The sequence below is a fragment of the Colossoma macropomum genome, unplaced genomic scaffold, assembly GCF_904425465.1.
Source record: "Colossoma macropomum unplaced genomic scaffold, Colossoma_macropomum, whole genome shotgun sequence".
Taxonomy (NCBI): domain Eukaryota; kingdom Metazoa; phylum Chordata; class Actinopteri; order Characiformes; family Serrasalmidae; genus Colossoma; species Colossoma macropomum.
This window is the reverse complement of record NW_023494786.1, coordinates 35,535,490-35,607,578: the sequence shown is the minus strand read 5'-3', so window position 1 is coordinate 35,607,578 and position 72,089 is coordinate 35,535,490. Positions and strand designations below refer to the sequence as shown.

Genomic DNA, 72,089 nt, shown 5'->3' with positions numbered 1-72,089 from the left:
TCCAGTTTATTTTATGTTTAAGTTATATCTATGTTTAAGTTTCATAAACTGTTTTGTTTTTCAGTATTTTAAAGGATTATGTTTTTCTTTTTTCTTCTATACATTTCTATATCTTCACATTTGAGTAACCTTTGAGAGATATAACTCAAATTTAATTTAGGTTGTAAGTTATTCTACATTAATTTATCATTTGTATTAAACATAATAAATATTCTATTGTAATGTTTTGATATGTTGCCATACATGTTGTGAAATCCTTTAAACAGCTTGGGAATAAATAAAGGGCCTGAGCTTCATGAACTGATCTGAAACTGCATGTTTTTAATAGTTATAACTAATATGATTTTTCATGGCTTGTTAACTGTGCAGCCTCTGCTCTTTACAAGGCTGCCGTCATAATAGAGAAGGGAATTATTTATTCATTAGTTTTATTTGTTATTTTAAAACATCAATTACAAATTGCCTGAGGTCCTTAAACTAAATCTATTGATCTAAATCTATAATCTGTTTAACTACACAAACATGTAAGCAGGGCAGTAGCCCAGCATGTATTACATTTATTTCAAGCACTATAAATACTCTCATAAATAACTGGAACGTGTCCACAAAACGCCAAAGGAAACAGTGTGAGCAGAACCACAGCCACGTCAACCTCAACAATTAATAATCTACAAACCCCATTTCCAGAAAAGTAGGGAGATTTTATAAAATGCAATAAATACAACAATATGATTTGTTAATTCTCTTGAACCTTTATTTAACTAACAAAAGTACAAAGATATGACCTTTAATGTTTTGGCTGAGCCAAAATTAGATTGTGATACAATTAGATTGTATTTTGTAAATACATAAACACAGTTTGAATTTGATGCCTACAACAAACACAGAAAGGTTTGGACGGTGCAAAATAACAGTGAAAAGTTTATAGAGAATTCAAGCTACACCTTTTCTGAAACATTCTACAACAAGCAGGTGAATAGGTAACAGGTGAGGATGTCAAGATTGGGTGTAAAAGGAGTATCCATCATGGCTCATCACTTTGTGCCAAACCTCATGAGAAATTGTCAAACAGTTCAAAAAGAACATTTCTCAGCCCAAGATCACAAAGAATTTAGGTCTTTCACCATCTAACATACACAATATTGTGAAAAGATTCATTTTTTCTATTTCGTCTTCCTTGCAGGTATGAACTGAACCATTTTAGGAGAGTTCCTGAGAGTCCAACACAGATCTCAAGTCCACCTACGAGAATTTCATGGTCAGTGGTATCAAAGGCAGCACTGAGATGAAACAGTAGAACAGATATTTTTCCAGAGTCTTTATTTAAACTAGTGTCATTGATTACCTTAATTAGAGCCGTCTCAGTACTATGATTAGACCAAAATCCTGACTAAAATTTAGATTTTCTTCTAGATTTTTCTTTAACAGAGGCTCCACAACTGCAGTTTTAAATTTATTAGGAAAAACGCCCGACGTGAATGAAGTGTTTAATATCTGAACTATGTTTGTCTAATATTGAGTGAAACACATTCTTTAAAAAGTTGGTTGGTAACGTGTCAAGACTTCAAGTGGATGATTTAAAGTGACTCATTGTGTCGATTAACTTTTTCATCATTAATAGCACCAAAAGGGGTCAGTTTAACCATCATATCTTTACATGGTGATGGAGAGGACACAGGCTCATTAGTCGATATAGATGTGCTAATGGCTTGTTTGATATTATTGATGTTTAACTTCAGTATAAAGACAAAACACATCTGTATGTATATTCACAACTCACTTATGCATGGTACTAAGGAAACACACAACATGGCGGATACAGCCCAAGAAAGAAATCTAACAAAGGCATTAAAATGGCATCTCTTTAACTCTCCAGTGTGGCTTTACAACACAAACCAAAACTGCTACGTAACAAAGCATGACCATGTAGCTTTAGCATTTACAGATTTGCTATTTCACATAAAGGAAATATCCAGAAAATGCAACTGCAACAAGTACTAAGACTCCTTCCCAATGAGTTGATCAGAAAGGCAGCAGTAGCTGATTAGCCACAGCAGACTAAAATGTTTCATAAGCACAACAAAACATTACAAGGGCTTCACAAGATACTTCTTTGATCATTCCTACTAAAGTTATATGAACTAAAGTGTTTTTCAGTACCTGTGAATCAGTGAAGAAAAAATATGTCTTAGTCGATACCAGTGCAAGTTTACTTCTGAACTGCACATGCTCAGGGCGTAAAATTGTGTTTCACCAAGCAATCCAGAGAGACGTAGAGCACCGTCTCATGTCTGAACGGTGGAAAACCATAATAGACAAAATAGAAACTGTTGGAACACTTTTAAAGTCCTGACAATCAAAAAATTAGGGAGGTTAACTGTTTTACATTAAACTTTAAACTGGGGCAATTTCTTAACCCTCTACATTAGCTAGCTTGTCTGCTAACATAGCTAATCAAGCAAATGAAGTTTTTGAAGATATGTTTGCTTTAATAACAGATCACATTCCCTGATAAAGCAGGAGTTTTCTTTTTTCCAAAGTCATTCCAACAGCTAATAATGAAATGAGACTTTAGTAAAGTTTACTACTGTAACGTTAAGGGACAGACTTGAGAGTGGATCCAAGCGCGAGCTGACTTTATTACAGCCAAAGAGTGAGAAACAGTCCGAGGCAACCAAAACAAAGACGAAATCCAACAATCAGGAAAAAACAGCAGACAGGCAGTAGGTCAATGAACATGAAAAATGTGAAGAACAATAGGAAATTAGGCTAAGAATTGCAAGGTAAGATCTGGCAAGACTTTGCCAGGACCTTAGCCAAAATACAAGCTAAATATAGAGAGACAGTAATGAGAAAACAAGCTTCAGCTGAGCAGTCAGCCATTAAAACTCAGGAGAGAGTGACCTCTGCAGGCAGGGAGGGGAATCTCCAGCCAAGAATCTGACAATTACTGAACACCTGATACTTGACTTGCATAACATGAGTTGTGAAAATCTCTTCTGTATGCACTGCAAACATGATCTCTTAGCAAGTGAAATCACTTTAAATCATTCAATCTTAAATCATTTCATCTTAAATAACCTCAATATATCTTTGTATTCTTGTTTTAGGAATTTAGGAACACCAGTTTTCCTTGGAGAATGCTTCTAGTTCAGCCATATTATTTGGGTTGTCTTGCATGCATAACATGTTTAAGATCTACCCACAGATTTTCAGTGATGTTCAAGTCAGGGGACTATGAGGGCCATTCCAACAGCTATAGCAAGGGTTTACTGAAGTAGTTCGTGGTGGATCTTAGATTTGTAGGGTTTGGATCATTGTCCTGTTGTAGATGCCAGCATCTTTTGAGCTTCAGGTTTTTGACTGTGTCACATTTGCTTCCAGAATGTGCTGATATTTAGTGAAATCCATTGTTCCATCTACTTGTGCAGTGTTTCTATTATGAGCCCAACAGATCCACCCTCATACTTAAGAACTGCAAAGAGCTCTTGTCAGCAAATGGTTGGTGTACTGGACTGCAGTTCAAAGACTTATATTTTTATATTCACAGTGTTCATTACCATACACATTTTTCACAACTATACACAGGGTTCATGACTGTACACAGTGTTCACAACCATACACAGTGTTCATGACTGTACACAGTGTTCACAACCATACAGTGTTCATGACTGTACACAGTGTTCACAACCATACAGTGTTCATGACTGTACACAGTGTTCATGACTGTACACAGTGTTCATGACTGTACACAGTGTTCACAACCATACAGTGTTCATGACTGTACACAGTGTTCACAACCATACACAGTGTTCATGACTGTACACAGTGTTCATGACTGTACACAGTGTTCATGACCATACAGTGTTCACAACCATACACAGTGTTCATGACCATACACAGTGTTCATGACTGTACACAGTGTTTACAACCATACAGTGTTCATGACTATACAGTGTTCACCACCATACACAGTGTTCATGACCATACAGTATTCACAACCTTACACAGTGTTCATGACTATACAGTGTTCACCACCATACACAGTGTGCGCTAGCGTCAAGGTTTGGTTTCTTGATCAGAGGCTTAATAACTGCTAGTTTAAAAGCTCTGGGTACATGGCCCAGGCTAAGGGACGAGTTTACTATAGTTAAAACAGGATTAATGATAACTGGTAGCACTTCTTTGAGTAATTTTGAGGGGATTGCATCAAGTGTGCAGGTTGTACAATTTGCAGAGGAGATAATCTTCTCTAGTTCTAGCTGTGGTAGTGGGTAGAAAGTTTCCAGCCTTTCCTCTGCAACTACGTTATGTTTTATATCAGCCAAGTTGGATTTAATACTGTGGGTTGAGTTTGTTGTCTAATATTTTCAATTTTATTATTAAAAAAGTCCATAAAAACATCACTGGTGAGAGTCGCCGGAATTTGTGGTTCAGTACCTGCCTGATTTTTTGTAATTCTGGAAATCACACTAAACAGTACTCTAGGATTATATTTATCATTCTCGATCAGCGAGGCCAGATATGCTGAGTGAGCTTTAGTGAGAGCATTTCTATACTCTATAAGGCTTTCCTTCCAGGCCAAGTGGAACACTTCCAGCTTGGTTGATCACCATTTCCGCTCTAGTTTCCGTACTGTTTGTTTTAAGGTACGGGTTTTATCATCGTACCACAGGGCGAGCTTTTTCTGTCTTATCCTTTTGATTTTAAGTGGCGCCACATTTTCTAGAGTAGATCGAAAGGTATTTTCTAAATAGTCGGTTAGTACATCTAGCTCCATTGGGTCTGATGAAGTGGAGACTAGGGTTGTTAGTTCTGGGAGGTTTTCTATGAATTGCAGGGCGGTAAATGGTTTTATTGAGCGCTTTGTAGAATAGCGAGGGGACGTACATGTATTATGGCGAAGACGTAGCTCATAAGAGATTAGGTAATGGTCAGAGATTACTGAGGTTTGCGGTAGGATACTAAGCCTGTCTATGTCAAGTCCAAGTGTCAGAACTAGATCTAAAGTGTGACTACAGTAGTGAGTAGACCCTGTTACATTTTGGGTAATACCAACAGAGTCTAGGATTGAAGTAAATGCCTTTATTAGTGGGTCATCTGCCTTCTCAAAATGGATATTAAAATCTCCTACAATTATTACTTTATCATTGCACACAGCTAGGTTTGCAGCGAAATCACTAAATTCTTTTAAAAATTCTGAGTAGGGTCTTGGTGGTCTGTAAATGTTAAATAATGAAAATGTGTTCTTTTTTGTGGCCGGATTTGTAATGTTGATGGAGAGAACCTCAAAAGAAGTGAAAGTGTCACATTGTTTCTGACTGATATCTGGGGTATTCTGGTAGATTACACATAGTCCACCTCCTTTGCCTGATAATCGTGGGCTGTGTACATAATTATAGTCTATAGGGGTGGCTTCATTTAGTGCTGAATATTCATCCTGTCTAACCCATGTTTCAGTGAGACAGAAAACGTCAAATTTATGATCACTTATTATTTCATTTACGATGACTGCTTTTGAGTTTAGTGAACTTATAATGAATAACCCAAATTTTAGAACTGAGGTGTTGCTGCTATCATCTAAATATGATTTAATATTGATTAGGTTATTGAAGCGGGCTGATTGAGTTTTTCTACATTTAGATTTTGATTTAATTCGGGGCAAAGACACAGTCTCAATATAGTGGATCCTAGGTGACGCCTCAAGGCGGTTCGCAGACGGTCGGTTTAGCCTGTCTGTCTGCGGCCTGGTCCCGGCTCTGGATTGTCAGCAGCTGTTTACACTACTCTGCCGACTAACTAAAAGGCTATGTGCTATGCTGCAAGAAAGTAAGGCAGCACCCTCCCGCGTGGGGTGGACACCATCCCTACCTATAAGACCAGGCTTGCCCTCGAAATGTAACCAATTATCTATAAAGCTCACTTTATTTTCCGAACACCACTTGGACATCCAGCAGTTTAATGCTGAGAGTCTGCTGTAGGCTTCAGCGCCGCGCCGCATTGGGATGGGACCAGAGCAGATTACGGCATCGGACATCGTCTGGGCCAGTTTAATCACCTCTCTACAGTGTTCATGACCATACAGTGTTCACAACCATACACAGTGTTCATGACCATACACAGTGTTCATGACCATACAGTGTTCACAACCATACAGTGTTCATGACTATACAGTGTTCACCACCATACACAGTGTTCATGACCATACAGTGTTCACAACCATAGTGTTCATGACTATACAGTGTTCACCACCATACACAGTGTTCACAACCATACACAGTGTTCATGACTATACAGTGTTCACCACCATACACAGTGTTCATGACTATACAGTGTTCACCACCATACACAGTGTTCACAACCATACACAGTGTTCATGATTATACAGTGTTCACCACCTTACACAGTGTTCATGACCATACAGTGTTCATGACTATACAGTGTTCACCACCATACACAGTGTTCATGACCATACAGTGTTCACCACCATACAGTGTTCATGACCATACAGTGTTCACAACCATACACAGTGTTCATGACTATACAGTGTTCACCACCATAGTGTTCATGACTATACAGTGTTCACCACCATACAGTGTTCATGACCATACAGTGTTCACCACCATAAAGTGTTCATGACCATACAGTGTTCACAACCATACACAGTGTTCATGACTATACAGTGTTCACAACCATAGTGTTCATGACTATACAGTGTTCACCACCTTACACAGTGTTCATGACCATACAGTGTTCACCACCATACACAGTGTTCACAACCATACACAGTGTTCATGACTATACAGTGTTCACCACCATACACAGTGTTCACAACCATACACAGTGTTCATGACTATACAGTGTTCACCACCATACACAGTGTTCACCACCATACACAGTGTTCATGACTATACAGTGTTCACCACCATACACAGTGTTCACAACCATACACAGTGTTCATGATTATACTGTGTTCACCACCTTACACAGTGTTCATGACCATACAGTGTTCATGACTATACAGTGTTCACCACCATACACAGTGTTCATGACCATACAGTGTTCACCACCATACAGTGTTCATGACCATACAGTGTTCACAACCATACACAGTGTTCATGACTATACAGTGTTCACCACCATAGTGTTCATGACTATACAGTGTTCACCACCATACACAGTGTTCATGACCATACAGTGTTCACCACCATACAGTGTTCATGACCATACAGTGTTCACAACCATACACAGTGTTCATGACTATACAGTGTTCACAACCATACAGTGTTCATGACTATACAGTGTTCACCACCTTACACAGTGTTCATGACCATACAGTGTTCACCACCATACACAGTGTTCACAACCATACACAGTGTTCATGATTATATAGTGTTCACCACCTTACACAGTGTTCATGACTATACAGTGTTCATGACTATACAGTGTTCACCACCATACAGTGTTCATGACCATACAGTGTTCACAACCATACAGTGTTCATGACTATACAGTGTTCACCACCATACACAGTGTTCACAACCATACACAGTGTTCATGACTATACAGTGTTTACCACCATACACAGTGTTCACCACCATACACAGTGTTCATGACTATACAGTGTTCACCACCATACACAGTGTTCACAACCATACACAGTGTTCATGACTATACAGTGTTCACCACCATACACAGTGTTCACAACCATACACAGTGTTCATGAATATACAGTGTTCACCACCATACACAGTGTTCATGACTATACAGTGTTCACCACCATACACAGTGTTCACCACCATACACAGTGTTCATGACTATACAGTGTTCACCACCATACACAGTGTTCATGACCATACAGTGTTCACCACCATACACAGTGTTCACCACCATACACAGTGTTCATGACTATACAGTGTTCACGACCATACACAGTGTTCATGGCCATACACAGTATTCATGACTATACACAGTGTTCACGACCATACACAGTGTTCATGGACATACACAGTGTTCATGGACATACAGTGTTCACCACCATACACAGTGTTCATGGACATACACAGTGTTCATGGACATACAGTGTTCACCACCATACACAGTGTTCATGGACATACACAGTGTTCATGGACATACACGCACTGTAAAAAGTGGCTCGTCAGATAAAAAATTACTTCATGTGGTAACAAGCAACTGAACTAGTTTTATTCAACTTAAAAAATTAAATTATGAAAGAATCGTTCATTCAAAGTATTTATTTAGGTTGAATAAAACTAGTTAATTTTTTAATTCTGTGTATAGTTATGAACACTAATTTTATGAACAGTATTATTACTGTGTACAGTTATGGACACTGTATGGTCATAAACATTGTGCATAGTTATTAATACTGTGTATGGTTATGAACACTGTATGTTTATGAACACGGCGTGTTTATGAACACTGTGTATGGATAAGAAAACTGTATGTTTATGAACACTTTATGGTTGTGCTCTGCCTACCACAAATACAAGAAAACAAACTGTTACTGTGTACATAGTCTGTACAAAGTTACATATTTTACATTTCTATATCATTTTACAGAGAACTTATTATTATACCAGTCTTTAAAAAAGGTACTTTGAGTACTCTGTGGTAGATACCCTGCAATTTTAACACCTTTACTTACCTGGACCTGTACGCTACTATACCTTGTGCATATTAATTACTCCGTACTCATATATTAAAGTTGCAAAATATTTATTACTTGTAAAGACTACAAATTTACTATTACCTTCTGCCTGAGTACTACTGGACATACCAGGCAAGGCGTATGTATGTGCAAAGTATGCACCAGAAAATTACTTGAAGGTACTCCATGTTCACCTATTAGGTACTTAAACACTTACTTACAGTGCCAAAAAATAAAGGTCAGAAAAAATTCACTCTATGCAGATGGTGTCTTACTATATCTAACAGAAATAGGTTTAACAAGCCCATATTTACTGAAATGCCTGCAAGAGTTCAGTCAGGTTTTAAAGTAAATTGGTCTAAAACAGAGGCAATGCCCTTATGGGCCCTAACAAACTCTGCACCCCTTTGAGGTTACATTTCATTGGTCCCTGAATAATGTACTGTGGAATAAAAATCAGCCCCTCTCTTAGGAAGCCAGTAAAACAGAAACTCACCATACTAGAATTAATCACAGTTAAGCCTAGTAAACTTCCCACACTTACCAGAAGTGAGCTCAGAGGAGCAGTTGAGTGTGATGTGTTGTGGATGTGTGTTGAATATGTTCTAATGCAGTCCTGCTCTAACGTCCTTCCTTTTACTCTGCTGAAGATACAGTGACAAATAATTAATTACACCCACCATTTATTCATACTGACAACTTAAATAAAATTCTAAATAATTTTAAGAGACATTTCTAAAAACATAACTTATGACTTTTCTCTTTATATAAGTGTTGCAACCGTTTTAAACTGAGGTCACTTCCTTGGTTTCTCATGAGATCATCACCCAACATCACACTTCCTTTTTCACCTCATGTTTCTATTTACGTTAGATTATAAATAAAAGCAGCACCACCAGCAGTAACAAATTGCCCAACAGAGATATACAGTACCGTGCAAAGGTCAGAGACTCCCTTCATTTATTTAACTTCATGTCAAAACAGACATAAAGTTATACATTTTTCAGATTATCCTGAAAAACAGAAAGAGTTATTTTTGTGTGCGTTTAAAACAGTGTGATTGTTGTTTTTGGTTTATTTATTTAGTGTTTTTACATTGTTTTCACATTTTTATAATGATCATTATAGGATAGATTCCTTAGGTTTTGTAAAAATAAATGTTCTGGCCTAATATTTGTTTTTCAGCATTGGGTAACACAAATGAGCCATGCAAAAACAACCTATAGTTTATTCACATTTTCTTCTGTAGGCTAAACAATGCATAAACAAATGCACATGTAACTGTTTTCAGAAGTATCTGCAATTGAGAAATAATTGATTCATTTACTTTTTTATTCTAAACTTCACCATAATGCCTGTGTGCCAATATGCAGCCTGTGTTCTCAATCCACACACTACAGTACTGAATAGTATGTTCAAAACAGTAATGGCAGCATTGGTGATTTACTAAGTGCTAATAATATGCCATTTAGTACAGTATAACCCCACCCTGCAATTAAAAGCCCCTTCTTACATCCAACGATGTGATCACATGAGATCGGTGGAAAGCAGGAGCTCAGAACTGGGTTAGGGTTATCTGTTTAGTCCAAAACATAACAACAGGCAATCCTAGCTTGATGAACAGCAAAGATTACATAAAACCAGAAGAAGAACATTTCATAAAACCTTATTGAAGCTCATCCCATAGAACTCTACTAAAGTTCAGCCAATAGAACACTATTGAAGTTCTGGCCAAGGGACACTACTGAAGCTCCTCCCACAGAACTCCCTTGAAGTTCAGCCCATAGAACCCTATTGAAGCTCATCCCATAGAACTCTACTGAAGTTTAGCCAATAGAACACTACTGAAGCTCCGCCCATAGAACCCTATTGAAGCTCATCCCATAGAACCCTACTGAAGTTCTGGCCAAGGAACACTACTGAAGCTCATCCCACAGAACTCTACTGAAGTTCAGCCAATAGAACTCTATTGAAGTTCAGCCCATAGAACCCTACTGAAGCTTATCCCATATACCTCTATTGAAGCTCATCCCATAGAACCCTACTGTAGTTCTGCGCAAGTAACACTACTGAAGCTCATCCTATAGAACTCCCCCGAAGTTCAGCCCATAGAACCCTACTGAAGCTCATCCCATAGTATTTTACTGAAGTTCAGCCCATAGAACTCTATTGAAGCTCATCCCATAGAACCCTACTGAAGTTCTGCGCAAGGAACCCTACTGATGTTCATCCCATAGAACTCCACTGAAGTTCAGCCCATAGAACTCTATTGAAGCTTACCCATAGAACCCTACTGAAGTTCTGCCCAAGGAACACTACTGAAGCTCATCCCATAGAACTCCACTGAAGTTCAGCCACATGTCCAGTCCATGGTGACCACTAAACCTACCTAAACAGCCCTACAGCCCAGCGCAGCAAGGCAATATAACCATATATATAGCTTTACAATACCAGCAATAACTATTTACATTATAAGTTTCTTTTACTGCACCTCTGGCAGTTCCCAAGAGCATGTGGGCATGGCCATGCCTCCTGCACATCCACGGCTTCATGCTAGCCAATAGCAGGATGCTACAATATGTATAGGTATTCATGTCTGCATGTAAACAGGTATTCACACATCTCTTTAGCTCCTTTCACATTGGCTCTTTATTGCTCTTTATTGTATTTATTGTATTTTTATTTTATTTGTCCTTTTGTATTTGTAAATACTTGTTAACAGTCTGTGTGTTTGTCTGATCTGTTCAGTATGTTACACGACGTACATGTTTGCACTCACCAAGACAGATTCCTTGTATGTGTAACCTACTTGGCAAAATGAAGTGTTTCTGATTCTGATGATTAGACACAGAAGCCTTACATCTTTCGGGAAATGTTTGTACATGAACATCTAGAACAAAATCCAACATGACTTGTTTGAGTTAATAATGTTTGACTAATTTTAAAACAGCAGTGAAGGAAAGAAAGACATTCACTTTAAATCTGATCACACAGAAAAGGAAGGAAGTTAGAGCTGGACTGCAGCAGCTCATATTATACACAAGACACATACCACACCCACACACTCCTCACAGCTCAGTTCACAACAATTAGAAAAGAGTGAAAAGTCTTCGTTAGAGAATGTAAGTAACATTTTCTTCACTAGAGCTGTTTTTTATACTAAATATTTAAAACCATGAGGAATATAATTGTCCAAATACACTTAAGTGTAAAAGTTTAGGCGCTGTGGTTAGTGTGTGTGTGTCAGGTCACTTTCTAAATCTGATCTGAGCTCGACAAAATAAAATATATATATATATAGTGACCTACTTTTGTAATTAATAATATATGATTACAGCAACCAATGGCAACAGCAAGGTCTCTGAAGAAAGAACACTTTGAGAAATGATTCCAACACAGAACTGTCCATTTCTCTCTCTGTATTGGTCTTAGTGTCTGTATCTCAGGCTTGTCTGGGTCGATCACTCTGATCTGTATCTCTTACAGCTGTATGGTGCATATTGTACTGCTTTAGCTACACTATTCTACAGTACAGCAGTTTGTTGGTTTTGTCCAGAATATCAGATTTGACCTCATTTCCTACAGAGATTTTGATCTTCTGGACTTGGAATTTACTTTAAATGATTTAACTTCCACTTCTTAAGAGTGTTCACAGTTAACTGGAAGTGTTTAGACAGTTGTTTTGTGATTTTCTTTACTGGAAAAACTGAGAGACTTTTGGATGAGAAAAAACTTCTGAACACTATAACATTACAATAAAGTGATCAATGATACAAAACTTTTCCCAAATATTTGCTTGGCATTTTTAATGAGTAATACATAGTGACGTTGTACCACTAACTGTGCTCCCATTGGAGCTCACAAGCAAGCATTAATTAATTAACAGTTTTTGTTGTTTGTTTTGTTTGCTGGGTTTAAGATGTGTTTTGTTTTTTTATGTGCTTATTGTGTTGGGGTGTGGCTTCACTTAGTGTATGTTAGTCTTTACCTATTTCAGTTGTTTCTTTGAGTGGCTTTTATACCATGTTTGAAATAAAAAAAGCATGTTTCAAGCATAAAATATGACCTTTCCTGACTCTTCTTCTGAGCATCGTGTCACTTTTATATACATATGAAAAAGTTTCATTTCATCTATTTTTGTATATTTGTCACACTTAAATGTTTCAGATCATCAAAGTATTTTTAATATTACACAATGATAACCCAGGTAAACACATAATGCTGTTTTTAAATGATGATTTCATTTATCAAAAGAAAAATGCTGTTCAGCCCTGCTAGGCCTTATGTGAAAAAGTAATTGCCCCAGTTTCACTAGCCACACCCAGCTAATCACTGCCAGACCTGTTGAATCTAAATATCATTTAAATAGAACCTGTCTGGAATCAGGCTAGAAGGTCTAAAAAAGCAACATATGATGCCTCGTCCTAAAGAGTTTCAAATACAGATGCAAAAACAAAGTGATTGAAATCTACCAGTCTGGAAAGGGTTACAATGCCATTGCTGAGGCTCTGGGACTCCAGTGAACCACAGTGAGAGCCATTATCTACAAATGGAGAAAACTTAGAACAGTGGTTAACCTTCCCAGGAGTGGCTGGCCTACCAAAATTTCACCAAGAGCGCACTGATGACTCATCCAGGAGGTCACAAAAGAACCTAGATGAACATCAAAAGAACTGCAGGTCTCACTTGCCTCAGTTAAGTTCAATGTACATGATTCCACAGTAAGAAAGACACTGGGCAAAAAAGCCATCCTTGGGAGAGCTGCAAGGCACAAACCTCTGCTGACTAAAAAGAACACAAAGGCATGTCTCACACTGCCAAAAAAATATCTAGATGACCCCTAAGACTTTGGGATAATATACTGTGGACCGATGAATCAAAGGTGAACTTTTTGGAAGACATTGGTCCCGTTACATCTGGCATAAAGCGAACCCCGCATTCCACCATAAGAATATCATACCAACAGTAAAACCTGGACGACTCGTCATAATTGATGGAACCATGAATCCTGCTCTGTATCAGAAAATCCTGAAGGAGAATGTCTGCCTGCCAGTTCATGACCTAAAGCTCAAGTGCAGTCAAGTTATGCAGCAGCAAAATGATCTGGAGCACACAAGCAAGTCCACCTCTGAATGGCTCAAGAGAAGCAAAATGAAAGTTTTGGAATAGCCGAGTCAAAGTTCTGGCTTGAATCCCATTTGAGATGCTGTGGTGAGACCTTAAGCGAGCAGTTCATGCTTGAAAACCCTCCAATGGAGCCAAATTAAAACAATTCTGCAAAGACAAGTGGGCAAGTTATCGCAAACATTTGATTGCAGTTGTCACTGCCAAGGGCAGCACAACCAATTATTAGGTTTGGGGGCAATTACTTTTTCACATAGTTGATATGGTGTTAAATACATGTTTATCTTTAATGAATGGAATGATCATTTAAAATAATTTTTCATTAAATCTGCTGCAGAAAGGGCTCAATCAAAGTTATTTCATTTCCTGTTTCTGCTGATATCAGGTCAGTTGGAACCATGAGCTTCAAATGTGGAATCCTATCACTGATCATCCTGCTGAATATTACAGGTAGGGTTATCCTGATTTTACTGAACTGCTGTGTTCAGTGTTCACTTTAAAGTTCTTGGCAGACTCCATAGACTCCAAGAGCCTGCAGGAGAGAGTAAAAAACTCAGAAGGCGTCCTTGATGGGAGGCGTGAAATGTTCATATTACTTTGTAATAGATATTTGAGCTATTACTTTACTTTAAAGTAATGAACTTCTATATCATTAAAAAGTCATGTACTAACTAAGAATGTAATCATTATTAGTTTATAAAATAAGACGTTACATGTTAACATACATCTACTTTTCTTCTATTTGTTTGTAATGAATTAATCAACAAATCCGAAATTAAGATGTTTTCAATGTACTTTGTGAAAATTTACAAAAGATATCAATAATAATAATAATAATAATAATAATAATTAAAAATAATAATAATAATAATGATAATAAATGTAATCTACATGGCCCAAGCTGTCTTTCGAAAATGGGCCAACACTGCTATTGTGGCCATGACCTCAATAGTCTCGAGTGCCTGTTTTGTACATGCCTGTAAAATTTCATATGAACCTGGATCAGGATAGCACAAAGTAGTGCTTTTTATTTTAAAATGATGCTGTAAAAATATTTCATCTTTAGTTTGTAGGTAGTGTGACAGATTTTAAATGAAAATCTATAGCTTTTTTGTTTACTCTTTGGAACTGGTAATATTATAATGTTTTGAAATTGAGTCAATTAGATTGCAAATAGGGTGCAAATTACTAAGCAAAACAGAAAACAGACAGAAAACAGGTGGATATGATAATGAGGAGGAGGCGACAAGGTGAAGCCAATTTATTATTACAATTTTTATGCTTAGAGTGGCTAACAAATTTTCTTTCCAATGGTAATTATTGCAAAACCCAACCAGTTCTTCAGATAGTGGTTTAAAAAAAAAGAGTTTAATCAAAGTTAAGGGTTGCAGTTGTGAAGGCGTTTTGCTTCCAAATGTAGAAATAACTTGTTAAATCAGTTAAATTCTGTAGAACTGTTGATTCCTGTGATTCCTGCAGACTCAGTGCTGCACACTCTTTCAGTTTCAGGTTCTTTGGGTGAGACTCTGAGAGTGACCTGCAGTCCTCAGACTATCTGTGCTCTACGGGAATCAACAGTGACCCTGCAGTGCTCTCACTCAAACACCAACATCAAACCTCAGTACAGCTTCTGGTTCAGCCCCAAACAAAAAGCTAAATGGAGGAACGAGGAAGATCCAGAGGATTTAGCTTTAGACTCAGACTACGCAGGACGAGTGAGATACAAGACCAATAGATACAGATACAGCTCAACTCTTACAATAACAGAGCTGAGAGACAGAGACTCAGGAGAATATCACCTCATGATCATTACAGAAACAGGACAGAAATATTCCAGCTCAACAGCAGTTACTCTAATGGTTTCAGGTAATATAACTCAATGAAAATATATGTTCTGTCATTTTATGTAGTAATATTTTCATAAGAAACTTTATATTTATAAGAATATTTTACATTTTTTCTACTCAGACTTGCAGATGCGGATAGCCTCTGAAACTGAAAAGCAGATGGATGTGGCCTGTATCACTTCCTGTGAATTGACCTTTAAACCTATTTTTTTCCACTGGCACAAAGATGGACAACTGGTGTACTGGACAAATCAGTATCAGAGGGTTTTGAGCATATTTAGCAGTGCTGGTTCTGGCAGCTACTCCTGCTCTATTAGCAACTATACTGAAATCCATTCCAATACAGTGTGTAAGTATGAAAGCTGTGGTAACTTTATTTGGATGGTCCATTGTAGATGCTTTAACTAACATTCAAATAAAAATCAACTAAATGCAACTGAACTTGAAGTTGCATGTGAAAGATTCCATTAAATCTGTCCCTAACCCTAACCCTAACCTCAAGGCAAAACCTACATCTACAACCACAATGTTCCACCAGAACGTTTGTTAATAATTTAAATATCTGTAGATCATCTATAGGGGACCATCCAAATAAAGTGTGACCCTAATTACTTATAAATCATTGAAATCAAAAGGCGATAATAGTTTGCTGTTACAGGTGTTTTTGATGAGAACTGCTGGAGTGTAACCTACTCAGACAGAAGAGTCTGTGCTTTGGAGGGTTCATCAGTGGACTTTCCCTGCACTTACTCATATCCCACTGATCAGACAGTTACTGAAACATTCTGGTATTACTTTCGGCGTAAAGTGGAGCCGACAGATCTGAGTGTTGAAGAGCAGTTTGCTGGTCGAGTGGAGTTTCTTGGATATAAAGAGAGAAACTGCACTCTGAGAATGAACAATCTGACAAAAGAGTGACTCTGGAGAATATCGCTACCGATTCATCACTGATACAGCACAGAGTTTCTCTGGTAAACCTGGAGTTATTCTGAGTGTTACAGGTATATGTCACACCGCATTGTCTAAGTTTGTTTCTGCTCACTCTACATTTTAAAATATGAATATGCTGTGATGATGCAATGCAGTCAAAAACTGTGTGATCCTTAAAAGACTAAAGATTATCTGTCAAAATGCCTACAAAATATCATCCAAAATGTTAATCACAGAACCAAAAAACAAAATATACTTAACAGTATTACTTTAAGGAATATTACAACAAAGAATGTAATTTAAAAAGTCAGAATTTAATTTGGTGATATAGACATGTAGTACCAGTACTGAAGCAAACTTTGGACACCAAACATCTACTCATTTACTGCTTTTGGGGTCAGGGGCAAAATGTGTAAGTGATATATTTTGCCAAACTATTCTGTAAGATAGGCTGGGTGCAACGACACTATTACTACAGTGCACAATAATTACAAAAATTATATTAAAGGCACAATCTAAAATACATACATGCACACACAAAACTGAATCATTCCTTCACTCTATAATCAAGTTTTACACTTTCTGTTGCTTTAAATGTTCAGATCTTCAGGTGAAAATGAGTCCCACCATCACCCCATCAGAAAGACAGACAGTAACACTGACCTGTATCTCTACCTGCACTCTGCCCAACAACCCCACTTACATCTGGTACAAGAACAGACCCACCAGATACAACAAGCTCTACCTGGAGTCAACAAGGACTGAGGATGTTCTCCAGTATTCTTGTGCTTTAGGAGGTAAGAGTTCTATGCAGGTTTAACATGTTCTGTTAGAAATAAATTACCTACACCATCATAAAACAAATGAAAATTGCTAGCTATTATAGTCTTAATTACATCTTTGTGATATTTATTATGAGCATGTTTGTCATTATTTGTCACATTTTCAGTGTTATCATGACAAAATTGATCATGTGGTTCATTATTTATTTCTGAAACTTGATGGTCCAGAGGTGACACCATTAAAGTTCGCCACAGCGGGAGTGTCAGTCTTTTTGGTTCTAATCCTCATCACAGGATTGATGTGGAGGTGGAATATGATCAGGAGGAAGAGAAAAGCAGAACGAGATGTAGATGTTCAGGTACTGATAGATGTTTTTTACTTTCTCTGTTCATTAACATGTTCCTATAAAACTGGCACTGAATAAGAGTTTTCCTGATCTCTCTCTAATAGACGCCAAAGCCTGGAAATGACACCTACACAGCTATAAATCCCACCACCATGTCCTCAGATTACGACACTCTGACAGTAAGTCTACAGTCTCTATGACTGAGTGAATGTTACCCTGCAGAGTGAGTTTAGTTGAGTAAGATTCTCCTGGGTTTTTATCTTTTTATCTAGCATGTTAGAAGCTCTTCCAGTGAGATGTACTCATCCCTGAACCCTGAAACCATGATGCCTGATTATGACATTCCGACAGTAAGTCTGTGCTCCCTATTTCTAAGGGTTCTCCTCGTGATTTGTTTCTGTAATTTTTCTAATGTTCTTTTATTTTCCAGAATGTAACTGGCTCTCCTAAGAACACAATGCCTTGAATCCTGTATTGCGATTATGATGAGACTCTCTCACCACAGATCCTTCATCACCCTGTATCCAATTTCCATCATCATGCCATCCATTCCTTTTAAATTTTTTCCTCTTTACTGTAAGTACATGCTAACCATCCATGTAACGTGCTAAGATTATTAACCTGATAGTCAAGGAGACAAGTACAGAAAACTAAAATTGTGCTTAGCAATTTTCAGAATTAGTTTTCAGAATGACATCTGTAATACAAATAAAGATGTTTTCCATATTTCTGTTGTCTTTCTGTGCATCCTGTGAATTTGTATTAGGTAAGTGTAACCCATTCAGTGGTGACATGTTTTATGCTTTACATTACATTTGTGGTTAAAAGTGTAACTCATTAAGACACACCAAACAGGAAATCCTCAAATCTGTGATTCTGCAATTACAAAACAGAAAACCACATGCTGGTCTAGGAGCAGATAAATAACACAAATAACAAAAGATACCAAGGATGGTTTAGGCAGGCCACATATATCTAAGCTTAGCAAACTTTAGTTAACTCACTTTCTGAGAGCTGCTGTTACTTTTATAAAACTCAAAATAAAAGATAAAAGCAAAGTTTAACAAGATTTATATGGCTCCATTAAGACTGTGAGTCATTTGCCAAAAAATATGTATGTTCAGCACTGAACAGCATTTATTAATGTGACTTAAATACTCTACTTTATTAGCCATATTATATTTTTCCAATATATATATACACACATCACTTCTGGAATGTTACACAGGTTTGTTGTAACTTATTAAACGTACCATGCACATCATTTTGTAAATGTGAATACACACATCAGCACCTACATGAACTGTCATTTATAAACATTGGTGTATTTTCAAATTTTGTTTACCTAATGATTTGTTCATAGCTTGTTCATTAATGATCAGTTAATGTTTGTTAAAGGCAATTTTTTTAAAAAATTAACTGTTTTCCCTTTTTGTGAATTTGTATTAGGTGTAACTTTTCACTAAGGCTGCATTTTGACAGTTAAGTGTTAGTAACTAATTAAGCATTGCTTATAAGACCATTTGAAATGCCAAGATACATCAAACCAAACAGGAAAAAACTTGAATCTGAGATCAGCAATTACAAAATTACTAAAAAAATTTACACTAGATTTTTAGTAAACTAGGCCAAGACAGGTTAGTAAACTCTAATTGTGTGCTTTGTTTTAAGGTTCAGCCCCAGCCTATGCGGGCCAGTATATTGGGCCGATATTTATATTTTTGGAGGATACTGGAATCAGCCAATGGAAACACTCATATTGCACTTTTCACATACACAAGGTGTTTACAATACAGAGATTATTTGTATGATGGTTATAGATTATGTGAGGATGGACTCAATGATCACCATGTAAAAATGGATCATCAGACTCAGCTGCAGGTTGAATTTCTTCAGATGTCTCAGGAAGAAGATTCTCTGCTGTGCTCTCTTGGTGATAAAGGTTGTGTTCCTCTCCCACTTCAGGTCCCTGGACATGGTGTTGCAAAGTAATTTGAGTGACTCCACTGATGAAAACACAAAGCAATTGATGGGGGGGGGGCAGCTGAAGTTCACATCATTTTTACAGTCTTTAAAGCATTCATTAGCAGGTGGTTGCTGGTGCTTAACTTCCTTTCTGTAGGCAAACTCCTTACTGGTTACATGGCTACCATGATTATATCATCTGCAAACTTAAGGATCTCTACAGTGGGTTTCATGGGGATGCAGTCATTGGTGTAGAAGAGAAGGGGTGAGAGCACACAACCTTGTGGTACTTTAGTACTGAGGTTCCAGGGTCTGTAGGTTTTCAGTGTCTTCACTAGTCCAACAATGAGTTGAATGAGACTGTGCAATGCATGTGATGGCACAATAAACATTTTTAATAGTGATGTAGCAGTGATCAAAAATGTTACCCCCGCTTGCGGCACAGGCAATACATTTTCTGAACTTGGGCATTTCCTTCATTAGATTTGCTCTGCTAAAGTGAGTAATGAGTATAGATGCTTTCTTTCTACTTTCAATATCTGATCGGCCAGCAGTTTCGTCTCCTTTCCTCATGCATGCTTGTGGAGGAACGTACACATGGACCAAAGAACAGTAGAACAGTACATGAAGAAAAGGAACTCTAGATGAGGAGTGCATGATCTTGACGTCTGTATTCTAGCATTCATTGACAAAGAAGCAGATTCCCTGTCTCCTGGATTAACAGTGAGCTCTGTCTCTGTCCACTCTGTCTGGGTAGGTGCAGCACTCTTCAGGGTCAAATCTTAAACCAAGTCTCCACAAAGCAGATAAAGTTAAAAGTCTTTGTTGGTTTGGTTAAGCAGTAGTTTTTACTGATGCAGGTCTGAGGCCACGCAAATGCTGTTTTAAATTTGAAGGAATAACATACATTGGAATAAAAATGGGCCCCTCTCTTGGGAACCTAGTAAAACAGAAACTCACCATACTAGAATTAATTATTTCCAGTAAACATCTTACACTTTGCTCACTTACTGGAAGTGAGCTGAGAAGAGCATGTGAGTGTGATGTGTTGTGTGTTGAATATGTTCTAATGCAGTCCTGCATTCCTTTTACTCTGCTGAAAATACAGTAACCAAAGTTTAATTACACTCACCATTTATAAACACTGATGTTATGTGTCATCAGTGTTTATAAATGGTGAGTGTAATTAATCTTTGGTTACTGTATTTCTGTATTGTATTTTTATTTGTATTTAACTTCAGATTTAAGAGACATTTCTTAAAATATAATTCTGTATCATGGCTTTGGTCTCTGTTAGTCTTGAAACTGTTTTAAACTGAGTCCAGTTTAAAAAAATGTATCACCCAACTTCACACTTCCTTTGTGTCTGTTAATGTTTGATTATAAATAGATGAGGCAGCAGCAGCAGCAGTCACATGCTGTCTATCAGAGATATATATATTACTGTGCAAAAGTCAGAGACCATTCTTTACTTACCTAATTTACAGATTTGTGCTGTATTGAAAAACTAAATGCATCTGTCTTACAATTGAGAACTCTTACCCATGAGAGGAGACATGATCCTTTAAGGTTGGAAGACCAGAATGCAGGAGCTCAATCCCATACTACCCCACTGAAGCTCATCCCATAGAACCCTACTGAAGCTCATCCCATAAAACCCTACTGAAGCAAATCCCTTACAACTCTACTGGAGCTCATCCCATAGAACCCTTTTAAAGCACATCTCACAGAACTCCTATAGGATGAGCTTCAGTAGGGTGTCGTACTTAACCGCAGCACAAAACCCTACTGAAATGTATTCACTAAAAAGCCTCACCTGTCACAAGAAACCTAGATAATGGGAGTCATGTGACGCCGTACATGGGCTCAGTTGTGGTCAACTGGAACTCTTGACATGACACCCCTTTTTTTCTTGTTTTTTTTCAGTTTGGTCTCACTTTGTTGTTACTAACTGTCTGATAAGATTGCTATTCATGTCTTCAAGTAGGAAACAGCTTAATCTTACCCCAAATGTGTCTCCTACAAAGAAGAAGGCAAAAACCGATTCACCTCTTCCTCAGATTAACATGGCAGATCCTCTTGCGCGGCTAGAGCAGACGATAATGGCTGAGCTTTCTGCAATGAGAGGTGAATTTGCAACCCACATGTCTACGATTCAAAACATGTGTTCAAAGCTTGACTACCTTATGGACGAGCAAAGAGAGCAGAAGAAACTTCTCTCAGAGCATTCACATCGCTTGGAAACTCTCGAACAGAAGGTAGTTGAACTACAGGACCGAAGCAGGCGTAGTAACCTGCATGTTCTCGGTCTGCCCGAGGGTGCGGAGAAAGACAACGCTATCGGTTTCATCAAGAAACAGCTCCTGATATGGCTTCCAGCGCTGTCTAACCGGGAACTGGAAATAAAGCATGCTCATCGCGTTTATTCCAGAATCTCCGCCGATTACGGCAGGCCCCGCGCCTTCATCTTCAAGTTGCTACGCTACAATGACCGGGATCTCATCCTCAAGGAGTGCAGGCGCGCCGACCAATTGAAGTGGAACGACGCGAACCTGAGTTTCTTCCCAGATTTTTCTCCGACGACTGCCAAGAAGTGCAGTGCTTTCAATGCAGTGAGTAAAGCAATGAGAGAATCAGGTGTTCAGTCCTTCCTTCTGTATTCCGCAGTTCTCAAAGTGATCCGGAATGGGGAAACACATCTACTCCATACTCCGGAGGACGCTTGGCGGTTTCTAGACCCTAATAATGTTTCGTTATGAAGGATGGTTCGTAAATAGACAGCAACTGTATGCTTTGAACTGATGCTGATTCTTAATGTTTTTTTTTTTTCTCTCTCTTTCAATGTCATTGTCATGGACCGTGAAAGGGGAAGGTTGTGGACTTGGACCTGTTAGTCATCCAGTCTGTGATAGTTCGTGTTCGGGGGGGGGCATGGGTTATTAGTTTAATTTCTGGGGTGGGATATAAGGGTGTGTAGGTGGGCAGTACACTGGTGACTTTATGACTTCAAGCTTCGTTGGGCCGTTTGTGATTTTGAAGGCTATGATATTGTTTATTTCTGAATCTATTTCTAGTTTACATGGCTTTTAATGTTTTGAGCTGGAACATCAATGGTCTCAATGACCCTCTTAAGCGTGCTAGTTTTTCAGATTTACTTTACAAAAAAGGAATTGATATTGCACTGATTCAGGAGTCTCATTTAAGGAAAGAATTTATTAACAAATGTAACAATAAGTTTTACAGGGTCACGGCTTATGCAACAGTGACTACTGCAACTAAAGCAGTACTTGTGTTGGTAAAGAGGAACTTACAGATTGAGATTTTGGACGAAGGAGGTGATGAAGAGGGAAGAATAGCACACATTACAACACTGATAGGAAAGAAGAAAGTAGCTTTTATCTCAGTCTACGCCTCTACTACAAGAGAGCCTGTTTTTTTTCCCCTTCTTTATCAAAATATTTGATTAATTTTTCAAATTGTGAATTGGTAGTGTGAGCAGATATGAACACTGTCTTAGATCATGAGTTAGATCGATCTGGGAGTGATGGTTCTTCCTGTCAGTTAGCGGCTAGTCTAGAGCTCAAGCAATGTATGACCGCATTACCTTTGGTAGACTGTTGGCGACATTTTAATCCAGACACAAGACAGTACACTTTTTTTTCAACAAGGCATAAATCTTATTACCAAATAGATTTTTTGTTTATGTTCAGTGCTCTTTTTTCTGCGATAGATACAATAAATATTTGGTCACTCTCAGACCATCATAGTGTTTTTGCCAAATTACGATTTTCTATGGGTCATACTATTTGTGGTCCACTTTTGAACATTTTGGTTTTGCGCTGGATTTATTGCCGTGATAAGAATGTCATACGCAAACCCATCCGCAATGGTTCTCTCAGGTAATAAATGTTCAGCACCCTTTCCGTTGAGTCGTGGCACATGCCAAGGGTCTCCTCTGTCAGCTTCCTTGCTTGCTATATCGTTAGAGCCCCTTGCCCAAGCTGATCGCAAATTGATGCTTATTTTGCCTATTAAAATAAAGGAGACCCAACATCATATTTCCTTATATGCAGACGATATTCTGCTGTTTTTAGATAATCCAACAAATTCTGTTCCATACCTGCTTAGGTTATTTGATGATTTTGGTAAATTTTTCAGTTATAAGATAAACTGGGATAAATCAGCGTTACTGCCTTTAAATTTTGAATCAGACCCAAGCTTGCTCTCAGTACCTTTCCCGGTGGTTGATGGTTTTAAATATTTGGGGTGGAGATATACCCTTCTTTGAATAATATAATCAATAAAAATTTCAATAGTATACTATAGGAAATTAAAGTTGACACCAGTAATTGGTCACAATTACCTACCTCTTGACAGGCAAGGATTACAGTGGTGAAAATGAATATTTTACCTCGAATTAACTTTAGTTGTATGATTCCTTTACCTCCTCCTGTAAAATATTGGGAGACACTTTCTCAAGTTCTGTCCTCATATATTTGGAATGGCAAATGACCCCGGATAAAACTATCTACCTTGCAGAGATGTAAGTCTGACGGTGGTCTTGCATTTCCAAATTTTCAAATATATGCCCAAGCTTTCACTCTGCGACCCTTGTCAGTTTGGTTAAATCCAAGTATTTCAACTTCTTGCCGTTCAGTGGAAGAATCTATTATAGCTCCCTATAGGTTAAAGATCTTATATTTTGTAATGTTTCTATTAGGCACTGTAGACAGTACTTTGGACCTATAATATCTCACCTCGTATTTTCATGGCGTACAGCCACTAAGCAATCTGACTTGAATGTAAAATGGCATTATCACTCTCCACTTTTTCACAATCATAATCTACTGGTAGAGAATTCTCCATTTTACTTCACCCAATGGGAGAACCGAGGAGTTCACATTTCAGGCGATATTTTTGATGAAAACGGATTAAGATCCTTTTAGGATATTAGAGAGCAATTTAATTTACCGAGCACTTCTTTCTTTAGGTACTTGCAGCTCAAATCTGCCTTGCGGTCTTATGGAGCATCCCCAGAGCTCTAAGTTACAGCTACATCCAATGCTTAGAGGGGTCAATCCTAGTAAAAAGGCCGATTCAGCCTCCAGTATTTATATCTTCCTAATTAGGGCTTCTTACACACCCCTTGAGGTGTGCCTAGTCTGGCCTAAAGATCTTAAATTGGAGGATCAAGAGTTTTTTACAGACCATGCTTGGGAAACCATCTATTTATCTTCAAAATACCCAAATCATCAAACAACACACTGGAAATCCTTGCATTGATTTTAGTACACCAGTAAGACGATTTCATATGCATCTTACTCAGTCTCCAAGCTGTAGTTTGTGTTCCTCAGGGGAGCCTGGTACTTTTTTGCATTACTTTTGGTTTTGTTCTAAGGTCCTTAATTTCTGGCATCAGGTTGCCACTGATCTTACAGTCCTACTAGACCATGATGTTCCACGCTAAGCATTGATTTTTCTTTTAAATGATTTTTCTTCTCTTAATATTTCAGTTCAGCAGAAACGACTATTGCTCTGTACTTTGACAGCTGCAAAGAAACTTGGTCAATCGATGTAGTCCTCCTCATTCCATCTCAAGACGGCAGTGGATTTTGTCTGCGCTTGATATTATTTCTTTGGAGCTTTCAGTTGCTCGTGTACACGGTGCTCAGTCAAGAACTATTAATGCTTAGAAGAAGGCGCTCCAATCAGTGGAATGTTTACCAGGCCCTTGCTAGAGTTACCTATTAGTTTTTGTATTTTAGGAGGAGTCCCGTTATTTAACCCACACATATGTTTATGTATGTTTGTTTATTTATTTATTTACTTACTTATTTATTTTCTCACTTTTGTTTTCATGAAGTTATGTTCTGATACATGCATGCGTATGTAGGTGTACCTATGTTTTATATATACTGTCCGAAACACATCCGGGAGGGAGACGTGGGGAGGGAAAGGGAAGGTTGTTTGTTCTTATGTTGTATGTATGCCAACATATAAGTTAAAAGACAATAAAACAATTGTTCACACCTAGATAACAAAGCTGAAGCTCTTATTCTGGACACATTATGATGTAAAGCAATTCATTAGCAAAGATAATTATCCTCAGTACAGTATCAGCAACAAGACAGATGGAGACAATCAGAGGAATCATGAATCAGAAAAACTCCAGCATTATAAAGCTGAAGATCCAAACAGAAGACAGGACAAAGTCCAGAATTATTTATCCATGTTAATAACATTGTGATTAAGTATATGGTCAATGAAGGACTTTTTGTTTTCACAACACTGATCACACAGAAAAGGGAAGGAAGTTAGAGCTGGACTGCACAGCTCATATTCACACAAGACATAAATCACACTCACACACCCCTCACAGCTCAGTTCAAGTCAACTAGAAAAGAGTGAAAAGACTTCGTTAGAGAATGTAAGTAACATTTTCTTTACTAGAGCTGTTCTGTATGAAACTGTTTAAAACTGTGAGTGATATAGTCGTCCAAATTCAGTAAAGGTAAATGATTGGCCACTGTGGTTAGTGTGTGTTTCAGTTCACTTTCTGAATCTGATCTGAGCTCAGACAGATTAAAAAAAACTTACTATGAGCTATTTTTGTACTTTTTAAAGTGTAATTACAACAACCAGTGGTCACATAAGTTATCTGAAGGAACAGCACTTTGAGAAATGATTCCTGCTCAGAACTGTCCATTTCTCTGTGTGTGTTAGTTTCTGTCTTAGTGTCTGTATCTCTGACTTCTCTGTGAAGATCAGTCTGACCTGTATCTCATACACCTGTATGGTGAATATTGCAGATTTGTGATTTTTTTGTGAATTAATCTACTGTATAGTGGTTTGTTGGTTTTGTCCTGAATATCAGTTTTTCTTACTGTCCTACAGAGATTTTGGTCTTCTGGACCTGGAATTGACTTTAAATATTTTAACTTTCATTTTCTTTTAAGTGTTGACAGATAACCCCTCACAATCTCAGGCTTAGTACATACTGAGGCTTATTATTCAGTAACTAAAGGGACTTCAGTGCAAACTGGCTGAGCTATTCTTAGGTTATAGAAGTGTATAATAAAGCCTTGAGCCCACTGACAGGCCCTGGCCATTTAAGGGGTTAACAGGAAGTGTTTTGGTATCTGTTCTGTAATTTTCTTTACTGGAAAAACTGAAAGACTTTGTGGTGAGAAAAAAAAAAATTCTGGACTTCATTAATAACATTACAATAAACTGACAAAGGTTTATAACAAAGTTTGTCAAGATATTCTTTTTATGCGTAAAATATGTGATATATAATTATACTGTATGTTGAAAAATAATAAGTATTCATTAAACCTGCAGAAAGGGCTCCTTCAGTGCTAGATCTATTTCTGTTTCTGCTGATATCAGGTCAGGTGGAACCATAAACTTCACATATGGAATCATATCACTGATCATCCTGCTGAACATTACAGGTAGGATTATTCTGATTTTACTGAACTGAGTTTAGTGTTGATTAGAGAGAGAGAGAGAGATGTTATGGACTCCTCTTCCCAGAATCCCTCAGTTTCTCACATGACTCCAGATCTCAGTCAGCTGAATAGTGATTACATCACCTGTTTTTCCATGTATATAAGCCTGTCTGTTTGCACTTTGTCTTTGCATAGTATTGCCCTGACCTGTCAGTGCAGACTGAGCCATTCTTTGTTTAATTGTATGACCTCGCTTGTTTATTCGACTCTGTTAGTGTCTTCGCGCATGTATTGTGTTTGGTTAATATGGTTGCTGACCTGGTCTGGTTGGTCAGGTTCATTCTCCTTTTAATAAACCTTACGATTTATCGTTTACCTGTGAGTGTCTAATTAATTGATCTAGCATTAAAGAGAGTAAATCTATAAAGCAAAAGTGTTATTTTCTAAATCACCCCAAATTAAGATTAGCTGATGGGCAGCTGCTTTCACAGTATGAACTGAATTACGGTGTTTTAATGGATAACTAGTAAAATTTAACTAATTATGAACTAATTGGGTATTTAGAGTTATTTATCATTGTTTAACATATTCATATGACTTTATAACACATATATAAGCTTTATTTCACAATGAAGTAATATGCTTATACTTCATAATTTAAAAAGTCAGGAATATAATAATCTCCAATACACTAATAACGTGTGTGCTTTTTGTCTATGACTTAATAATAAATAAATAATGAACAACTCTGAAAATCAGAGTTTACTGATCATTAGTGAATATTGTGGTGAGAATATAGAATAAAATACAGGAAACATTGTGCTGGAAACAAGGTGAGTGCTCTGTTATTGAACAGACAGCACAGGAGAACTACCTCTCAGAAAGCTGTGCAGGCCATCAAAAGCCACACAACTCCAGTCCACAGACCCACTCCCACCAACACACACCCAGACAATAACACACAGATAACACACAAACACAGTGAGGGCAACGCTTCCCAAGATCCTCTTCACATGACCCATGCCTCCCCACTCATACAGCCACATGAGCCAGTAGCAGAACACTACAATATAGAAGGAGTGTTTTTACCAATAATATTAATAATAATAATAATAATAATAATGACATTGACTGCTAATAACAATATTGACTGTCATGTGTTTTACAATATATATATATATATATATATATATATATATATGTATATATATATATATAAATAAATGCTATAGAAGTAATGTATGTAATGTATGCCATTTTTTGCACCCTGTAATTTAAAGTAAAAACAGTTCAGTTTATATAATAATCTATAAATGCACAAACAACATTTACAAAATTCTTTAAACTGAACTATACGTAGAATAGAGCAGTTACACATATTAAGCTAAGAACAGAAATACTTTAAGTCATTTCTAAACCACACTCAAGTAGTTTTGTATGGTATTTCAAACTCATTTTAATATATTGATTAATAATGAACATCACATTAGTTCATAAATAATCTATAATGAATAAAGTGTTACCAACATTTGTTTAGCATGTAAGTCATGGAAACAGCATACAAGTACACAGTTTGATTACTGATCATCATTATTAACAGTATTGTTAACAGTAAAGTTACAGAGTAACTCAGAATAAACACCAAGAAGGAACAAGAAACACAAGAAACTGAAGATTGGGAATGAAACAATGAACTAGACAAGTTTATGTATAAATATATTTCAGTGTTGCTGCAGTAACTGACCAGCTCTTCAGACAGAGATTAGAGATGAGATTGGTGAACAAGAAGGGCTGCAGTTCTGAAGGAATTTGGCTTCCAATTGTAGAAATAACCTGCTTAATCAGAACTAACATCAGTCAGATTCTGTAAAAGTGTTGATTTGAGTGACTCCTGCAGACTCAGTGCTGCCAACTGTTTCAGTTTCAGGTTCTTTGGGTGAGACTCTGAGAGTGACCTGCAGTCCTCGGACTATCTGTGCTCTACGGGAATCAACAGTGACCCTGCAGTGCTCTCACTCAAACACCAACATCAGACCTCAGCACAGCTTCTGGTTCAGCAACAAACAAAAAGCTAAATGGAGGAACGAGGAAGATCCAGAGGATTTAGCTTTAGACTCAGACTACGCAGGACGAGTGAGATACACAACCGGCCCATACAGATACAGCTCAACTCTTACAATAACAGAGCTGAGAAACAGAGACTCAGGAGAATATCACCTCATGATCATTACAGAAACAGGACAGAAATATTCCAGCTCAACAGCAGTTACTCTAACAGTTTCAGGTAATACAGCTCAACTACAGTTTTTGATGTCAAAATATATAATTACAATATTTGCTGGAATACTTTGAAATTCATTTCCACTCAGATCTGAAGATGAGGATGACCTCTGACACTAAAAATCAGACGGAGCTGACCTGTAGCTCTTCATGCAGTCTGACCTCTAAACCTTCTTATTACTACTGGTACAAAAATGGACGATATCAGCACACAACAAATGAACATCAGAAGGTTTTGAGTTCATATAGCAGTGATGATCCTGGCAGCTACTCCTGCTCTGTTAGCAGCCATCCTGAAATCCGATCCAATACAGTGTGTGAGTATGAAAGCTGTTCATATCTAATTGTTCAGTACTGATAAAAACAAAAACAGTGACAATCTTTTACTTTCACAGGTGTTTTTGACGAGAACTGCTGGAGTGTGACCTACTCAGACAGAAGAGTCTGTGCTTTGGAGGGGTCATCAGTGGACTTTCTCTGCACTTACTCATATCCCAGAGATCAGACAGTTAATAAAACATTCTGGCATAACTTTGGGCTGACAGATCTGAGTGTGGAAGAGCAGTTTACTGGTCGAGTGGAGTTTCTTGGAGATAAAGAGAGAAGCTGCACTCTGAGAATGAACAATCTGACAAAGAGTGACTCTGGAGAATATCGCTTTAGATTGATCACTGATACTGCAGGAGGGAGTTTCTCTGGTTATCCTGGAGTCATTCTGAGTGTTACAGGTATCTGTCCACACAAGTCTCTTCCTACTCACAATGCTTCATATGTCAAAATATTAGAAACACTGCACTTTCTATTTCTTTGCATGTTCAGATCTTCAGGTGAAAATGAGTCCCACCACTCCATCAGAAGGACAGACAGTAACACTGACCTGTATCTCCACCTGCACTCTGCCTAACAACACTCCTTACATCTGGTACAAGAACGGACAGCCTGTAACTAACAAACCCACCAGATACAACAAGCTGTACCTGGAGTCAGCAAACACTGAGGATGTTCTCCAGTATTCTTGTGCTTTAGGAGGTAACAGTTCTATGTACTAGCATATATCTAGCATGTTTTCAGAAATAACACTTTACCCTCACCATCATGATATGACAAACATCATTATTGTAGTATGTTTGGCATTGTTTGTTACATTATAAATAAAAGATTTTCAGTGTCATCCTCTGTACATAATCATGTTGTTCATTGTTTATTTCTGAATCTCCTGAAGGTTCAGAGGAGAGCACAGTGTTAATGTTCATCACAGTGGGAGTGTCAGTCTTTCTGGCTCTAATCCTCATCACAGTATCGATGTGGAGGTGCAGTTTGATCAGGAGGAAGAGAAAAGCAGTGAGAGATGCAGATGTTCAGGTACTGAGAGATGTTATTGCTTTCTTATGAACATGTTCCTATAAAGCTGCTGCTGAATAAATACTGAAGTTATATTGTTCTTATCTTTCTCTAATAGACCACAAAACCTAGAGACGACACCTACTCAGCTCTAAACCCCACCACCATGTCCTCAGATTACGACACTCTGACAGTGAGTCCATTGTATGACTGTAAAAGTGTTTTCCTGGTTTGTGTATTTGGTTTCATATTTTTTATTATTCTTGTATCTTCCAGCATCTTAGAGACTCTCCCAGTGACACCTACACAGCTCTGTATCCCACCACCATGTCCTCAGATTACGACACTCTGACAGTACAAACTGAAAATACACCAATATTAAATAAATGAATTGTGATGTTTTAAGTGACTGGTTTATGTAAAATGGACAAAGTTAAATACATTTCAATTAACTAAAACTGTTTATTTTGAACCATCAAGAATCACATTCCAATGAATCTCAAATAAATTGCACTGAAATGTTTCACTTTTGTTCGATCAATGATTAAATTTGATGTTTAAGTTACAAAGTCTGTGTATAGTGACTCTATTTAACGAAGTGGAAATGTGTGGCATAATTAAACTGATTTCATATAAAAATGTAATTTTTGATTTGTAAGTATGCAGTGCTTCATCAGCATCATTTTAATCAACTTTTCATCCATTATTTTTATAACTTTTACCTATTTAGCCTTTTCTCTTGTAAATACTTGCAAAATATCAATGTAAAGTGCTAATATTAATAACCTGATAGCCAATGAGTCACATAGAGAAAGCTACATTTGTCCTCAGCAACATTGTTTACTTTGACACTTATTCTACCCTATCTTTTGTACAAATCTTTCCCTGTAACACTTTATAAAAACTTTTTATAATAAATAATCAAATCATTAATAGTTATGAAGAAATCCTGAGATAATTAGAAATTCAAAGTGCTCACATTTTTAAATGGCAGTTCATGTAGTTGTTAATATTTATATTCATATTTACAAAATAACAGGTGTTTTCCTGTACATTTACAATAAGCACATTCACTAATAAATAAGGAGCTGTGCATCAGTTCATGTATATGGATTACTGCAGCAAATTACTCAAAGGTGTAACAATGAGACAGAGACAAACTTCATGCTTTATCTCATATATATATATATATATATATATATATATATATATATATATATATACACTTAATTAGATATCATATAAATATTAAATATAATATAAATGATTAGATAACTTATTTGTGAAGTTATAATAATAATTCCTGTTAACAGATGCATGTAAAATATATGCTTCTTTAGTTGTAGACTTTTTTGTTATAGTTAACGTCAAGTTGAAACTAAATAATGCTGTTTAAAAGCTTCCTTTGTCCTGTATGAACTAATGATTTGTTCATAGCTATTATTGATCCGTTAATGGTTCGTGAAAGAAAGTTACTATGAAGTGTTAGCAGTTTTCCCTACTGAGCTTTTTGTGAATTTGTATTAAATATGACTCCATAAATGTTGATGTGTTTAAAACTTTTCACTAAAGCAGCATTTTGACAGTTAAAATGTAATAACTAATAATAACTTAAGTTATAATGTTAATAATTAATAAATGGTCATAAGGCCATTTGAATTACCAAGATGTATCAAACCAACCAGGAAAACCTATGAAATTCTGTGATTCTCCAAGTACAACGTAGAACACCACATCTGGGAGCAGATTAATAGAACAAAGAACAACAAATACCAAGGGTAGTTTAGGCAGAAGACAGATATCTGAGAATGAGTGAGCAGTAAACCAGTAAAGGAAAGTTACTGACTGTTCCACTTCTCGAATGCTGCCTCACAACCACAAAGATCACAACAGTACCACATTAATTTTCTATAAATACTTGCGACCAAATGCAATCAAACTCAAATTATAACTAAAAATGCTTTTAGAAAATTATAATTACAAATTAAGTTTCCAACTAACTTCACTTTTAAGAGACATTTTTGAAAATGTAATTCTGTATTATGGTTTTGGTATCTTTGTTAGTGTTGAAACTGTTTTAACCCTTAGAAACCTAAAATTTGAGGGATTTTTTGGTATTTTTGGGGTCAATTACAATTACCATTGCAATTATAGTATAAAAGTATAGTAATTAAAGTATTTACATGCGACAGTCACACATGTCATATTTTGTTATTTTCAGGAGATGCTAGTCTACTCAGATATGCCATTTTTTGACAAATAAATGCTAACAGAAATTTGCACAAACAAAAATGTACCTAGCGGCTGCTAAACTTTCTATTTTTTTTTGTTAAAGAGATCTTGAAAACAAGTGCAGTTGTAGTTATCTTTTCAGAAATTGTTAGTCTGGAGTGTCTGTGAGCTGAAAGTGCAATAATTTTGATGGTGATTCATTCTGTTGGTTATTATGAGCAAAAATAAATGCGTAGCATAAGGCAGACATGTTTTTTATTGATTTCCTGTCCTCTTGGATTCAGGCCGAGTCCTAAAACTCTGATACACAGCAAGACAGACTTTATTTTTAATTACAAACTGAGTTGCATATTTAATATCAGATATTTTTAATACTCGAAATCAATGTAAACTGAAAGCCCTTCATTTAAAATATGAAAAGCACTGATGTAATATAACAATAGCGAGTGGGTTTGGGTGATTTTGGATCTCTGGCTGATGGACGGTCACAGGTGGATCAAATCACTCTGGATGGTGAGGCAGAGTCTGATGAGTGATCTGATTGTGAATCATGTCGCTGTTTTAACTCTTTGTTTGAATTTGAAGGCCAAACAGCAGAGCAATAATATCAGGATTTTAGGTGCCAAATTGCTCACTGATGCTGACATCACAGCTCATCACACTTGCTAGTTAGGGGTGGGTCTGCTGAATGTCCTGATATGTGGATCATGTTTGTATCTTAAACCGTTCTGAAGTTATGAAGGCCAGAAGTGACCGAACGTCTCTGGGTCCTAAGGGTTAAACTGAGATCAGTTCCTGTGTTTATGGGATCATCAATGAACTTCACACTTCCTTGTGTCTCTTATGCTTCTATTAATGGTTGACTATAGAAACAGCAGCAGCAGTAACATGTTGTCTATCAGAGATGTATAGTACTGTGCAAAACTCAGGAAACCCCTTCATTTATTTAACTTCAACGTAAAACAGACATTTAGTACAAGTTATTCATTTTTCAGACCTTGAAAAACTGAGAGTAAGTCAGATTTGTTCTGAGACTGAAAAACTGAAAACACAATATTGAAATCACTTGAGCAGAAAATCTGACTATTAAGTACAAAACCAGACACCAACCATAGCTTGATGAACAGCAAAGATTATATGAAGCAAATGGAGAAACGTTCCTTAGAACCCTACTGAATCTCATCCTATAGAACTCTATTGAAGCTCAGCTCATGCAACCCGACTGTAGCTCAAGCCTTAGAATCCCACTGAAGCTCATCCTCCAGAATCCTATGGAAGCTCAGCCCATACAATCCTACTGAAGGGGAAAACACAGAATCCCACTAAAGCTCATCCTATAGAACTCCACTGATGTTCATCCCAAAGAACACTACTTAAGTGCATCACATAGAACCCTACTAAAGCTCAACTACTAGACAAGCAAATGGATCCTAGAGATGATCAAATCTCATCTCTCACTGGTGCTGTTTAATAACTAAGTCTACACCCTCAGTTAGCCTAGCATTGCAAATCTTAAAGCTTACTGTTGTGATGGTAACTGGATGAACAAAAGCTGTATAATACTGCATGTGCCCTAAAGGTGCTAGTGGGTATTGACATTACCATAGTATTGATAATGGGATAAACAAAGGAGACTTTTAATCCTTGTTATGAAAGTTGCTCATAAATAATCAAACAGTGAGATACCGAATTAGCTACTGAATCAGAATCAGAATCACTTTATTTTGACATGTATGTTAGATGTACAAGGAATCTGTCTTGGTGAATCACATGTATGACACGTAACACATTGAAAAGAACAGACAAGCAAACAGACTCTTAACAAAGGCTTAATTCAGGGACAAATAAAATAATAATAAAATAAATAGAATAAAGAATTAATAGCGAATGTAGCAAAGAGCCAGTGTGAAAGAAGCTAAAGAAATTTATGATCTATATAATAGATCTAAATCTAAATAATATTAACATTTGTAAATAGGTTCATTCGTATAGTGTAAACAAGCCTCGTGCTACAGGAGGAGTTACTGTAATGCAGTGAGGAAAGTTTGATGGTCAGTTTGAGTTTAAAGTGTGACATGCCCACTCTGGGGGAAAAAGCTGTTAGCATGTCTGGCTGTGCTGGTTTTAGTGGTCCTAAATCTTCTACCACAGGGGAATGTTTGGAAGAGGTGATGTCCAGGCTGAGAGTGGTCAGCTGAACCTTGCTAGCACACATCATTACCCTGCTGTTGTAGACATCCTGAAGTGTTGGCAGATAGATCCAATGATCCTCTCTGCTGTCCTGATTATGTGCTGGAGTTCAGCTCGTTCTTGTGAGGTGGCTCTCTTAGCGATAAAGACTGTGTTCCCCTCCAACTTCAGGTCCCTGGATATATTGGTGCAAAGGAAATTTGAGGGACTCCACTGTGGAAAGAGAGCTGTTGGGTAGTTTGGTTGAGCAGAAGTGGTTGCTCAGTGATGCAGTTCTAAAGACATGCAGATGATGTTTTACATTTCAGTGGTAATTTCAAGGAAAAACAATGGAATAAAATTCAGCCCCTCTCTTAGGAACCTACTGAAACAGAAACTCACCATAATATAATTCATTAATTCTAGTGAATTTCTCACACTGTGCTAACTTACTGAAAGTGAGCTGAGAGGAGCATGTGAGTGTGATGTGCTGTATGCTGAATATATTCTACTGCAGTTCTACTCTAACTTCATTCCCTTTACTGTGCTGACAGTACAGTTAATTGCACCCATTATTCATAAAAACTGACGACTTGCATAAAATTCCAGCTAACTTCACTTTAAAGAGACAAAAAAAATCTAATTCCATATTACGGCTTTGGTCTCTAAATTAAAGTGTTGAAACTGTTTTAAACTGAGGTCAGTTCCTCTTTTCCTTCACACTTCCTTGTGCCTCTCATGTTTCTAATAATGTTTAATTATTAATAGAAACAGCAACAGCAGCAGAAGTGGCAGTCACACATTGTCCATCAGATACACAGCACTGTGCAAACATTTATTCTTAATTTCTATTCAAACCAACCATCAAGTACAGATTATTGATTTTTCAGATTTTGTTGAAAAACTGAAAACGAGGCAAATTTGTGCTGACACTGAAAAACTGAGAGCACCAGCCCTGCAACTGAAAACTCAGACCCATTTGACGTGACATGATCACTTGTGGTGGGTGGACAATAGACCAGAATGCAGGAGTTCAAACTGGACTGTTCAGTACAAAATCGGACACCAGGTGACCTCAGCTTGACAGACATTAAAGATTACATAAAACCAGTGGAGGAACGTTCCACAGAACCCTACTAAAGCTCATCCCATATAAGCCTACTTAAGCACAGCACACAGAACCCTACCAAACAAACCTCTCACTAGAACCCTAGAGAACCAAGCTGAAGCTCTTATTTTGCACATATTATTGTAAGAACCAACTCACTGGCAAAGACAATTATGCTCAGAACCAGTAACAAGATGGATGGAGACAATCAGAGGAATCAACAATCAGAGGAAACTCAAGCATTAAGAATCCTGAGGATCCAATAAGAAGACAGGGCGGTCTGGAGAAACAGTGTCCAAATGGTCAGCAGGGGTCAGAACAGACTTCACAGCACTTTATTATAATAAAAATAATCTTGGCTTGTTAATAGACTTTGATTATTTCTTTACATTAAACATAGAGCTTTGCATCTGTCATGTACTGTTTTATATAAACATCTATAACAAAGTCCAAAGTTACTTATTCATGTTAATAACAATGTGACTAAGTATAAATGAACAGTAAATGAAGGAAGGAACTTCTGAAAACACAGAAAAGGGAAGGAAGTTCGAGCTGGACTGCAGTAGCTCATATTTACCGCACTCACACTCCTCACAGCGAACTTTAAGTGGACTACAAAAGAGTGGACAGTGTTCATTACAGAATGTAAGTAACATGTTCTTTACTAGAGCTGCTCTGTATGCAAACTGTTTAAAACTGTGAGGGATTTAACTGTGTGAATACAGTGAAACGGAGAAGTTCGAGCACTGTGGTTAAAGTGTTCACTTTCTCAACCTGATCTGAGCTCAACAAGATAAAAAAAGAGTTATTTTTGTACTTATTAATGTGTAATTACAACAACTAATGGCAAAATTGCAAGTTATCTGAAGGAATAACACTTTGAGAAATGATTCCTACTCATTCTCTCTGTGTGTTAGTCTTAGTCTTGGTCTCTTTGTCTTTGGCTTCTCTGTGTAGATCACTCTGATCTGTATCTCATACAGCTGTATGGTGAATAATGTAGATCTGTGAATAAAAACTGCTTCAGCTATTTTATTCTACCCTGTAGATGTAAAATGGCTCATCAGTTCAACCTAAAAAAGTACTTCATGTAGTAAAAAGCAATTGAACTAGTTTTAGTCAACTCAAAAATTACTTGTTCAGTCAAGCCTTTGGTAATTAGTTTTTCAAGTTAGAGGATGGTGGAGCAGAGGGGCGCTGATATCTCAGAGAGCCCCCATATCTCAGTTACCTTTCTGTCTCTTCCTCTTAGTGAGGCTGTAATAGCTCAACCTGCCACTTCTGGCCAGCCTTCTGGACCAGTTTGACCACCAAGGAACTTCTGCTGTACAGCACTGTGCAAACCTCACCTGCAAGAACTGACCCTTCTGATGATGCTGCTGCATCTTATATATAAATAAACTTTGACTTTATCTTTGATTGAATGAATCCTTCATTTAAAGCATTTATTTATGTTGAAGAAAACGAGTTAATTTAAATGTTACCACATGAAGTTGAACTGATAAGCCATTTTATTTAGTGTGCAGTACACTGGTTTGTTAGTAGATTCTTGTTTTATTTCTAGAACATCAGTTTTGGTCTTCTGGATGTGTAATTGACTTTAAATGATTCACCTTCCATTTCTTTTGAGTGATGAAAGTTAACCCCTTAAAATCAAGGCTTATATATATACACACACATATTAGAGCTTATTATTCAGTAACTACAGGGACTTCAGATATTCCATCAACTGCTAGTACTTTTATCACTACTGACTTTTCAAAAGGATTTGATAAAGTGGATTTGACTGTTGCTATGAAACGACTGGTACAGTTAGAAGTCAGGCCTGCTTTAATGCCTTGGCTCTGTAGCTTTGTGTGTGGTCGTCTGCAAAGAGTTCGGTATCAGAGTTGCTACTCTGATTGGCAAGAACTTACTGGGGGAGTGGCACATGGTACATTACTGGGGTTGATGTTGAATCCAACCAAATGCATCATCATGACAGTGACTTTTAAGAAGAACCCACCTCCCCCTAAACCATTTATAGAATGGCTTACATCTTTATGAGGCATACGTTGTCTTGCTAATTTATTTATTTATTTATTTTATTTTTTCTTTCTTTTATAAATGTGTAAGTGAGCAATAAATTCAATTCAATTCAGTGCAAACTTGTTGGGCGATTCTTAGGTTCTAATGTGTGATAAAACTTTGGGCCCACCTGGCAATTTGAGTTTATTTATATAGCGCCTTTTACAACAGGCGTTGTCACAAAGCAGCTTTACAGAAAAATCAAGGTATGAGCCCCCATCAGCCTCACCAATGGCGACAGTGGCAAGACAAAAACCTCGCTAGGAGGAAGAAACCTTGAGAGGAACCGAGACTCAAAAAGGGAACCGAGAAGAATAAGAAGAATAAGGGGAGGAGAATAAGGTTTGACCATCACAATAAGTATAAGAATTAGCGTTGTGCAGTAGCAGCAGCAGCGGCAGTATAAAGGTTTACAACAAATTCTATCCAGATATTTGTATACATAAAAATATTATGTATGTTTTTGTTTTATGTTGTAAAATAATAAATATTCAACAAACCTGTGGAAAGAGCTCTTTGCTAGATCTCTTTCTGTTTCTGGTGTCAGGTCAGGTGGAACCATGAACTTCACATATAGAATCCTATCCCTGATCATCCTGCTGAACATTACAGGTATTTAGATATATTTATCATTATTTAATATGTAAGCTTTTACATCACAATGAAGTAATAAGCTTCTACATCATAATTTACAAAAGCATGTACTAACCAGGAATTTAATCACTATTAGTTTATAAAGTAACAGTTTTCTTTTATAACTTTATAATGAGTTACTAATGAACAAATCTGAAAATAATTTGATCCATCTGATCATTAGTGAATATTGTGGTGACAGTATAGAATAAGACACACGAAACATTGTGCTTTAAGGTGAATGCTCTTTTAATGAACAGGCAGCACATGAGAACTGCCTCTCAGAAAGCTGGACAGGCCATCAAAAGTCAAACAACTCCAGTCCACAGACTTACAGAGCCACTACCACCAACCCACACCCAGATAATAACACACAGATAACACACAAACACCCTCCAGGATAACAGCAACAGCTATTAACAACAATAAAGTCTCTCCTACAGTGAGTGCAGCACTAACTACGATCCTCCTCACATGACCGCTCTGCAAAGCCACGCCTCCTGGCTCGTATGGCCATGCAAGCCAGTAGTGGAATGTTACAATATATAGGGAGTGTTTTCAAAAGGGATATTTATAATAATAACAATAACAATAATAATAATAATAATAATGACTGCTAATGCAATGTGTTCTCTGTAAACCTTAAAGCTTGTAAACATTAATAATCAGCTGTGTTTATATATATTTATATATATATATATATATATATATATGTATGTATGTTATGATGTCAACACAGATCAGACGCTCGCAGATAAAAGGACAATGTTGAAGTTTACTTGAGGTTTTGATGGATGTACAGAGGGCATAGTCAAAACAGGCGAGGGTCAGAACCAGAGAGCTAGAAAACCAAAACAAACGGGACATCCAGAGAGTAGTCAAAACCAGTCCGAGCTCAAAAACCAAATATCATACAATTCCAGCGAACACACCAAAAAAGGGCAAAGACGAAAAGGGCAGGTCAGAAATACAAAAAAACAGGTCATACATGAAAGAACTTGCAAACAAAGACCGCTCAGTACGCAACGAAAAAGGGTTGGCAATACTTCGCAAAGTTCAGAGCTAAAGCACAGGCTTTATATACAAACTGGCTTATAAGCTGTGAAGAAAAACAGGTGTGACAGTTTAGAATTCTGGTGAGGCTGAACGCTGAAAGGAATGTTCATTGGTTGATGGCAGTGGAGTAGGAGTCACGTGGTCTCCCACTGTATCATGGGAGTTGTAGTCCTCTGGGCCGTTCAAGGACTCAAGGGACCTGAGCAAAAACGAACATGTGGAGGAGGCGTCCTCGGCAGAAGGCGTGACAGTATATATATATATATATATATATATATATATATATATATATATATATATGTATATATATGTATATGTACACACACACACACACACACACACATATGAAATTAAAATTCTGTTTATACAAAAATCTAGAAATACTCAAGAACTCAAAATTGTTTAAACTAACAAAAATAAAATAATACAATACTTATTATATTAAAGAGAAGAATAGAGACCACCTGGGACAGGAGGAAAACAAACAACACAGGTGGAAACACCAATGACAAGACTGGGCTACATGGGAGGTGACAGAAGGGGCAGAGCCAGGACAATGTGACATCATCTTACTTTAGGGCCTGCAAACATAATTTATAAGTCATTTCTAAACCATAATCAAGTAATGTTTGTATGTCTTTTAAAGTCATTATAATATACTGATTAATGATAAACCCATTAGTTCATGACTAAACTATTTTGAATTAACTGCTAATAGATGTCTTATAAACCATTGTTATTATAATGCACTACCAACACTTGTTTAACATGCATGTCATGGAGAAAGCATGCAAGTACACAGTTTCATTACTGATCATCATTATTAACAGTAAAGTTACAAAGTATCTCAGAATAAACAACAAGAAGAAACAGGAAACACAGGAGTTCAAAGAACAGGAACGAAACAATGAACTAGGCATGTTTAGGAATTTTGCGACCAATTACAGAAATAACCTGTTTAATCAGAACTAATATCAGTGAGATTCAGTAGAAACGTTGATTCCTGTGATTCCTGCACACTCAGTGATTCACACTGTTTCAGTTTCAGGTTCTTTGGGTGAGACTCTGAGAGTGACCTGCAGTCCTCAGACTATCTGTGCTCTACGGGAATCAACAGTGACCCTGCAGTGCTCTCACTCAAACACCAACATCAGACCTCAGCACAGCTTCTGGTTCAGCAACAAACAAAAAGCTAAATGGAGGAACGAGGAAGATCCAGAGGATTTAGCTCTAGACTCAGACTACGCAGGACGAGTGAGATACACAACCAACAGAAACAGATACAGCTCAACTCTTACAATATCAGAGCTGAGAGAGAGAGACTCAGGAGAATATCACCTCATGATCATTACAGAAACAGGACAGAAATATTCCAGCTCAACAGCAGTTACTCTAACAGTTTCAGGTAATACAGCTCAACTACAGTGATCTGATCAGTCAGTTTAATGACTTTGTCATGTTAAAATATGTGTACAAGATATCTGATAATATATTTCTAAATTCATTTCCACTCAGATCTGAAGATGAGGATGACCTCTGACACAAAAAATCAGATGGAGCTGACCTGTAGCTCTTCATGCAGTCTGACCTCTAAACCTTATTACTACTACTGGTACAAAAATGGACAATATCAATACTCAACCAATGAACATCAGATGGTTTTGAGTTCATATAGTAGTGATGATTCCGGTGGCTACTCCTGCTCTGTTTTACACCATATTCAAATCTATTCCAATACAGTGTGTGAGTATGAAACCTGTTTATAACTCTTTATAATTGTTTACTACCACTGAAACCAAAAAACTCAATCATTTGCTTTTACAGGTATTAATGATAAGAACTGCTGGAGTGTGACCTACTCAGACAGAAGAGTCTGTGCTTTGGAGGGTTCATCAGTGGACTTTCCCTGCACTTACTCATATCCCAGAGATCAGACAGTTACTAAAACATTCTGGTATTACTTTCGGCCTCAAGTGGAGCCGACAGATCTGAGTGTGGAAGAGCAGTTTGCTGGTCGAGTGGAGTTTCTTGGAGATAAAGAGAGAAACTGCACTCTGAGAATGAACAATCTGACAAAGAGTGACTCTGGAGAATATCACTTTAGATTCATCACTGATACTGCAGGAGGGAGATTTTCTGGTGAACCTGGAGTCATTCTGAGTGTTGCAGGTATGTGTCCACACCCAACTGTAACTTAGGTTCTTCCTATTCACAATGCTGGATATGTCAGAATATTAAAAAATGCTACACATACTTTTTTTCCATGTTCAGATCTTCAGGTGAAAGTGAGTCCCACCACTCCATCAGAAGGACAGACAGTAACACTGACCTGTATCTCCACCTGCACTCTGCCCAACAACACCACTTACATCTGGTACAAGAACGGACAGCCTATAACTAACAGACCCACCAGATACAACAAGCTGTACCTGGAGTCAGCAAACACTGAGGATGTTCTCCAGTATTCTTGTGCTGTAGGAGGTAACAGTCCTATGCAGGCCTACACAGCCTGTAAAGCTTGTCCAACCTTACAATGCTAGCTACATAAAAATGTAACTGTGGTTAGAGCATGGATAAAAGCCATTACACCACTGGCTTATAATCCACCTACAGTCCATTTCAGAAGAATATTTTGTCTTTCATCCTTTATAATTCGGTAATTCCAGCACATAAGTTGGTGCATCATAATAACAAAGTTAAGTCAAATCTTAGAAGTAACATTTCTCAAATTCTGATCCTGTCATTGTGTATTTGTGATGGTCCTGAAGGTCCAGATGAGAGCACAGTGGGATGTTATCCAGTATTCTTGTGCTTTAGGAGGTAACAGTTCTATGCAGGTCTGACAGAAATAAAACTTTACCTTTACCATCATAATAGTAATGAGAAATGCTGGCTATTTCAGATTTAACTACATCTTTGTGATGTACATCATTATTATGGTATGTTTGGCATTGTTTGTTACAATATAAATAAAAGATCATGTTGTTTATTGTTTATTTATGAATCTCCTGAAGGTTCAGAGGAGAGCACAGTGTTAATGTTCATCACAGTGGGAGTGTCAGTCTTTCTGGCTCTAATCTTCATCACAGTATCGATGTGGAGGTGCAGTTTGATCAGGAGGAAGAGAAAAGCAGTGAGAGATGCAGATGTTCAGGTACTGAGAGATGTTATTGCTTTCTTATGAACATGTTCCTATAAAGCTGCTGCTGAATAAATACTGAAGTTATATTCTTCTGATCTTTCTCTAATAGACCACAAAATCTAGAGACGACACCTACTCAGCTCTAAACCCCACCACCATGTCCTCAGATTACGACACTCTGACAGTAAGTCCATTGTATGACTGTAAAAGTGTTTTCCTGGTTTCTGTATTTAGTTGTGAGTGTTTTTTATTATTCTTGTATCTTCCAGCATCTTAGAGACTCTCCCAGTGACACCTACACAGCTCTGAATCCCACCACCATGTCCTCAGATTACGACACTCTGACAGTACAAACTGAAAATACATCAATATTAAATAAATGAATTGTGATGTTTTTAAGTGACTGGTTTATGTAAAATGGACAAAGTTAATGTAAATACATTTCAGTTAACTAAAACTGTTTATTTTAAACCATCAAGAATCACATTCCAATGTATCTCACGTAACAAAGTCTGGGTATAGTGACTGTATTGAACTGAATGGAAATGTGCGGCATAATTAAACTGATTTCATATAATAATGTATTTTTTGATTTGTAAGGATGCAGTGGTTCAACCTTTCATCCAGTATTTTTATCACTCTTACCTATTTACTCGTTTCCTCCTGTAAATACTCACAAAAAAGTGCTAATATTAATAACCTGATAGCCAAGGAGTCACGTAGAGGAAGCTACAATTGTACTTAGCAACTTTATTTACTTTGACACTTATTGTATCCTGTCTGTTGTACAAATCTCTCCCTGTAACACTTAATAAAAATTTTTATAATAAATAATTAATTATTAATAGTTAGGAAGAAATCCTGAGATGAAAATCTAAGTGCACACATTTATAAATGGCAGTTCATGTATATGAATTACTGTAGGAAATTACTTAAGTGTGTGAATATGTGATAGTGACAAACTTCATGCTTTATCTAGTATGTTTATATATGAGTAATGAAAAATATCTTATGGCTAAATAATTCGATAACTTATGTGTGAAGTTATAATTCCTGTTAACAGATGTATGTAAAATATATGTTTCTTTAGTTGTAGACTTTTTGTTATAGTTAACGTCAAGTTGAAACTAAGTAGTACTGTTTAAAAGCTTCCTGTGTCTTGTATGAATGAATGATTTGTTCATAGCTATCAGTGATCAGTTAATGGTTTATGAAAGAAAGTGTATCTAGAGTGTTTGCAGTTTTCCCTGCTGAGCGCTTTGTGAATTTGTATGCGACTCAGTAAATGTTGATGTGTTTTACACTTCACTAAATCAGCATTTTGACAGTTAAATGTTAATAACTCATTAATAAATGGTCATAAGGCCATTTGAATGACCAAGATGTATCAAACCAACGAGGAAAACCTAAAATCTGTGATTCTCCAAGTACAACAAAGAAAACCTCATCTGGAAGCAGATTAATAGAACAAAGAACAACAAATACCAGGGATAGTTTAGGCAGAACACCGATATCTGAGAATGAGTGAGCAGTAAACCAGTAAAGGAAGGATGCCAACTGTTCCACATCAGGAATGCCATCCTAATGAAGACGCCACCCAACCACAAAGATCACAACAGCACCACATTAATGCCCAGTGTGCATCACTATTCACTTTTAATAGACATTTTTTAAATGTAATTCTTTATTATGGCTTTGGTCTCTATGTTAGTGCTGAAACTGTTTTAACCCTTAGAAACCTAAAATTTCAGGGATTTTGTATTTTTGGGGTCAATTACGATTACGATTGCAATTATTGTATAATACTATAGTAATTACAATATTCACATGGGACAGTCACACAGGCCATGTGTTATTTTCAGGAGACCCTGGGCTGCTCAGATATGCCATTGTTTTACATGTAAATGATCACAGAAATTTGATATCTTTAAGAATTTGGGTCATTTCTGATCAAATATTTACCCAGCACCTGCTAAATTTTGTACTCTTTAATTATAGAGATCTTGAAAACAAGTGCAGTTGTAGTTGTCTTTATAGAAGTTATTAGTCTGGAGTGTCTGTGAGCTGAAAGTGCAATAATTCTGATGGTGATTCATTCTGTTGGTTATTATGAGTAAAAATAAATGCATAGCATAAGGCGGACATGTTTTTTATTGGTTTCCTGTCCTCTTGGATTCAGGCTGAGTCCTAAAACTCTGATACACAGCAAGAAAGGCTTTATTTTTAGTTACAAACTGAGTTGCATATTTAATATCAGATATTTTTAATACTCAAAATCAATGTAAACTGAAAGCCCTTTGTTTATAATATGAAGGCTGAAAGCAAAGATGTAATATAACAGTAGCGAGTGGGTTTGGGTGATTTTGGAGCTGGATCTCTGGCTGATGGACGGTCACAGGTGGATGAGATCACTCTGGACGGTGAGGCGGGGTCTGATGATGATCTGATGTGTGAATCATGTCACTGTTTTAACCCTTTGTTGGAATATGGAGGCCAAACAGCAGAGCAATAATATCAGGATTTTAGGTGATATTCAGAGCCGAGTTACTCACTGACGCTGACGTCACAGCTTGATGATGATGTTATGCTCACTAGTTAGGGGCGGGTCTGCTGAATGTCCTGATATGTGGATCATGTTTGTATCTTAAACCATTCTGACGTTATGAAGGCTAGCAGTGACCTAACGTCTCCGGGTCCTAAGGGTTAAACTGAGGTCAGTTCCTGTGTTTATGAGATCATCATTGAACTTCACACTTCCTTGTGTCCCTTATGCTTCTATTAATGTTTGATTATAAATGGAACAGCAGCAGCAGCAGCGACATGTTGTCTATCAGAGATGTATAGTGCTGTGCAAAACTCAGGAAACCCCTTCATTTATTTAATTTCAACGTAAAACAGACATTTAGTACAACAGACTTTTTAAAAAACAAAGTAAGTCAGATTTGTTTTGAAATCGGACTGTTAAGGACAAAACCAGACACCAGTCAACCACAGCTTGATAAACAGCAAAGATTATATGAAACAAGTGGAGAAAAGTTCCTTCGAACTCTACTGATTCTCATCCTGTAGAACTCTACTGAAGCTCAGCTCATACAACCCGACTGTAGCTCAAGCCTTAGAATCCCACTGAAGCTCATCCTCCAGAATCATATGGAAGCTCAGCCCATACAATCCTACTGAAGGAGAAAACACAGAATCCCACTAAAGCTCATCCTCTAGCATCCCACTGATGTTCATCCCAAAGAACCCTACTAAAGCACATTTTGAGAACCAGTTCACTGGAAAAAAAACATTTTCTGTCTATTGGGCCATCCACTCTCTTTGGGGGCTTTAACTCACTACACAGAATGTAATTGATAAACCAATAAGCTGGCCAGGATATTGGGGTGATGTATTGTTGGTATTGGAATCAGCCAATGAGTACCTTTTTTGCACTTTTCACATACAAGAGATTGTTTGTATGATGTAACATGCTTCTTTGTGTCAAATAAATTACACACAGCAGTCAAATACTGTATGAAGAATATAGTTGTGTGGTTCTGTTTAATAACTAAGTCTGAATCCCCTCCGTTAGACAAACATTGCAAATCTTAAAGCTTACCGTTGTGATGGTAACTGGATTTAAAAAGTTGTATAACACTACATGTGCCCTAAATGTGTTAGGGGGCATTAACACTATCATACTATTGATAATGGGATAAACAAAGGCTACTTTAATTCCTTGTTATGAAAGTTGCTCATAAATAAATCACACATTGAGACCAAGCTACCGAATCAGAATCTGAATCACTTTATTTTGACAAGTAAGTTAGATGTACAAGGAATCTGTCCTGGTGAGTCACATGTATAACATATAACATATTGATCAGAACAAGCCAACAGACTCTTTACAGATGCTTAATTCAGGGAAAAATAAAAATAATAATACAACAAATAGAATAAAGAATTAATAGTGAATATAGCAAAGAGCCAATGTGAAAGAAGCTAAAGAAATGTGTACATATTTAAATAAAATCAATGTTTGTAAGTGTGAACATTTGCACAGTGTAAATAAGCATTCGGTTCCAGAGGAGTTACTGTCCTACAGTGAGGGAGGTTTGATGGAGTGTGATGTGTCCACTGTGGTTAATGAGCTACAGCTCTGGAGATAAAGCTGTTAGCATGTCTGGATGTGCTGCTTTTGATGGTCCTGAATGTGGATTGAGATGGGGTATCTGGAAGAGGTGATGTCCGGGGAGAGAGGGGTCAGCTGTAACTTTGCTGTTGTAGATGTCCTGAAGCGTTGCCACATAGATCCAATGTCCTCTCCGCTGTCCTGATTATGTGCTGAAGTTCGGCTTGTTCTTGTGAGGTGGAGGAACCAAACCAGATGGTTATGGGCTTGAGTATCGCTGTGTAGAATTGGATCATCAGGTTCAGCAGCAGTTTGAATTTCTTCAGCTGTCTCAGGAAGACCTTTCTCTGCTCTCTTAGCGATAAAGACAGTATTCCTCTCCAACTTCAGGCCCCTGGATATATTAGTGCAAAGGAATTTGAGTGACTCCACAGTGGAAACAGAGCTGTTGGGTAGTTTGGTTGAGCAGAAGTGGTTGCTTAGTGATGCAGTTCTAAAGACATGCAGATGATGTTTTACATTTCAGTGGTCATTTGAGGGAAAAACAATGGAATAAAATTCAGCCCCTCTCTTAGAAACCTACTGAAACAGAAACTCACCATAATATAATTCATTAATTCTAGTGAATTTCTCACACTGTGCTAACTTACTGAAAGTGAGCTGAGAAGAGCATGTGAGTGTGATGTGCTGTATGCTGAATATATTCTACTGCAGTTCTACTCTAACTTCATTCCCTTTACTGTGCTGACAGTACAGTAACAAACGGTTAATTGCACCCACTATTCATAAAACTGACGACTTGCATAAAATTCCAGCTAACTTTACTTTAAAGAGACATTTGTTAAAATCTAATTCCATATTATGGCTTTGGTCTCTATATTAAAGTGTTGAAACTGTTTTAAACTGAGGTCAGTTCCTCTGTTCCAACTTCCTTGTGCCTCTCATGTTTCTAATAATGTTCAATTATTAATAGAAACAGCAACAGCAGCAGAAGTGGCAGTCACACATTGTCCATCAGATACACAGCACTGTGCAAACATTTATTCTTAATTTCTATTCAAAACAATCATCAAGTACAGTTTATTCATTTTTCAGATTTTGTTGAAAAACTGGAAACAAGGCAAATTTGTGCTGACACTGAAAAACTGAGAGCACCAGCCCTGCAACTGAAAACTCAGACCCATGTGACGTGACATGATCACTTGTGGTGGGAGAAAATAGACCAGAATGCAGGAGCTCAAAACTGGACTGTTCAGTACAAAATCGGACACCAGGTGACCTCAGCTTGACAGACAGTAAAGATTACAAGAAACCAGTGGAGGAACGTTTCCACAGAACCCTACTAAAGCTCATCCCATACAAGCCTACTTAAGCACAGCACACAGAACCCTGCCAAACAAACCTCTCACTAGAACCCTAGAGAACCAAGCTGAAGCTCTTATTTTGCACATATTATTGTAAGAACCAATTCATTGGCAAAGACAATTATGCTCAGAACAACACCAGTAACAAGGTGGATGGAGACAATAAGAGGAAAGCATTAAGAATCCTGAGGATCCAATCAGAAGACAGCGCAGTCTGGAGCAACAGTGTCAAAATGGTCAGCAGGGAGTCAGAACAGACTTCACAGCACTTCATTATAATAAAAATAATCTTGGCTTGTTAATAGACTTTGATAATGTCTTTACATTAGACATGGAACCTTTGCATCTGTCATGTAATGTTTTATATAAACATCTATAACGAAGTCCAAAGTTACTTATTCATGTTAATAACAATGTGACTAAGTATAAATGAACAGTAAATGAAGGAAGGAACTTCTGAAAGCACAGAAAAGGGAAGGAAGTTCGAGCTGGACTGCAGCAGCTCATATTTACCGCACTCACACTCCTCAGAGCGAACTTTAAGTGGACTACAAAAGAGTGGACAGTGTTCATTACAGAATGTAAGTAACATGTTCTTTACTAGAGCTGCTCTGTATGCAAACTGTTTAAAACTGTGAGGGATTTAACTGTGTGAATACAGTGAAATGGAGAAGTTTGAGCACTGTGGTCTGAAGGAATAACACTGAGGAATGATTCCTACTCAGAATTGTGCATTTCTCTCTGGGTGTTAGTCTTAGTCTCTGTGTCTTTGGCCTCTCTGTGTAGATCAGTCTGATCTGTATCTCTTCCTGCTGTGATCTGTAAATAAAAACTGCTTCAATTGTATTATTCCACATTGTAGATGTAAGTTGGCTCATCAGTTCAACCTAAAAATGACTTCATGTAGTAATTAGTTTTTCCAGTTAGATGAAGGTGGAGCTGAGGGGCGCTGACATCTCAGAAAGCCCTAATGTCTCTGTTACCTCCTGTCTCTCCCTCTTAGTGGGACTCTAATAGCTTGATGTGCCGGAGTCTCTGCTACACTGTAAACTTTAATCAGTCTGTATTAACAGAACTAACTGGCTGTGTGTTTCTTTGCTGAGCTGAATAGCTGCCCATCCTGTGTGTCTGATGCTGTTCTTCATTTGCCTTGATTGGGTGCCCACTACTCGCTCTGTGGACCAGTTTGACCACCATGGAGCTTGTCTCTGTATAACACTGTGCATGAACTGACCCTCCTGATGATGCTGCTGCATGTTTGTAATCATAGACACTGCTACTCCTGCTTTTCCCCTTTTTCTGTATCTTACACTAATGATCAAACCTCATTCTCTGCTGTTACTGTTTTCTATTCGGTGTGTTCCAGAGGAGGATGGGTTCCCCTTTTGAGTCTTGGTTCCTCTCAGTGTTTCCTCCTTCTGCTCTTAGGGAGTTTCTCCTTGCCACTGTCATCATTGGCGACGATCATGGGGGCTTGGACCCAGATTTTTCTGTAAAGCTGCTTTGTGACAACACCTGCTGTAAAAAGTGCTACATAAATAACTTTGACTTTGACTTTGATTAAAAGAATCCTTCATTTAAAGTATTTATTTAGGTTGAATAAACCAAGTTAATTTAAAATGTTACCACATGAAGTAATTTTTTAGGTTGAGCTGACGAGCCATTTTTACAGTGTACAGTACAGGGGTTTGTTAGTTAGATGTTTTTTTTTTCTAGAAGATCAGTTTTTACCTCATGTCCTGCAGAGATTTTGATCTTCTGGATGTGAAATTGACTTTAAACCATTTAACTTTCATTTCTTTTAAATGTTGAAAGTTACCCCCTCAAGATCCAGACCTATTACATACTAAGGCTTATTATTCACAAATCACAGGGACTTTAGTGCAAACTTTAGCTATTCTTAGGTTAAAGTGTGTAAAAAAAACTTTGGACCCACCAACGGGACCTGGCTATTTAAGTCAAGTCAAGTCAAGGTTTATTTATATAATGCTTTTTACACCAGGTGTTGTCACAAAGCAGCTTTACAGAAGAATCGGGGTCCGAGCCCCTATGAGCGTTGGCGACAGTGGCAAGTAAAAAAAAAATTAAAAATCCCTAACATCAAGAAACCTTGAGAGGAACCAAGACTCAAAAGGGGAACCCATCCTCTTCTGGACCACACTGAATAGCAAACAATAACACAAGCATCAAGAGGGTCAGTTCACGCAGGTCAGGTTTGCCCAGTGTTGTACAGCAGAAGCTCCATGGTGGTCAAACCAGTCCAGAAGGCTGGCAAGCAGTGGGCACCCGATCAAGGCAGAAGAACCTGAATCATACCATACAGAATGGGCAGCTGTTCAACTCAGCAAAGAAACACAGAGCCAGTTAATTCTGTAAAGAGTCACTGATCACAGATTACAGTGTTAACAGAGCAGCAGAGACTTCGGCAGGTCTAGTTATTACAGCCTCACTAAGAGGGAGAGACAGAAGGTAACAGAGTCATGAGGCTCCCTGAGATGTCGGCGCCCCTCCACTCCACCATCAACAAACCTGAGTGAATGTGTGAGGCAGCGGGACGACAGCACCAACACTCCCAGTTTACCATAATACTCTATGACCATGAACCCCAGATCTGCACCTTTTATCTAACAGGAAAACTAATTACCAAAGGCTCCACTGAACAAGTAAGTTTTTAGCCTAGACTTAAATACTGAGGCTGTGTCTGAGTCCCGAACATTAACAGGAAGACTATTCCAAAGCTGGGGGGCTTTGTATGAGAAGCTCCACCCCCTGACATAGCTTTATTAATTCTAGGTACTAATGGTGAGCAGCACCTTGTGATCTAAGTAGGCGTGATGGTTCATAGTGGGACAGAGTCTCACTCAGGTACTGAGGGGCGAGTCCGTTTAGAGCTTTATAGGTCAGTAAGAGAATTTTATAATCAATGCGAAATTTAACTGGTAACCAGTGTAAGGTTGATAAAACTGGGCTGATATAGTCGAACTTTCGGGTTCTAGTAAGAACTCTGGCTGCAGCGTTCTGGACCAACTGAAGCTTGTCAAGGCTTTTGCTGGGACATCCAGCCAGCAGGGCATTACAGTGATCCAGCCTTGAGGTAATAAATGCATGAACTAACTTTTCTGCATCCTGTAGAGAGAATGCATTTCTCAATTTAGCAATATTGCGGAGATGCAGGAAGGCTGTTCTAGTAATATTAGTTATATGTGCGTCGAAGGACAGATCAGGGTCTATAATGACACCAAGATTTTTTATATATTTAATGGGTTAAATGGAAGTGGTCAAATATCTGTTTTGTAATTTTCTTTACTGGAAAAACTGAAAGGCTTTGGGGTAAAAAAAAAATCTGCACTTTCTTAGTAAATGAACTGTTTTATATTGCAAAATAAGTATTTAATAAACCTGCAGAAACAGCTCCTTCAGTACTAGATCTATTTCTGTTTCTGCTGTCAGGTCAGGTGGAACCATGAGCTTCACATGTGGAATCCTATCACTGATCATCCTGCTGAGTATTACAGGTAGGGTTATTCTGATTTTACTGAATCACTGGGTTTAGTCCTGATTAGAGAGAGAGAGAGAGAGAGAGAGAGAGAGAGGGAGGATGAAAACTAAGATAGTTCATTTAATGAACAGACAGCACTGGAGAACTGCCTCTCAGAAAGCTGGACAGGTCATCAAAAGCCACACAACTCTAGTCCACAGACTCACAGACCCACTACCCCCAAGCCATCCCCAGATAATAACACACAGATAACACACAAACACCCTCCAGGATAACAACAACTATTAACAACAATAAAGTCTCCCCCCACAGTGAGTGCAGTTCTTCCCAAGAGGCTCCTCATATAACTGCTCTGCAAAGCTACGCCTCCTGGCTCATATGGCCCTGCAAGCCAGTAGCAGAATGCTACAATATACAGGGAGTGTTTTCAAAAAGAATGTCTATAATAATAATAATAATAATAATAATAATAAGAAGAAGAAGAAGAAGAAGAAGAAGAAGAAGAATCTTGTCTGCTCATACAATGTCCTTTGTTTTAATAATGCTGTATAATTATATATGTATATAACATTTTTTGCACCCTGTAATCTCAAATGAAAACCTTAGTTTATATAAATAAATGCCCAAAGGTGGGGCTACATGGGAGGAGACAGGACAGGGCAGAGCCAGCAACAGGTCACTGTAACATCACCTCACTTTAGGGCCTGCAAAAGTGGTTTCTAAACCATAATTAAGTAATGTTTTGTATGTGACATTCATTGTCATTTTAATATATTGATAAATAATGAACACCGTATTAGTTCATAATTAAACTATGATGAATTAACTGCTAATAGATGTCTTATAAACCATGGTTAAAAGAAATTGTTTCCATCATTTGTTTAACATGCAAGTCATGGAGAAAACATGTTTCATTACTGATCATCATTATAACCAGTTAAGTTACAGAGTGTCTCAGAATCAACACCAGGAAGAAACAAGAAACACAAGAAATCAGATCAGAAACTAAAAACTAGGCAAGTTTATGTATGAATATATTTCAGTGTTGCTGCAGTAACTGACCAGCTTTTCAGAGAGAGATTAGAGATGAGATTAGTGAACATGAAGGGCTGCAGTTATGAAGGAATTTTGCTTCCAATTGTAGAAATAACCTGCTTAATCAGAACTAACATCAGTCAGATTCTGTAGGTGTTGATTTGAGTGACTCCTGCAGACTCAGTGCTGCACACTGTTTCAGTTTCAGGTTCTTTGGGTGAGACTCTGAGAGTGACCTGCAGTCCTCAGACTATCTGTGCTCTACGGGAATCAACAGTGACCCTGCAGTGCTCTCACTCAAACACCAACATCAGACCTCAGTACAGCTTCTGGTTCAGCCCCAAACAAAAAGCTAAATGGAGGAACGAGGAAGATCCAGAGGATTTAGCTTTAGACTCAGACTACGCAGGACGAGCGAGATACACAACCAGCCCATACAAATACAGCTCAACTCTTACAATATCAGACCTGAGAGAGAGAGACTCAGGAAAATATCACCTCATGATCATTACAGAAACAGGACAGAAATATTCCAGCTCAACAGCAGTTACTCTAACAGTTTCAGGTAATACAGCCCAACTACAGTGATCTGATCAGTCAGTTTAACTTTGTGATGCTGATATTTGTGTACAAGATATTTGCTGGAATGTTTTTACATTTATTTCCACTCAGATCTGCAGATGAAGGTGATTTCTAAAACTGAACAGCAGATGAAGTTGAGCTGTAGCACTTCCTGCAGTTTGTCCTCTAAACCTTCTGATTACAACTGGTACAAAAACAGACAATATCAGCTCTCAACATATGAACATCAGAAGGTTTTAAGTGTATACAGCAGTGCTGGTCCTGGCAGCTACTCCTGCTCTGTTAGCAGCCATCCTGAAATCCGATCCAATACAGTGTGTGAGTATGAAAGCTGTTCATATCTAATTGTTCATTTACATTTATTGCATTTAGTAGATGCTCTTATCCAGAGCGGCTTACAAAAAGTGCTTTGTTTTCTACTCAGAGAAAGTATATTTGCTAGTTACAAATAGGTGAGAGAGAAAGCTGGTCCTGAGCTCAGATACTGCTAGAATCTAAAGTTCAGTTCAGGATCCATAACGGCAAGAAGGTGATAATCCTTTACTTTTACAGGTGTTTTTGATAAGAACTGCTGGAATGTAACCTACTCAGACAGAAGAGTCTGTGCTTTGGAGGGTTCATCAGTGGACTTTCCCTGCACTTACTCATATCCCAGTGATCGGACAGTTACTGAAACATTCTGGTATTACGTTCGGCCTAAAGTGGAGCCGACAGATCTGAGTGTTGAAGAGCAGTTTGCTGGTCGAGTTGAGTTTCATGGAGATAAAGAGAGAAACTGCACTCTGAGAATGAACAATCTAAAAAAGAGTGACTCTGGAGAATATCGCTTTAGATTCATCACTGATACTGCAGGAGGGAGTTTCTCTGGTTATCCTGGAGTCATTCTGAGTGTTGAAGGTACGCTTCCACACCCAGCTGTAACAGTTCTTCTTACCTCACAATGCTTTATAAGTTAGAATATTAAAAATCCTACACTTTCTGTTCCACTGTATGTTCAGATCTTCAGGTGAAAGTGAGTCCCACCACTCCATCAGAAGGACAGACAGTAACACTGACCTGTATCTCCACCTGCACTCTGACCAACAACCACACTTACAAATGGTACAAGAACGGACAGCCTGTAACTAACAAACCCAGCAGATACAACAAGCTGTACCTGGAGTCAGCAAGCACTGAGGATGTTCCACAGTATTCTTGTGCTGTAGGAGGTAACAGTTCTATGCAGGCCTAGACAGCCTGTAAAGCTTGTCCAACCTTACAATGCTAGCTACATAAAAATGTATCTGTTGGTAGAGCATGGATAAAAGTCATTACACCACTGGCTTATAATCCACCTACAGTCCATTTTAGAAGAACATTTCATCTTTCATCCTTTATAATTCGGTAATTCCAGCACATAACTTGGTGCATCACAATAACAAAGTTAAGTCAAATCTTAGAAGTAACATTTCTCAAATTCTGATACTGTCATTGTGTATTTGTGATGGTCCTGAAGGTCCAGATGAGAGCACAGTGTTAACGTTTGTCACAGTGGGCGTGGTAGTCGTCCTGGCCCTAATACTTATCATAGGATGGATCTGGATGAGGTTTGTGAACTGTGAACCTATTTTTTTTACATATTGAAAATGATGCAGGTTTAATCTTATTTCAGTGCTCATTATTTATTTTTTAGGAGAAGGAGGTCCAGCCCTGGTAAAGGCCACATGAGCACTGAGGAGAATGTACGGGTGAGAATGTTATAGAGGAGGGTCTGTATGTCAGAGATGGGACTTGAGTCAGCAGTTCTCTCTCTAATTGTTCAAAATACTTGTTACTTGTCAAAAGACTTGTTACTTGAATCAAACTTGTCCTAAACTAAACTAACTTCTTAACTTGGACTTTCTTTAGACTATAAAATTTAGTTTCAGAAAAAAAGTAACATTTAATAATTAATTACATGAATTATTATTAAGTTAAATTGTGCAATGCATGCAACTCAGACATAGCTTTAAATATCGTTGCCTTTTATAGAAAACAATTTAATCTGATGGACATAATTGAAATGTAGCATAAATATGATGTTCAAAGTAAACCTGCAAAAAAACAAAGATTGGTTTGTTGGTTTCTCAAGCATGTTTGCTTGTTAGCCTGTTGGATTAGTTAACAAATCTAGCAAAAGAAATTGTGATACATTTGTTTCAGTAACAGATCACAGGCCTGCATATGACCAGTTCTAGAGAGCTCTTAGTGCTTTCTTGGTCTTCCAGATCTTGACTTGACTTCACTGCTATTTCATAATGACACGTCAGAAAGGTTAAAGCGTAATTTAAAGTGCTTTGATATCTAGCCTTCTCCTGCATTGCAGACACCAATTAGCTTATTTTTCAGATCTTCAGCCAGTTGCTTAAGGTAGCCAGCATCTGATTCTTGACCTGCCTAACCTGTCCTAACAAGGCAGATAAGGCTAAACTGGAAGGGTGTCCAAATATTTGCACAACCCTTATTTACTATTTTTTTCTATTTCTGAAGTTAATCAGATATAAAGTAATTATGCGTTAACATTAGCAGAAAATGTAATTTTGTAAACTACACAGATTGTATTTGTTCTTTTTTCTCTATGTAATCCTCTAGGGGCGCCTGAGCCTTTGCATGAGACTGTATATCCTATTATGATATTGCTGTTAGATCATTATGCAATAATTTAGGCATTTTCTACACTTTTTTATTTATATGAAGTGATTTTTTGTGACCTGTGTTGTTTATTAAGTAGCGATGATGTGAAGATGATGAAGGAGACTCCACTGATACCGCATTATTTGCATAAGATGTTTATTACAAAGTAAAACAGTATCATATCAAGCACTATAAAAGTACCTGAGAGAGGATCCGTGCCAATTCTAAAGTGCCCCCTCCAGACCACTATAGCCAATGGCTTATATAGGTTGCTTGTTGTTGAAAAAAGGAGACAGAACATATGGTCCTTATTAAAATGATCTCATCTATTTGGAACTAAGAGAAGAAGGGAGAAAGTGAGAGGCCTACTCCCTATGGGGGCCTTTGGACCAGGGGGCCCCCTTAATTTAAACATTCCAAACTCTGCAAACACAGGACGCATAGAACTTCAGACCTCAACTTATACTAGAAGTTAAGAGTGTTTTTGCCTTCTTCTATAAAACTATTCCTTTAAATACACCTCACCTGAAAAAGATCTTTGTGTTTTCAGGCATCATTTCTTGTATTTGCCAGCGCAGTAAGATAATTACACTTTGTACAGATACTTAGAGCTGCACTGTGTATTTTTTTTTTAATTTAAAAATGCTTTTTTGCACCACGTCTTAACGTATTAATGTCACATGGACAGTCTCAAAAAGAAGGTCTGGCTTTATGTTCAGGTCTCAAATGATCCCAAAATCAACATCTTACTGATAAAGATATGATGACAATAGTAGATAATTCACTCACATCCTCAGAAGATGCTCCTTCACCAAGTTTAGACTGAGTTCTCTCTGAATTCTCTTCCAATCATCAGATTCAGCCACTCGGAGAAGGGGACCGAAGCACAACCCATGCTACAAAGTGTTCTTCCAAACGTTGCATGCAGTTACACATTTCCACCACAGAGGTCTCCAAATCTCCCAAACTTACATACTGTTACTTTACATAATCAATGATATCTAGAAATATCTTTTTATATCTTCATCTGCCAAGATATCATTTACTACAGTGTGGCACATCCAGATATGAGCTCTCTCTCTCTCTCTCTCTCTCTCTCTCTCTCTCTCAGTGTGACTCTACTGCTGTGTACAGTAACCTCTCAGACCTGGCCATGACGTCTGACCCCACACAGAGAGACGAATCAGATAATCAGGATGGCGTTCACTACTCCAACGTTGAATTCAAGCACTCTTACATACAGAAAGAGGCTCCGCCCCCTGCTTCCACACTTCCTCTTTACTTCATAGATGACCAGGATGTTCAGTATGCAGCTGTGAACTTCAGCAGAGAGAGTGCTGCCCCCCAGTGAGAAAACCACTTCATGACATCTACACTAACTTTAACACCTTTACACAGATACATGGATAAACGCTTTTAATTTACTCTTATTATTAAGTAAAGTAATCTGCAAATGTTTAAAAGTTACCACTTATACAAACATTCTCAGAATTCAATCTGCTAAAGAAGAGTGAATCATCCTATAGGACTGCAATACAGTGTTTACTATATCCACCATTTATGAGTCACACAAAAATCAATGCTTATCAACTCATTTCCCCAATCAAAATCAAGTTTACAGCAACATAAGAGTTAAGAGTTCAGTCATTTTCAGTCCATTGACAGCTGTATAACAAAGTCAGAGTAAACAACAACAGAATTGGATTTCTCTCAGTGGGATAAATGTTCTTGAGTGCTTTGAGCCGTCCATGCTGGTGTCTTTTATCTCTCCACATTTAAGAGAACGTTCTAACAGAAGCGATTTCTGTGGATTATTCTGCTTTTCTATTTAAGATACATCCTCTCTACTTGCAGAATGAGTTTGAATATTTCTTAAAAATTCCACCAATGCAGCAAATCACTGGCATGAACACTGAAGTAGGGAAGTTAGCAATGAAGAGAAAGAAAGAAAAAAAGAAAATCCTCTGAAATGAAACAGCACAAAACCACAAGTGAGTAGACGTTTAAAATATCACCGTAACACATGCTTGTATCTCTGTTTTTACAGCCTCTTTGCATTGTGTCAAAATTTTATGATGAATGGACCAATAGAAATTCTTAAAAAATAAAAAGGAAAATAAAATGTTACATTAACGTCCATTACAAGTTAACAATGTTTATTCTTTCTGGATGCTGGACAGAGATTTAGAAGTTCTGTTCTAGATCTGCACTTAAATAATCAACATTTCATCCAAATCACACAGGAGAAAGACGGGGAGGACTTTAAGACAGTGTGTTAGAGTTCAGGGAGTGTTTTGATTATTAATTATAGTATGTTAATAATGTGTTGGTTCTGTGTTGAAATTATAATGGACAGATTGACAGTTTAGCATTTACAGAACCAAATCACAGTGTTCAATGTGTGAGCAAAGTTCTGATGATAAGGGACGGGATGGAGATGACCACACCAGGAAAAACAGCTCAAAAGGTCCATCACTGATAGTGACTGGACTCCAGGTAGAGGCCTGGTACAGTGTAATGGTAGCAGAGCAAGACGCTCACAGACGAGGCTTGTGTTAAGTACTTTATTAACAAAGGGGTGATATAAAATCAGTCGTTAACCAAAAAAAGGGCAAGACAAAAATCAAGGTCATAAACAGAAAACAGGTCATACACGGACACTCGCCAACAGACATGGAGAGCAGCTCGGTACACTCGGCTACAGGTGATTATACTTCACAAAGAGTAGATAGAAACAGGTTACATACGCAGGAGAACAGGTGGATGTGATTAGAAGTCTGGAGAGGCTGAATGGTGATAGGGGGATCTAAAGGAGTCCTGAGTCATGTGAGGGAGCGAAATGTAGTGGGACATGTAGTCCGAGGCAGCTTAGTCGGCTGTAGTTCCAGCCGGGCTGGAGGGAGGCGTGACATACAGACAGAACACATTATTGACAAATTTTGATTTGGACTGTAATGTAATTCTGAGTGTGATTTCAGATCAGACTTCATCCAATAAATTTGACTGAACCTCTTCTGATCACTGTACCGGCACGCTTCAGTCAAAGTGCTCACTTCAGGTTTTTATATATTATTTTATGCATTAAATCATCCGGCAATACAGTGATACAATACACCTATAGAAAGCTTGAAATCTCAGGATTGTTGACTTCACCCTAGAGTTCCATGATTGTTATGTGAAACCAAAAAGCTACAGTCAAAGACATTGGTGTAATTAGCAAGTTTATCATATGACTCCAATATAAACAATATTCTAAAACTGCAGTTTATCATTTGAGAAACATAACAAAAATAAGACACACAGCGGGTGAAATAAGTATTGAACACGTCACTAATTTTCTAAGTAAATATATTTCTAAAGGTGCTATTGACATGAAATTCCCACAAGATGTCAGTAACAACCCATCCAATCCACACATGCAAAGAAATCAAACCATAGATGTCCATAAATGAAGTTGTGTGTAATAATGAGAAATGACACAGGGAAAAAGTATTGAACACATGAAGAAAGAGAGGTGCACAAAGCCATGGAAAGTCATGACACCAGCTGAAATCTATCAGTAATTAGAAAGCAATCCTGCCACTTAGTGCAAGTTAATATCAGCTGGTTCAACTGATGGCCTATAAAAAGGTGTCTTATTACCAAGATGCCACACGAGAAACATCTCAAGATGGGTAAAACCAGTGAGCTCTCTCAAGACCTTCACAACCTTAGTGTTGCAAAACATACTGATGGCATTGGTTACAGAAGAATTTCTAAACTACTGAAGGTAGTGGAAAATCCGGAAGTGGAAAGAACATCATTTCACCATAAACCGGTCACAACCAGGTGCAACCCGCAAGATTTCAGACAGAGGAGTGAAAAGAATTATCAGAAGAGTTGTCCAAGAGCCAAGCACCACTTGTGGAGAACTACAGAAAGACCTGGAATCAGCAGGTACAACTGTTTCAAAGAAAACAATAAGTAATGCACTGAACCGCCATCGCCTGTATGCACGCTCTCCACACAAGACTCCGTTGCTGAAGAAACAGCATGTTGAAGTGCGTTTAAAGTTTGCCCAACAACATTTAGACAAGCCTGTGGAGTACTGGGAGAATATGGTCTGGGCAGATGAGACCAAAATTGAACTCTTTGGATGCCGTAATACACACCATGTTTGGAGGTCAAAAGGCACTGCATATCACCCCAAAAACACCATCCCAACAGTGATGTTTGGAGGTGGGAACATCATGGTGTGGGGCTGTTTTTCAGCATACGGCACTGGGACGCTTCATATAATTGAAGGAAAGATGAATGGACAAATGCACCGAGACATTCTTGATAAAAATCTGGATTTGAAGAGTGTTTGTGTGGAAGAATGGGCCAAGATCACACCTGAGCAATGCATGCGACTAGTTTCTCCATACAGGAGGCGTCTTGAAGCTTCATCACCAACAAAGGCTTTTGTACGAAGTAATAAATACATTTCAGTAAACGTGTTCAATACTTTTTCCCTGTGTCATTTCTCATTATTACACATAACTTCATTTATGGACATCTATGGTTTGATTTCTTTGCATGTGTGGATTGGATGGGTGGTTACCGACATCTGGTGAGAATTTCGTGTCAACAGCACCTTTAGAAATATATTTACGTAGAAAATTGGTGACGTGTTCAATACTTATTTCACCCGCTGTGTGTTATCCCTACATGATGCTGAGAATCTACTGTATGCTTTTATAATGTTTACTATTGTAACGTGGTGTTAGTTGGCTGTCCTGCGATTTCTTTAAATAAGCTGCAGCTCACTTTCTTACCAGAAGGAGAAACTCATTACTCCAGTTTTATTCAGCTTACATTGACTGTCTTGTATCTTGTATCCAGTGCAAAATCCTGCTAATGAGGTTATAAAGCCCCACAGTGCTTACCTGCAGGATGTCTTACAGAATGTTTAAACATGCTCTTCATTCAGTGAAAGTAGGTTTATTGTTAATCCCTCGCTTTTCAGTGGGTGGTAGATGTTGTTCTTTTGTAGGTCTTGAAGTCTGAAATAGAGTTTCAGTAGATATTAAGAATGCAATCCAAATAAAATGTTTTCAAATATATATTAAGGACTTGTGTTTAAACTGGCTTATTCAAATTCCATACAATTAAATGTACTATGTGACTTTTAATAAAGTGTATTTTCCTTAATTTGTTTTTTATTCTGGAGCTTATTTTTATTATTTATTTTAAAATTATCATTTTAGCATTTATTTTATAAATATATTATACCATAATTCTCTGATAGCTCGTCTAATTTAAAATTTTACACATTCAGTTTGTTTTACTATTTCATCTTCTGACATGTTGTTTATGATTGTAAATGGGGCCCTGGCCATTTAAAGGGTTAAACACAATTTTATTCATGCTGACCAACATGGCACTATAATAACACGATAATAATACAATAATAAAGATTAGACATGAGGCGCAAAAAGGAAGGAAAAAGGGGAAGAGGACATCCCAACGTTAACTGCCCAGCCCAAATACAGGCTGTATTATGGAGATGAATTTTGTGTCATTATAACAGTGAAGCTTATTTAGATTTTTAACTCTGTTAGAAGGGCAAAAGGGTAAGATCTGAATCTTAACATGACAGGGAGGGGAATTTTCTGCAAGTTTTAGATCGGAAGTTGGTGGCAGTTATTAATAATGTGCCACTGTAGCTCAGAAAAGGGAAGGAAATTAGAGCTGTGTTTCAGTAGAACACACCCATACTGTATCCTGCCTTCCACCCAATGACAGCTAGGATAGGCTCCAGCACCCCACCGCGACCCAGAAGGATAAGCGGTTTAGATGATGTATGTATGTACACCCATACTGAACCCCCTCACACACGTCATGATCACAGACTCTCCCAGCTCACTTTGACTAAATGAGAAAAGTGTAAAAGTCTTCAACAGAAAAGTGAGTCAGATGTTCTTCATCAGAAATGCAATCTGTATTAATACATATTTTGATGCTAAACTTTGTTCAGTGACGTCTGTATCTGCTCACTTCTGAACCTGAGCTGAGGTCAGAAAGATGTGATTCCACTGCGTAATCACAACCATGAAAAAGGCAAGTCGTCTAAAAGCACAACACTTTGTGAGGAGCTTTCCATACAGAACTGTCCACTTCTTAAAGTCTCTCTGTATTCGTCTCAGTCTCTGTATGTTTGGTGTCTCAGGATAGACCCCTATAAACAGCAGTGCTGTAGGGTTTGTCTCAAAGAACTGGGAATGTTCCAGGTGGGTGGCTATGGAAGTCCAGAGAGGCCATGAAGTAGTTGTAATTTTCTGGATTGTCATTTTGACATAACAAGTTAATTATCTTGTCTTTTTTGATACACATTTGCAACACTATTAGAACCGCATTCTTTCACTTGCATAACATCATTAAACTGTGTAATATTCCAGCCCTAAACGATGCGGAAAAACTTGTGCATGCATTTATAACCTCCAGGCTGGACTACTATAACACCGTTTTAGCTGGACGGTCCAACACTTTAATAAATAAGCTCCAACTGGTCCAGAGTGCAGCTGCTAGAGTCTTACAAGGACCAAAAAATTTGACCATACATTCCCAATCCTGTCATTACACTGGCTACCTGTTAAACTTGGTGTAGAGTATAAGATCCTCCTCTTAACGTATAAATCATTAAATGGCCCCTTAGTGAATCTTATCTTAGTGAATTAATTCAGTCATATGAACTCAGACGTACACTCCGCTGACAGAATACCGGCCTGCTGACGGTTCCTAGAATTAGAAAAACCACAGCAGGGGGTCGAGCTTTTTCCTACGTAGCCCCTAAATTGTGGAATCATCTCCCGACCTCTGTTCGGGACTCAGACTCACTCTCTGCACTTAAAACTAGACTCAAAACTGAACTGTTTGCACAAACATTCTGCTAATATCAGTTGTAGCACTATTAATTCACTAATATCTCTCCATAAACGGACCTGTCCTGTTAATCAATCTGTCTCTCTCTCTCTGTTTATTTGAGCCCCTGAGCGACGTCTGCCTGAGTCGCCACATTGGAGCCACCAGAGCTTCTAGAGCCACCAGAGCTCCATCTCTGCTGGCTAATCTGCTCCTCACCTGCATGAACTGACCAACCTGCTGCGGCTGCATAAACTATCTAATTAACCATTGCTCCACCTGTTTTTCCCGTTTTGTATTGTAATATTTTATACTAACGCTGTTTGCTATCTGGTGTTGACCAGAGGAGGATGGGTTCCCCTTCTGAGTCTTGGTTCCTCTCAAGGTTTCTTCCTCTTGCTCTTAGGGAGTTTTTCCTTGCCACTGTCGCCATTGGCGATGCTCATGGGGGCTCGGACCCGGATTTTTCTGTAAAGCTGCTTTGTGACAGCACCTGCTGTAAAAAGCATTACATAAACTTTGACTTGACTTAATTATCTTGTGATCGCAAGAGAATATAGTCATTGTCTTGAGATAATGAGTTAATTGTCTTGTTATCTCAAGATAACAAAGTTGTCGTCTAGAGATAATGAGTTAATTATTTTCTCTGATCTTCAGATAAAAGTTGTCATGAGATACTGAGTTAGTTATCTTGGAATTTCAAGATGACAACTTTGCTATCTTGAGATCAAGTCATAGGCAGCTGTTGGTGGTGGCAAGCTTTTTTTTTTCCTAGAACTGAGTCTGGAAAAACCATAACATGTAGCAGACCAGATAAAAAAAGATGAGAATTGTTTGAGGGCTACACATATTTTGAACCTACATACGCATTAAAATGGACTATGGAAAGTTCAGTGGACATATGAGGTAATAGATGAAGTAATAGTGGCTTAAAAAAGACAGAGAGCAACATCATAATTATCTTTAAAGGCCATGTTTTCTTCTGACTGGACATCGGCTTCAGTTATTCAATTTAAACTTCTGTTTCTTTTGCCCAAATCAGAACAGGCTTAGATGAAAGTGTAGCTTAGAATGAAGTCTGTTCAAAGTTACCTGTTTTTGTTTTATGTTTGCATAAAATATTAATTATGCATTAAAACCCTTTGAAAAGGTCATCTCAGGTGGAACCATAAGCTTCAATCTGGAATCCTATCACTGATCATCCTGCTGAATTTTAGAGGTAGGGTTATTCTGATTCTACTGAGCTGCTATTAGTAGTGCAGCTCTTTTTAGAAATATGCAGAGTTGTGATTTATCTGCTGCTGGTTGCTGTGATGTGATCAGCAGTGGGTCAATCGTGGAAAGACAATGTCTGAATATACATATCTGCACTGAGATTTCTTTGGTGGAGCTCTTAAAGATGAAAGAAATGAATGTTCTCTCTAATTCAATGCCCGGCAAATTGTTCTGCACAGTAACCAAACCAAAGACTTTCTTCATCAGAACTAGAATCTAGGGGTTGATTATGTAACATACAAATCTCCCACCTTCCTGTTTCAGCAAAGCATTATGGGTTGTGCAATCGTCACTTAATAGGACACTGTGAAAAAGAAATGTTGGGTCAAGTTAAGGTCAACTGTCTTTTTTCAGTGAATTTAACTCATATTTATGATTTCCTTTTGCCTCAAGTTGAGTTAATTAAAAATATATTAAGTTGACAACTTAAAATTTAAGTTGCCCGACTTTGTTTAGACATTGTTTACTGCTTATCATTAGACACACATCTTTAATACAATATTTTTAAACATCTATAACATTTACAGTTTAAATGATATACAAGTTAACAATGTTTGATTAAGTATAAAACAGCAGTGAATGAAGGAAAGACCTTCTGTTTCCACTGAACCGCATAGAAAAGGGAAGGAAGCTGGATCGCAATCGCTCATTATCGCACAACCTGCACCCACACACTCCTCACAGCTCAGTTCACCTCAACTAGAAAAGAGTGAAAAGTCTTCATTACAGAATGTAAGTAAGATTTTCTTTACTAGAGCTGTTCTGTATACAAACTGTCTAAAACTGTGAGGAATATAATGATGAGTCTAAATACAGTTACATTTACAAAGTTGAGCACTGCAGTTCGTGTGTGTGTCAGTTCACAGGTTTTTTATAAACCTGATCTGAGCTCAGCAAGATTTACTGTGAGTTACTTTTGTATTTATTAATGTGTAATTACAACACAATAGCATGCTTCTTTTCCAGAACTGTTCTGTATGCAATTTTTTAAACTGTGAGGAATATAACTATCAAAATACAGTTAAATGTAAAAGTTTGGGCACTGCAGTTAGTGTGTGTGTGTGTGTGTGTGTGTGTGTGTGTGTGGTCAGTTCACTTTATAAACCTGATCTGAGCTCAGTAAGTTAGCACATTTACTGTGAGCTATCTTTATAACTATTACTGTGATAATTACAACACAATAGTAAACTGTCTGAAGAAACAACACTGAGAAATGAAAGATTTTGGATGAGAAAAAAAACTTCACTAATAATGTTCCATTAAGGTGATAAAGGATTACAACAAACTGTGCCCAAATATTTCCATTTGCCTGCTTTATTACATGCAATTTATGTTTATATTGTGTAAATTAAAATGATAATTATTCAGTAAACCTGCAGAAAGAGCTCATTCAAAGCTAGTTAATTTTCTGTTTCTGCTAATATCAGGTCAGGTGGAACCATGAGCTTCACACGTGGAATCCTATCACTGACCATCCTGCTGAACATTCTAGGTAGGATTCTGATTTTACTGAGCAGCTGACTTTAACCCAGTGGGTAAATTTCATAACCAGGATGTATTTTGAGTGAAGATTAAGACCTGATTTGAGAGACTGTGGGTGGATGGGTATGAACTATTGAAGAGTTTGGGTTTATAAGCCAAGGTCAGAGGTGGACAAGTAACACATGGATACAGCATGTAACTACATCTTAGTCTCTACTAATAAAAGTATTAAAACAAAAAAAAAAACACTTCCCACACAGAACTGTCCATTTCTTATTAGTCTCTCTCTGATGACTGCTCTGCTGGGGGGATGGGACTGGGAAAGTTCCAAGTGGGTTGGTGATGGTGTTGGTAAGTTTCTTTCCTACAACTGGGGCTGGAAAAAACAATGTTTGCCAGATCTGACAAAAAAACGATGAGAATTATTTGAGGGTTACACATTTTTTGAACCTATATATGCACCAAACTAGACTGTTGATCAGCAACAATAGAAAAAAAAGCAAATTGGAAGTGATGGGAAACTTTGGCAATATGTAAAGAACTGTCTGTAACTATGAATATGCTAATGTTGGACCTGACAGATGGGATAGGCTCCGGCACCCCCCACGACCCAGAAGGAGAAGCGGCTTAGAAGATGCCAAGCACCAAGTAAAAAAATAAATAAATAAATAAATAATAATTAAAAAAAAACAAACAAAAAAAAAACACACAACAACACACACACACGATATTAAAAACAGGGAACTAACATGGATATAATTGTTGAGAATGACTTGCCACACAATATAAATGTAAACTATTGATAGCCAGTGTCCCAATCAACAGTCTCTTTAGACAGAGACAGAAGAGTTTAATCAACACGAAAGGCAGCAGTTATGGAGTTTTACTGCCAACTGTAGAAATAACCTGATTAAAATCAGAGTTACACTTCTGAAAGCTGTGAGCTTTGTTGATTTCTGGGATTCCCACAGACTCAGGGTTTCATACTGTTTCAGTTTCAGGTTCTTTGGGTGAGACTCTGAGAGTGACCTGCAGTCCTCAGACTATCTGTGCTCTACGGGAATCAACAGTGAACCTGGATTGCTTTTACTCAAACTCCAACATCAAACCTCAGCACAGCTTCTGGTTCAGCCCCAAACAAAAAGCTAAATGGAGGAACGAGGAAGATCCAGAGGATTTAGCTTTAGACTCAGACTACGCAGGACGAGTGAGTTATGATAAGACTACAACATACAGTTACAGCTATGATACTCTTACAATAACAGACCTGAGAGAGAGAGACTCAGGAGAATATCACCTCATGATCATTAAAGAAACAGGACAGAATTATTCCAGCTCAACAGCAGTTACTCTAACAGTTTCAGGTAATACAGCTCAACTACTGTGATCTGTTCCATCACTTTCATCAGTTTTATTTAATAATGAAGAAATTTGTGTACAAGATATTTGCTGGAATATTTATTTATTTTTTTCCACTCAGATCTGCAGATGAAAACTGCTGACACTGAAAAACAGACAGCACGGACACTGAACTGTAGCACTTCCTGCAGACTGAGCTCTGTTCCTGCTCATTACAGATGGTACAACAATGGGAAATATGTGTCCTGGACAAACTCACATAATACAATTTTGGATTTACAAAGGAGGGCTAGTCCTGGCAGCTACTCCTGCTCTGTTAGCAGCCATACTGAAATCTATTCTAATACCGTGTGTGAGTAAGAACACTGTTAATAACTAATTATTTATGTGGCAATAAAACCAAAAAAGTGATAATCTTTTACTTTTACAGGTGTTTTTGATAAGAACTGCTGGAGTGTAACCTACTCAGACAGAAGAGTCTGTGCTTTGGAGGGTTCATCAGTGGATTTTCCCTGCACTTACTCATATCCCAGAGATCAGACAGTTACTGAAACATTCTGGTATAACTTTGGGTTAACAGATCTGAGTGTGAAAAAGCAGTTTGCTGGTCGAGTGGAGTTTCTTGGAGATAAAGAGAGAAGCTGCACTCTGAGAATGAACAATCTGACTAAGAGTGACTCTGGAGAATATCGCTTTAGATTAATCACAGATACTGCAGGAGGGAGTTTCTCTGGTTATCCTGGAGTCATTCTGAGTGTTACAGGTACGTGTCCACACCCAACTGTAACTGAGGTTCTTCCTATTCACAATGTTGAATATGACATAATATTAAAATGGCTATACTTTCTATTTCTTTGCATGTTCAGATCTTCAGGTGAAAGTGAGTCCCTCCACTCCATCAGAAGGACAGACAGTAACACTGACCTGTATCTCCACCTGCACTCTGACCCAACAACCCCACTTACATCTGGTACAAGAACGGACAGCCTGTAACTAATAAACTCACCAGACACAACAAGCTCTACCTGGAGTCAGCAAACACTGAGGATGTTCTCCAGTATTCTTGTGCTTTAGGAGGTAACAGTTCTATAAAGGCCTAACATGTTCTCAGAAATAAGACTTTACCTACACCATCATAATAGTAATGAGAAATGCAGGCTATTTCAGATTTAATTCTATGTTCTTGATTTACATGAGCATTTTAGCCATCCAAAGTATAAAATCAGTCAATCCATGCATTATTTTATAGCAACTGTTGAGGATGAGCATGCTTTATAGAATGTTTCTTAATTATAAATTGTAGTTTATAGAAATTGGAAAATGTTTCTTTATGAAAAAAAGTAGTATTCAGCTTAGTTTTCATCAAATTTTGGACATTTGTCATGACAATTTCAAATATTTATATGTGAAAGGTCACACTCTTAGGGTAGATCAAGTGTAGACTTTTTGTTGCGCTAAAAATAGCATGCTTGCAAATGTGTCATCACTTCATGCCTAATTTTGATTTATAATGCATTTTTCTTTAACCAAAAGCAACACAAACACAATGGGAAAAAAGTGTAGTACAATATATATAACATATATCAATAAAACATATATATTTTTTCTGGCTGTAATTGTTCATGTAGTTTATGCTTTATTTCACAAGGTACTGAAGCTCCCAAACATACTGAAGATCCAGAGGATCTCACAGTGTTGAAGTTCATCACAATTGGTGCAGCAGTCTTTCTGGTTTTATTTCTCATCATAGGATGGATTTGGAGGAGGTTTGTGACCTGTAAACATTATCACATTTAACATTTATTAAACAAATGCTAAGTGTTTTTTTTTTTCAGAAGGAGGAAATCCAGTCCAGGTAAAGAGCACAGAAGCACTGAGGAGAGTGGACAGGTGAGCATGTTATAGAGGAGGAACTGTATGAACTACAGTAATGAAAGCCTTTTAAAATGTTGTATATGTATGTAAAATGTATAGTATTTCTCTTGAGATTGTTGTAAGAACATCTTTACATCATTCAATCAATTTCTATCTAGATTATCTAAACAAGTAAAATTATCTAACTGCACTGGCAGAATATTTGAATTCCTTCAAGCATTATTTATTAAAACAAACATATTTATAACACCTAGCACCTCTTTCCCTCCTGTAATACCAGGCCTTCTTGAGCTGACTTTGTTGTACATTTGCCTTCACCATCCTCCACATTTGCTTGGGGCACTTAATTGTACAATGGATTGTTCAGGATTAGAAGCATGCTTGAAAAGACTGCCCAGAGGTGCTTTGAGCATTCTGCTAAGAGCAAGTTCAGCCAGAGTGAATCCTGTACTCTTGTGGCCTGCTGAACTAATGGCAAACATTAATTCTGGTCACCACTTATCTGACATCCAGTGTTTATTCTGAACACATGAAACTAGAATATCTTCTTCTGTATTCTAAGCACAGAGAAAAATCTGCAAGGTAGATATAAAACCAAAAGTACCAAAAAATCTCAAAAGTTTAAATGCACACAAACTGACAAAAAAAAAATCTCTTTTAGAAGTGTAGAATCTTGAAGGATGTGGCTTTAAAGTGAAGTGGGAAATGAAAAGTCACTACATTCTTTACACTTAAAGTCCAAAAAAAAGGAAAAAAAAGTCTTTCAGCAAAAACAGTTTTGAGTATATCTAACAGAAAGAAAACATACACTGCCAGTATTAGCACTAGAATTTGATTAAACAAACTCTATAGCACATACTTTGCACAAAGTACAAAGGCACACTTTAACCACACAATTAAGGTAAGAAAGGGGAAGCACAGTTCCTTAAAGGACTGTGGACAAGTTGAGCAATTTGGATTTGCAAGCTGTTGTAGATGTCAAAACAGTGTGAATGGTGTGAAATATTTCACCACCATTTAACAGCGTATTACAAAAGCGTTAGATACAGTTACTCCTCATAAAGGCCTGAATGTACTAAAACCACACTGCCTCATTATTAATTCTGAACCTTGAAAATTCTGGAATAGAGGTAAACTCATTACATAACCCCTATCCCATCAGAAGGCATTACTGGGCCTTAATAACTTCAGGTGTTCTGTACATGGATTATGCATTACATCTGGTGAGTGTATCCTGTAATTTGCTGTGCTTAGTTGTTGCATGAATTTGGCCGGACCTTTCCATTTGGCAGATAGGCTGGAAGAAGCCTCAGCATCAGCCTGAGCCATAGGATGATCATAAGCTCACACTAGTGCTCCTGCCTTGTACCCTTCCAAAGGCAGGTGCTGTAATATGAGGCCTACTTGAGCTGACTTTGTTGCACATTGCTTGGGGCACTAAATTGTACAAGAGACGAGGACAGGAGCATGCTTGAAAAGACTGCCCAGAGGTCATTTGAGCTTTCTACTAAGAGCAAGTTCAGCCAGGGTGAATCCTGCTGAACTAACGGCAAACATGAATTCTGGTAACCACTTATTCCACATACAGTGCTTATTCTGAACACAAATGCACTGTTTTGACTTTTAATCCAGATGGCACATGTAACCGGGTTGTTTGGATATTCTTGGCTTGTGTTTCATGCAATCCTGGCATTGTTTGCAGTACTCTCAGACCTATTTTCTGGTGGTAGTCAATATGTCATGTTGGGTATTCTGGTCAGGATTTTCCTTTTGATTAGATTTTTACTGAAATGGTTGCCTTGAGCATATTAAGAATGGCAGGTTGTAGACTTGAAGGGATAACTAGTTGGTCCTACCGGTCTTGAAGTCTTTAAAAGAGAAAGCCAATCTGGAGCACAAAAGTTGTCAGGCTGACTTATCTTTGCTTGTTTACAAGTGCTGATATCTTCCGATGATACTGGGAGTTGCACTGTAGGTGGAGAAGATAAATACATCACAAGAAGACCTACTGGGTGAAACAGTGCAACTAGGACTACATACTTGGCCTTTGCAGTACATTAACTTGATTTTAAGGCTTAACTTTATAACCCACATGATCAGGCATGACTGTCTTGATGCATGGAAAACCCAGGTGAGAACATTGTGATCAATGACCATGGAGAACCAGGTACTGCGTCCCCTTCTAAGTTGTCCAAACCACTGACAAGCACTATCTTGGATACTGAATATGCTCATTCTATAGGGCTAAGCAATTGAGAAGCATTACCATTTTAATTGTCTATACAACAAAGAGTTTAAAAAGTCAGAGGTTAACAAGATTGGTGAAAACTGAAAGGTTGTCTTGTGATCTATAAATGCATAATGACACCCAGCCCCAAATGATTGTCTCCAAGAAGAGATGCTGCTCACTGGGAAATCTGTGGAATGATAATACCATCATGCTGAGTAACTACTGAACCTCTTTGATAGACTTTGGCTCAGGATTGTCTTGGATGGCCTGAATTTTGTCCAAATCAATCTGGATACCAGGCACATCATATCATAAAAATTTCAGTGACCACTGAACAAAGTTTTACCTTTTGAGATTGAAGGTACGTCCAGCTTGCTGTAACCTAGAGAATACTGCACTGAGATGGCTAAGATGAAATTCTGGGAGGTATATCACAACGCCATCTGAGCAGACAAAGATGCACTGTCCTTTTAGGTCCTGTAACACGTTTTTCTCCAGGTGCTGAAAAGTAGCTGGAGCATTCATTATTACAAAAGGAAACTGTGTAAATGCATACAGTCCTCAACATGTAAAGAAAAGCAGTCTTTAATATGAT

At 37.7% G+C, this 72,089-nt stretch overlaps 4 protein-coding genes across 4 annotated transcripts in view; all 4 read left to right on the top strand.

Annotated features, from left to right (window-relative positions):
* Positions 1-29,916: 29,916 nt before the first annotated feature.
* On the top strand, positions 29,917-31,155 carry LOC118797173 (sialoadhesin-like). Its single transcript, XM_036556431.1, has 5 exons — positions 29,917-30,125; positions 30,217-30,426; positions 30,620-30,759; positions 30,857-30,931; positions 31,015-31,155. The coding sequence occupies exons 1-5, from the start codon at positions 30,017-30,019 to the stop codon at positions 31,126-31,128; spliced, it is 648 nt and encodes a 215-aa protein (XP_036412324.1). The 5' UTR covers positions 29,917-30,016; the 3' UTR covers positions 31,129-31,155.
* A 5,672-nt stretch (positions 31,156-36,827) lies between these two features.
* On the top strand, positions 36,828-43,201 carry LOC118826854 (sialoadhesin-like). Its single transcript, XM_036597880.1, has 8 exons — positions 36,828-36,892; positions 38,867-38,926; positions 41,046-41,408; positions 41,519-41,746; positions 41,828-42,172; positions 42,275-42,484; positions 42,772-42,823; positions 43,018-43,201. The coding sequence occupies exons 2-8, from the start codon at positions 38,875-38,877 to the stop codon at positions 43,199-43,201; spliced, it is 1,434 nt and encodes a 477-aa protein (XP_036453773.1). The 5' UTR covers positions 36,828-36,892; positions 38,867-38,874.
* Positions 43,202-49,163: 5,962 nt separating this feature from the next.
* On the top strand, positions 49,164-54,397 carry LOC118826849 (CD48 antigen-like). Its single transcript, XM_036597865.1, has 5 exons — positions 49,164-49,204; positions 52,079-52,138; positions 53,360-53,722; positions 53,830-54,061; positions 54,331-54,397. Exons 2-5 carry the CDS (start codon positions 52,087-52,089, stop codon positions 54,395-54,397), a joined length of 714 nt encoding a protein of 237 aa, XP_036453758.1. The 5' UTR covers positions 49,164-49,204; positions 52,079-52,086.
* Positions 54,398-65,211: 10,814 nt separating this feature from the next.
* Positions 65,212-72,089, top strand: part of LOC118826840 — a 10,607-nt gene continuing 3,729 nt past the window's right edge. The window contains exons 1-9 of the mRNA XM_036597853.1: positions 65,212-65,280; positions 65,976-66,040; positions 67,026-67,394; positions 67,511-67,741; positions 67,820-68,152; positions 68,256-68,359; positions 68,409-68,466; positions 69,038-69,155; positions 69,225-69,279. Coding sequence (XP_036453746.1) covers positions 65,279-65,280; positions 65,976-66,040; positions 67,026-67,394; positions 67,511-67,741; positions 67,820-68,152; positions 68,256-68,359; positions 68,409-68,466; positions 69,038-69,155; positions 69,225-69,279 — 1,335 coding nt within the window. The 5' untranslated portion in view covers positions 65,212-65,278. The remainder of the gene's footprint in view (positions 65,281-65,975; positions 66,041-67,025; positions 67,395-67,510; positions 67,742-67,819; positions 68,153-68,255; positions 68,360-68,408; positions 68,467-69,037; positions 69,156-69,224; positions 69,280-72,089) is intronic.

Coding starts and splice junctions, on each gene's coding strand:
- LOC118826854 (XM_036597880.1), top strand. CDS start 38,875: ATGAACTTCACATATAGAATCCTATCCCTGATCATCCTGCTGAACATT. Junction 41,747..41,827: donor AATCTATTCCAATACAGTGT/GTGAGTATGAAA, acceptor TTGCTTTTACAG/GTATTAATGATAAGAACTGC. Junction 42,173..42,274: donor AGTCATTCTGAGTGTTGCAG/GTATGTGTCCAC, acceptor TTCCATGTTCAG/ATCTTCAGGTGAAAGTGAGT.
- LOC118797173 (XM_036556431.1), top strand. CDS start 30,017: ATGAACAATCTGACAAAGAGTGACTCTGGAGAATATCGCTTTAGATTG. Junction 30,126..30,216: donor AGTCATTCTGAGTGTTACAG/GTATCTGTCCAC, acceptor TTGCATGTTCAG/ATCTTCAGGTGAAAATGAGT. Junction 30,932..31,014: donor CAGATTACGACACTCTGACA/GTGAGTCCATTG, acceptor TGTATCTTCCAG/CATCTTAGAGACTCTCCCAG.
- LOC118826849 (XM_036597865.1), top strand. CDS start 52,087: ATGAGCTTCACATGTGGAATCCTATCACTGATCATCCTGCTGAGTATT. Junction 53,723..53,829: donor AGTTACTCTAACAGTTTCAG/GTAATACAGCCC, acceptor ATTTCCACTCAG/ATCTGCAGATGAAGGTGATT. Junction 54,062..54,330: donor CGATCCAATACAGTGTGTGA/GTATGAAAGCTG, acceptor TAACCTACTCAG/ACAGAAGAGTCTGTGCTTTG.